Genomic DNA, 70,390 nt, shown 5'->3' with positions numbered 1-70,390 from the left:
AAGGCTGACTCAGAAAGCCCAGTTAAATCCTAGATCTAACTAATCATCATTGCTCTTATAAGAATCATCTTCATTCTGATCTGCGAGAAAATTGCCCAGTGAGGAGCGGGATTTTCCCATGAAACAATCACACTGTACTGGATAGGGTGGGATCCTTTCACGTGGTAGTCACACCATGCCAAACACGGCAGGAACACGGCAGCAGCCAGCAGGAGGCAAGGGCAGCAGAAGCAAGGGGTGTTCTGGAGACAATCCTCCCCCTCCAGGGTGGGGGACGTTGCCTCTCCAGGGTTCAGTTTTGCTATTCAGTAAGTTGAACTTTATTTTTTTTGTTTGTTTTTTTTTGTTTTGTTTTGGTTTTTTTTTTTTTTTTTTTTGAGACAGGGTTTCTCAGTAGCTATTGAGCCAGTCCTGGAACTCACTCTGTAAACCAGGTTGGTGTCGAGTGAGTTGAACTTCAGAAGCTCCATCGCTCACTACAGCTCCTCCGACATAGCCACCGACAATCTGGTGGTCCTAGTTCAGGGCACCTGGCACATGGAAAGGGAGGGTGATGTGCCCAGCCACACCTCCTGCCATTCCCCTTAGTTGCTATGCTATCAGGAGGCCAGCGATCCAGTGAGGGGCCATGACACCAACATAGGAGAGATGTAGTGAAGAAGAAACCCGCAGGTAAAATGGGGGCATATGCAGGAGGGGAAGGGACAGCAGGGGACCTGCAATCAGTTACCAACTCATGCAGGGGAAGCATGCAAGAAATGGGGCAGAGAACCATGTGTCCTGTGTACAGGTTGGACTTGTGAAAGCAGTTCTTACAGACGACTGCCCCTAGTTTTCAGTCCCCAGGACTAGACCTCAGCACAGCCTAGCCTAGGAAAAGGAAAACCTTGCCTTCAGGAAGCTATGTATGCCTGACATAGGAGGGCTAGACCATCTGGTCAGCATATCTGGTCTTGCATAGAGAATGGGTACTGTGACCAGGAGGAGGATACCCCAGAACCCACAGAGACCCTGCAGCAGGCTGAGGTGGGAGAGAGGGTGAGATAGGACCCTTCTTTTCCCGCCTGTGTCATCCCTAGCCAAGCGACAGAAAGGAAACCAGAAGAAATAGGCTAGCCAGAAACTCAGTCTCTTACTGCCCTCTGGCGGCTGTAAGGTAGAAAGACAAGACCAGGGCAAAAAGAAGGCAACAATGGCTACCAGCACTATTGTGCTGTTTGGCCACCAACTGGCTCTACCCCATGTCTGTCTAAAGCAGCTACCCGTCTGCCCCAAAGTCCTTGATCCTGTCTCTATCACTTCACTTTTCCCTGGCTAGGGAGGTTTCGCCTTCCCAGGAGAGCCTGAGTCCTTTACCAGGCTGCAGATTGTGTAGGACCCGTGGCCACAAGGGTCCCACCCCCCCTCCACCCCACCCCCCCTCACAGGCTTCAGACTCCCCACTCTCCAAGCTGCCCCAGTCAGCCTAACCTTTCCAAGTGAATGAGGGCGTGCCTAGGCTTGGTAGTCGGGGTGATAGGGCAAAGGAATCCTAAAGAAGATGCTGAAGAGACCCTCATTCCAACTTAGGTTACAGAAGTAGAAATTGAGGCCCGATAAGAAAACCAAAGCTGGAGGAACACACTGGAGTAGCCAGCCCAAGATGGAAGCTAAGCATTCTGACCTCGTGCACCCCCCTCCCCATATTTGCCTTTTTCCTCTCCTTCCCGCCTCCTCTCTGACCCACTGTCATCCCACTCCTAAATTCCATTAACTGGGGCCTGGAAGGAAGGATGCCCAGGCTCTCAGATTGGACCCGGCTTTGACTTCAGCATCTCAGCCTAAGCTTCCCAACTTTTGAGTGTGCAGTGTTGCTTTTAACTGTAGGACCTGTGGCAGGGGGAAGAAGCTGAGAGTCTCATGGGAGTTAAAGCTGGGCATCTTGCTTTCCTGTGCCTTCGTTGTATTCCTGCCTGCTCTCGGGGACACGCGTCTTGCACTTGACTAAGGCCACTGCTTTGGCCAGCAAATATCCCCATAACCCTAAATGAAAGCAGCAGTCTTTGCCATAAAAAGAGCCTTCCATCGACTGGAAAGCTAGATTCCCCATTAATGGGGGTGGGAAGGGTTGTAGTGGGCAAACTCATGGAGAAAACTCAAGAGCTGAGCTCTGAACATGTAAAGTCTGGAATACCTGTCGCATGTATATTGTAGATGTTGGCTAAGAAGTTGAGTGGGGAGCCATAGCAAACTGCACGCCGAAGCAGCAGACACTGAGCCTGGAGAGCATGTGCTGCCTAAACCCCCAGCGGCAAGCACAGAGCTCTGGAGAGCATGTGCTGCCTAAACCCCCAGCGGCAAGCACAGAGCTCCACTGCTGAGCAAAGGGACGAATAAGCTGATGACAATGAGTCACCTACAGACAACCGAAGTTCCGCAGAATACATTCATTCTGTCAGCTATGTTTGCTGTAGCTCTATGGCCATGAGTGTGGGTGCGCCACTGTAGGCAGAGACTGCTCATTCGTTTCCCAGTCACCAGGCCTAAATAGCCACACAGAAACTATATTAGTTACCATATTGTTTTGCCAATAGCTTAGGTGTCTTCTTTAGCTAGTTCTTACATCTTAAATTAGCCCATTTCTATTATTTTGTGTATCGCCATGAGGCTGTGGCTTACCAGGTCTCCTTTGGCAGCTACATAGTATCTGCCTCCTTTGGCAGCTATATGGTGTCTCTCTGACTCTGCCTATTCTCTCTATATCTCAGTTCAGATTTCCCGCCTGGCTTGACTCTGCTAAGTCATTGGCCAAAACAGCTTTATTCATTACCAATAAAAGCAATACATATACAGAAGGACATCCCACATAACACCATAGTGAACTAAACTTGGAGGACTGCCCTAAAAGATGCGGAGTCACCAACAGGAACAACTAAAAGTGCACTTAGCAGTATTATATGCTGTGAATAAATTAAGAAGTAGAGGAAGATGGGGAAGGGGAGGCATCATTCAGAGTACTGGAGCACAACCTCCGGTCATATGACTGGACCACACAGTGCCAGGGGTGGGGTACAGAAAGGTGGAATTGATCCAGATCCCCATGAGCCGTGCCCTGTAGTAATAGGAGCGGCGAGGCTGTGCCCCCAGCACCCCGGCCGCCTGCTAGCTTATGCCCCGAAATAATTACACGGACACTGTATTCTTTTAAACACTGCTTTGTAACACCCGATTTGGTGTTACACCCTCGGTACAGTTTGCGCGCCACTGTACCAAACGCGAGTCGGGCAAAGGCCTGGAGGTTGAAAAGAGCACACAAGAGAGACCAGGGTCATTCGAAAGGAGATCAGCCGAATGCCACTTTATTTAGCCTTTTGGAAGTCCTTATCTACCTAACTGCAGCACAAGGATTTCCGCCCAGGCAGGTGGGAAATTACCATATTAACAATGGAGTGAATGCCCTGCAGCTAACCACCAGGCGGGGCAGGCATAGCACAGAAACACACAGGAAGCTTAGTTAGTTGATCATAAACTGTCCCCGCGAATGCACCACAGGAATAAAGGAGACCAGGGCCCTACACTGCTTGGCCCTATAGCTCTAGCCCTTACTGGCTAATTCTCCCGATCAACCCATCTCTAATAAACTGTGTAGCACCAGTCTTACCAGGAAGATTCTAGCCTATGTCCATCCTGGGTCGGAGCTGCCTGGGAGAGAGGAGCCTGGCGTCTGTCTGAGGCATCTGCCCCAGAGAGCAGAGCAATCTAGTCTGCCCGGAAGAGGGGAGCATGGCGTCTCTGAGCTCACTTCCTTTTCCTCCCAGCATTCTGTTCTGTTTACTCCACCCACCTATGTTCTAACCAATAAAATGGGCCAAGGCAGTTTCTTTATTTTTTAACCAATGACCTTCCTCCATCAATGCCCTGTGGACAGTCAGGCCAGTGTGGCCATAGCAGAAGATGGGGCATGATATGGGATTCCCCTCTGTAGGCTGTGAATACCACTGGTTAATAAAGGATCTGTCTTGGGCCTGGCAGGGCAGAATAGAGGTAGATGGAGAAAACTAAGCTGAATGCTGGGAGAAAGAAGGCAGAGTCAGGAGAAACCATGTAAGTCCCACCAGAGCCAAGATGCTGGATAAAACTTTACCAAGTAAGCCACAGCCTCCAACCATAGAGGCAGACACAAAAGTTGGGGTTAGTCTCAGGCTACAGCAGCTCCAGGCAGGGATTGCTTGAGGTAATAGTAAAAATAAAATGCTACAGGTCCCCAAGTGGCCTGTGAGCCATGTGGGCCAGTGGGTCCTAGGCAGGGAGCTGAGAGGTAGGTGAGAGACCAAGAGCAGCAAGTCCCATGAGGAACTGCAGCCATGGTGGGTCAGAGACAGATGGATAAGCACGCCATGCAGAGTGAGGTTGGATATTTATTTAGTGGGTTATGGAAGGGAAAGGAGAGAGGGAGGAAGAAGGGAGACGAGGAAAAAAACAGAGAAGGGGAGGAGAGGAGTCATGGAAGCAGCTACCTCTTGGGAGAAAGGCAAGGAAAAAAGAGGCTCAGGCTGCAGGTAGGAAGGGAGGTCTGCCTTCCTCGGCAATGGGCGGGGGAGGGAGTGGGCAGGGCTTGTATTTTAAAGGTACAGGACAGACCATTACATTCCCATCTCTTTTTATAATAAAAAGGCTGGAGGTTAGGCACAACAAATTAAAGGAATTGGGGTGGTGGATTCTCAAGACTGCTTCCTGCTTATTTGTGGGCATCATCTTGGGGGAATCCTGAGAAAGCTGGGTGCTGGTCACATCCTGGCATAGTTGGTCTCATGTTCCTGTCTGGTGTTTGTGGTATGGAAATATCTGGTGTCTCTCATACCTGTTTAAGGTATGGCAGAACAGAGGACAAAGTTAAGTTTAGAAAAAATAATTAGAACCAAGGAATTGAGAGGGATGTATTTGACCTGTTTATGGTGGATCCTTCAATTCAGCTCCCTGGAACTCACAAGATAAACAGTAGCATATTTATGTCAAAATGACTGTGACAGATGTTTAACTTGTATTTGTAATTTACTGAAATTTGTTTGGTGAGGCTGTCCTTTTAAACTGACAACACCTCTCACTTGTCAAACTGCATCAGAGATCTTTGAGAAGGATAAATTTTTACTTGAGTTATTGATTAAAAACCAACAGAGAACTTACTTGGTTGGCACCTAGAGCTACTCCTCAGGAACTTCCATGGTCACTGAGGGTCATATTTGCATTTTGCTATTTAGCACAGGCCTGCCAGGATCCAGAGATCCTGTGGACTAAGAAATCTGTAGAAATACAAGCTTACCTTGACCTGAGCAGCTAGGTTTTCGATTCCAGCAATTCTATACACCATCTAGTAATCTTCAGTTTAGATGAAAGGAAGTTTTGCCCAATGGTCAGCACTTGGCAGTTGAAGTATATTGCAGATGGACATTGTTCTGTGCCCATTTGTATTCTGTCTTTTTTGGAGGAAGTAGAGTGCTGCTGTTAGGAGCCAACCTATCTCTTTTTGTTATGAAAAGTTTTTAATAATTAAATATTTAAATGTCATATTTCTCAGACCTCTGAGCAGTTGAGGGCCGTTTATCAGATGAGTTATAACTACAGTATAGAATCTGCCTGAGGATCAGAGCCAAGCTTGACTGTACTGGCTCTCAACTTAACAAGTAAGATTTACACTCCTAAAAAGACAGAAAGAAGAAAAAAACTGTTTGCAATACAAGGTTAATGGCAGAACTGACAATAGTAGAGAACAGCTTAATATATTTTAAATCAGGGTTGGATTACATATATAGTATTTTTTGTAAGAGACTTAAAAGTACATACCAATTTAAAACATGAGTGTTATGATTTCAGCCAAACCAACATGGCTGACACTTCCAGGTTCCAAGCCCTCAGGTGTGACTCACATGCAGCGTGGTTGCATCACCTAAGTATGATGCAGCCACATGAGCCCTTGTGTGCATGTGTGAGCTCTGTCATCTGTGTATGACGTAGCCAGGTCATCCTCTGTGCACATGTGCTAGGCAGCTTTTAAAAGCAGGATGAGCCATCTTCCTCTCTCTCTCTCTCTCTGCACACTGACACCCCAGGCCTGTGCATGCCCCTCTAATAAACTCCTAAGCAGGTTCATTGCATGTTCCATGTTTCCTTCTCCCTTGCACCAGGTAATTTCATTGGTACCATGAGACTTGGGAAGCTCTCCCACCCCGAACTCCTCTCCCGGGGTCAGGATTCGAAACCGGGTATTTTTACCACAACAACCACATATTCCATCTGCCTGAGTGCAACCTCTATGCACACTACTGGCTTCAGTTGGTGAGTTCCCTCATTCTGGTCAGCTTAATTTCTCCGAACCTGAGGAATTGACTGTTGAGCTCCTGGCAATCGTCTGGTGTTCCTAGAAATGAGGGGACAGCTCCCAACCACGGCCTTCAAGGCTATGGTTGAGCCCTTCACTGACATTCATCTCTGGTCTGTCGGCCAACACTAGCGCTACACACACTGAGCAGTGCCTTCGCCGTGGGGCTGAGGATCCCTTGGATTTTTCTTTTTCTTTCCTTTTGGACCACTCATCAGTGGTCCCTGCCGTGAAAGACCACTCGGAGTGGCCTCTGGCCTCTCTGGCTTCTGATTTGCCCTGACCAGAGCCAATCAGGCTTCAACACCTGTAGACAAGAGCTGTCTTTCTATAGGCTTTGCAGTGTCACCGCCATTTTCACAGCCTGACTTTAGAGGGGAGACACCCCCCATAAGCCTTGTGGTGTCTCTGTTCTCACGGGTTTTCACAGTTTCTGCTATGGGTAGCAAGCCATCAAAGACCACCAACCAAGCCTCCCACCTGGGATGCCTTTTAGAGGCCCTTAAAGCCCAGGCCTTAATGCCCTACTTACAGATTCCCACACTTGTCCATCTTTGTTTTTAAAAAAAAAATGGCCTCATTACAATTTAGATAACAATTTAAAGTGGCTGCCTATCGGCACCTTTGATCCTGGAATTCTACAGGTGCATTCTAACTACTGTCAGCGCACAGGCAAATGGAAGGAGTTTCCTTATTTCCAAGCCTTTTACTATCTAAGCCCTAAGGCTAAGCCCTCTGTCCTTGCAAGTTGTTTGCCTGTTCACATGTTCCTGGCTATGCCATCTGAGCCGGAAGAACCCTCCACTTCTGCTCTGGACCCAACTAATGAACCCCCAACTTTTCGACCTCAGTGGGCAGCTACTCCTGCTCCTTCAGCTCCTGCTCCTTTAGCTGCCCGCTTTGGACCCCGCTAAGGAACCCACACCTTCCTGACCTCAGCAGACAGATACATCCACTCCTTTACCCCCCCACTGGTTTGCCGCCTGCCTCACCACCTCCCTCCGCTCACACCCGCGCTGCTCAGGCTCCACTGCCCTCTTCAGCTTCCCCCCTCCCCAACCAACTACTCCATCAGCCCCACTGGATCATTCCTCCTCTCTAGTCCCTCGCCACAGCAGCTGCCCAGCTCTGGCACCCACCTTTACCCCTCCTCTCACATGCTCATGTGCTGCTACAGAACCCAACCCTGACTATGTCAAGCCAGCTGCAGTTCTTCCGTTGCAAGAGGTGGCCAGCATAGATGGATTGGTTAGGGTACAGATCCCCTTCACCCTCTCAGAACTCTCCCATATAGAATAAAAACTGGGGTCCTATACATCTAATTCTACCTCTTTCATAAAGCAATTCCAATATATTACCCTGTCTTATAATCTCCCCTTTCCTGATATCTATTTGATCCTATCTAATAAGCTACTTCCTGAGATGCACAGGTGAATTTGGGAGCAGGCCAGACTATGTGCAGATGATATTCACCAAACACATGCAATACACACCCCAGGGGCAGAGGCGGTCCCCGAGCAAGAACCATACTGGGATTATAACACCCCAGGTGGAATGTTAGCTAGGGACTGGTTTTTGACTTGCCTTCTGGCAGGACTCCATAAGGCTGCCCTCAAACCAGTAAACTATAATAAACTCTCAGAGGTCATTCAAGATACGAAGGAAAATCCTTCTGCATTTTTGGAATACCCCCACTAAAGCTCTATTACAATATCCAAACTTAGATCCAGAAACCACAGAAGGCAGACAGTTCCTCATGACTCATTTTTTTTCTCAGTGCTACCCTGACATTAAGGCTAAATTTAGATGTTTGGAGAAAGGCCCTTGACCCCGCAGGCAGATGTCTTAGAGTTGGCTTTTAAGGTGTACAATGCGAGGAATGATAAAGCCCGCAATCATCACTGTCGCGTGCTAGCCAGGGCCCTCCGACTGGCCGAGGCAACAGACAGCCCAATCCATGCTGTCTGTGCTATTCCCTGGGGCTCAAGAACCACCAGGCCTGTGTTTCAAATGTGGTAGAAATGGTCACTGGGCCAGAGCGTGCCCTAATCCTCATCTTGGTCCCACAAGACCTTGTCCAAGATGCCGTAGGGAAGGATATTGGGCAGTCGATTGTCCTCAGTACATAGTGGCATGGAAACATCAAACCCAGAAAATTCCCAAGTTGACCTTCTAGGTCTGTCCATGGATGAGTGAGGCTTTCTGGGCTCCTTTGACCCAACCGTCATCTGTAACAGGTAGCCGTGGGTAAACATCACAGTATCAGGACAGCCCATCTCCTTTCTCTTAGACACCGGAGGCACATACTTGGTACTGAGGGAATTCTGGGGACCTACCTCTCCTTCTAGTTTCCCTATTGTCAGAGTAGGGGGACAGCCTTATCTACCTCAGCAGACCACACCTCTTAACTGTGTTTTTAGGGGTATTTATCTCACTCATTCATTTTTAGTCATGCCAACCTGCCCAGTACCTCTTATGAGAAGAGATTTTTTAGCAAAAGTAGGAGCTTCCAGTTCATTTGCTCCTTCCATTCACCTTACCCCAGACTTGCCAACAGTGCCCCTCCTCCTCCTTCTGGCCTCCCAACCTCCCAGCTCCAATGTGTCTTTTCCTCTACCAGCCTCTCAGGTGGATCCCCAAGTCTGGGACACCCAAAACCCCTCTGTTAAACACCATTCCCTCATCATCATCCAGTTAGCAAAGGGACAATCTTTAAATGTTTGCACAGACTCCAAATATGCCTTTCATATCCTCCTGTCCCATGCAGCTGTCTGGAAGGAGCATGGGCTTCTTATAATAAAAGGAGGATCCATAACTAACTCAGGTCACATTGTGTGTGTGTGTGTGTGTGTGTGTGTGTGTGTGTGTGTGTGTGTGTGTTAAAAGCCTCCCATCTCCCCAAAGTTATAGGAATTATTCACTGTCAGTCTCATCAGACCAACAGTTCCATTATTTCCAAGGGAAATAACTGGGCTAACCAAGCAGCTAGAACAGCAGCATTCCAGAGCCCAAATCTACCACAATCACCTCAGAGGGCTCATATAGAACAGCCCACATTCTTGCAGACACCCCGACACCCAAAAAATTCTCTCCTACCTACATCAGCTCTTTCAACCTAATAGCAAAGCTCTATTTCATTTTGTCAAGGCTCACCTCCAACCTACCCCTGAGGACTTAGAGTTCTTAAAATCTATCACTGCCTCTTGTAAAATCTGTCAAAAGTCAGATCCCAAGACCAAATATCATAGCTTCCTTTTTCCCACTCACCAGGCAAGGGGCTCCCTTCCAGAAACTGACTAGCAGCTTGGTTTTACTCATATGCCTACAGTCAGACGAGTTAAATATCTCCTGGTTTTGGTGGACACAATGTCTGGGTGGATTGAAGCATTTCCCACCACTAACAAGAGGGCCCAGACAGTTTCTGATGTTCTTCTCTGAGAAATTATCCCCCGGCTTGGAATCCCAACCTCTCTTAAGTCAGATAATGGCCCACAGTTTACCTCCTAGATCTCTCAAGCTTTATCTAAGGCTCTTAACATTCCCTGGCATTTTCATATCCCATACAATCTTCAGTCTTTAGGGAAGATAGAACAAATTAACTGTTCCTTTAAAAATGTTCTTGTTAAGATGTCACAAGAGCTTTACCTTGACCGAGTAAAACTTTTGCTTCTGGCCCTTCTTAGGCTCAGAGCTCTCCCCAAAAGCCCTCTTTCCATCTCACCCTCTGAACTCATGTATGGGCGGCCAGTTTTAACCCCTGGCCACTCACCTAAAACCTTTCTTCTTTCTGATTACCTGCTTACTCTGCAGTTATCCCATTTTCGCTCCCTATTATGGGATTTTACCAACTACTCATTACCTCAACCATGTGCCAATTCATGCCCACCACCGATTAAAATACGAGATCAGGTGCTATTCCCTCCCCCAGACAAACACCCCTCACCCCTTTCCTCCAAATGGCAAGGCCCCTTTAAAGTAATTCTTGTAACTCCCACAGCTGCTAAGCTCAAGGGACTTCCTCATTGGATCCACCTGTCTTACCTTAAGCCTTTTACTCTTCCAGCTCAATATACCCCCTCATATATGGTAACTCAAACAGGGCCCTGCTCCCTTAAGTTCCAGAGGACACCAAGATCAGCCACTCTTTCTCCAGTTCCAGAAAAATAAGTCTCATCACCATACTCAACTCTATTGTACCAAAAACTCCATATATTCTCCCTCTTCCTCTTTCTCCTATCTGCTTTACCAACTTCTCTTTATCTCCAATGCCATACTTAAATTCCCAGTTAACCACTCAGCTGTTATTACAGGGACCATCATTAAACATAGGGTCAGAGGTACAAGGATTGTCAAAGCCCAGGTGGTAAGACGCAATAACGAGTTTGGGGACATTCACAGCTCCAGACTCCAAAACCTCACAAAACAGACTTTAACATAACAGGTTTATCACTGACTGCAGCAGTGTCTTCTGGATGTTAAGGTAATACCATGATGCTAAAGAGAACAAGTGCCTTAAGATTTACTTCAGGTAAAGTATTAAGGGGTCTAATAATTCACCTTTCCAATAATTCCCCCTTCTTTTTCTTCCTCCTCCCAACCTTCTTCTATTCCAACACTATACCATCATAATCATAAGCTTTTAATTTGTCTAAAATTTATTTCTTTTCAAACATTTTTCATAAGCTCCAGGGAGCCAACTGAAACTACCTAAATGGACCAGACTTGCCCAGAATAAATATTGTTTAATTCTTCCCTTATCATTCTTGGTCTCAGGAACTACTGGGAAATTCCCTTCTCCACCCCCCCCCCAAAAAAACTCTCTATCTTCCATCTTTGGACTCTCCTCCCTTAATCACCAGGATCTAAAATTTTTCCAGATATAATTTATTTTCTGCCTTTCTAGCATCTTGTGAGGTCCAAGCTGCCAGACAGCCAGGTCCACAGGGCCTGGAAAAAAAGACACAAATAATCAGCCACCCCAGGACATGGTCAAGCATCTCAGCTCTCCAACACCCACAAAAAACAATCTCAAGAGACCTTACGACGTCCCATTCCCACCCATTAAAGACCCCAAACTCCCCAAATTTTTATAATAAACAAAGGGTGGAATGTTATGATTCAGTCATCCCCTGTGTGCATGTGCTAGGCAGCCTTTAAAAGCTAGACACACCATCTTCAGTTCTCTCTCTGCACACCAATCTCACCAGGCCTGTACACCCCCAATAAATTCCTAAGCGGGTTTGTTGCATGTTCTGTGTTACCTTCTGACTCGCTCCAGGTAATTTCAATGAGACTTATTGCTTTGTAGTCTGGAATGAAATACAATAAACAGACTATTATAACATTTAACAATAAACATAGGTGCATTTAAGTTACATGTATGCATACACACACACAGAGTGAACAGGAATTGGGCAAAGTGGATGCTTTTGGTGGGCCCTATCAAAGACATGCCACTGCACAAAACACACATGCAACAGAGAAGCACTGGGGAACCAAGCAGGGTATACCTCAGTAAAGATAGCAGAACTTGGTCACCTGACTTGGCTCTCACTTAAGATGGTGGTGAAGTCACCAGACCTCAGTTAAGATGGTGGTAAGGTCACCCATGTAACAGAGTTAACACCGGGAACCAGATAGGGAATACCTCAGTAAAGATGGCGGAAGTTGGTCACCTGACCTGGCTTTCAGTTAAGATGGTGGTGAAGTCACCTGACCTCAGTCAAAATGACAGCAGTCAAGTATTGTATGGAGAAGTCACGGTTTTTTGAGCTGCACAAGTTTTACCTAAAGGTGTGATCCACCCTGTTGCCGAGCCGAGACAGGAAGCAAAGGTTGGAATTGAAAACAGCTGCCTCATGGATCTGACCAATCTTTTTGGTAGCAGTGGCAGGGATAGTTTGAGGGAAAGCTGAGCTGGCAGGACACCAGCAGAGCATAGTTTGAGGGTTTATACCATAGCTGAAAATGTGAAAACCCACAAAAAACACCACAGGGCCTGCCTGTAGAAGAGTGTCCTCTCTCTACAGGCAGGATGTTAAAGTCTGACTGGCTCTGATCCAGGTGACTAGGAAGCCAGAGAGGCTAGAGGCTGCTCTGAGAGTTCTCTCACAGCAGGGATCACTTACGAGTGGTCCAAAAGAAAAGAAAAGAAAAAGAAAGGAGAAAGAAAATTCTGAGGGACCCTGAGCCCCCAAATTGAATGCACCACACAGCATGTGCAGTGCTAGCATGGAAGGACCAACCCTGGGTGGTCTGGTCACATTTTTAGCTATGGAAAACAATCAGAGGTGAATGTTAGCGAAGGGCTCAACCATAGCCATGAGGGCTGTGGCTGGAAGCTGGAAGGGGAAAACTCAGCACCGAAGCTGCTGGTGTGCGTAGAGGTCAGTGTTCAGGCAGATAGAATGCAGAGCTGTTGTAAAGGAACCTGGTTTCAGAGCCCAGGGTTTCACGTGTCCTCAGCTGGCCCGCCTGTGGGCAGAAGAGAACATGGAGAGCCTGGCTGAGTCACAAGCACCAATGTTATGGTAAAAATAAAATGCCGCAGGTCCCTGAGTGGCAGCAGTCGGCAGCAGGCACAAGACCATGGTGGCAGCCGCATCCCAGGCAGAGAGCTACATGGTGGATGAGAGACAGAGACATGGATAGGCACACCATGAAGAATGAGGTTGGATATTTATTTAGTGGGTTATGGAGGGGGAAAAAAGGGGGAAGGGGAAAGGGAGACAAACAGAGAGAGGCAGAGAGAGAGAGAAAAGAGAAACAGAGAGGGGAAGGGGAGAAGTGGGGAGAAGGAAGAGAGAGGCAGAAGCTGCCTCTTCAGGAGAGAGACAGAAAGGAAATAGGCTCGGGCTGCAGGAAGGAAGATCTGCCTGCCTTGGCGGTGGGCAGGGGAGTGAGGGGGCTTGTCTCTTAAAGAGACAGGACAGACCATTACAGGAGGGAAGTCAAGTTTTAAAATACTAGACTGAAGATAGGCCAGAAGACCTCATGTGCACAGCCCATGCTGGAGGGGAAGATGAGAAGACCCTAGGCAGCAGGTCCAAAAGGAAGAAAATGGACTAAGAATTAGGAAACAGGAGCTCTAACCCACCACAGCTTTCCAGATGGGGGTCTCTGGGATAAGGCTTCCTGTGTCCTATCCCTTGCTTTGCCACAGCCCCTGACCTGGGAAAGGAGAGGCTGGAAATGGATGTTTACATTTTACCTTCAAGCACAGGCCTGAGAGCCCAGAGAACCACACCATTATGCAACCATCATCAACACACACACACACACTGTCAAGTAAGCTGTAGCCATTTTCTCTTCTTTTTAGTAAACTTAGTGTTGGACTCTAGCATCCAAACACCGAGAAGGAGTCGCCCCCAGAGACCACCTCACACACCACAGCCGATGCAAAAGCATGAGGATTTTATTAATTCTGTCATGACAGGGTTCCCCAGCATTCGGGAAGCCGAGGGACCTCGAATAGCTGGTACAGTCTACTTTTAAAGGGGCCACAGAAGCAAGGGGGGTTGTTCTTTGACTATTCTAATTGGCTTATTCGAAAGGGCTATTACCAATAATTGACTGGAGAGCTGGTGCCAGATCAGATGAGGTAAGAGGTCATTTTGACCCCGTTTCCCAGGGGACCGGACCAAAACAAACATATATGGGTAATTGTTCAGGAACTGAGTACGTGCGAGTGTAGCTGTTAGGTCCTTGGTTCCCAGGGGAGGAGGGGAAGCACTATGGCACAGAGGCTGAGAGGATTCAGAATTGTCAAAAATGGCTTCAGGATTGTCTTAAAGTCTTACATTAGAACCTTCTAGAAAACCACTAAAGACTAAAAGCAAGCATATAGGCAAGGAAGTTTCAAGGTCAAAACTGAGGAAAATCTATGAAAGCCATATTTTGAAAGGACAATGTACTATCACTTTTAAAAATGCATTAAAAACAATACTGGTGCCCCCAAATTCCTCATTGCCCCTGTTCCACATGCAACTATTTTCAGTTGGACACAGAGTACCCAGCCTGGATTTCAAAGCGCCCATTTTCCCTCAGAAAGAAGCTATGACCATGAACATACCTTGTCAGAAAACTATATTTTTAATATGAAAATGTTAAAGGCAGAGGAGGAGAAAAAAAATTGAAGTATTGGTTAGTACTCTTTATAGGAGGAACGCTTATGATCAGGCCCCATTTTCATGTCTCTAAAAGATTGCTGGAGCCAGGGCAATAACGGCACATGCCTTTAATCCCAGCACTCCGGAGGCAGAAGCAAGCAGATCTCTGCAAGTTAAGGACAGCTGGTGAGTCCCAGAAGGTTTTTTGAGAAACCTGTCTCAAAAAACAAAACAAAAGATTCCTGAAGAGTCAGCCTACAGGTATTGAACCATACAGAGTGCTTGTTTGGATGAAAGTCACACCCAAGACCCTGACATCCATATATTCAAAAAGTCTGGAATGTTAGGGTAGAAGTTCCACTCCAAACTCCCTTCCCTGGGAGTTGCCTCAGTCCAGACTCTGCCCCTGAGAAAGCCCACCAAATGATGATCCCTCCCCAGTGATACTCAAGATCACCCCCAAAGGATATTTAAGCTACCTTTCAGAGAACAAACACATGGTTTTCTGGTCTTCCTTCCCTGTCTCCTCTCTGGGGGGCTGAAAAGCCATCCAGGAGCCTTTGTATCCTTTAAACCTGGGCTTTTTCTAATTTGGTTTGATTTGGTCTAATTTGGATTTGGCCTGCATCAGCCAAGTGCCTTATTGGGGTGCAGAAACTTTTCAGTGGTGAGTTTGGTGTGTGTTGAAAGGTCCAAACCCTCACCCAGCTCCCCTACCCCCTGCTTTGGCAGCCATGAGAGGCTGCAGAAAAGACCCAGCAAGATGTAGGCTCCTGACTCAGCAGGATGTACTGAGCCTCTGACCTTGCCTAACTTTGCCCTAATTACTGTAATTACTGGGAAGAAACTGCCAGGTAAATCCTCCATGTGGTAAGGAACCAATCAGAAGTTAGCTGGTCAGCTCTGGCCTGCTTTACTGATAATAGTGGAATTCAGTAACCTGCCCCCACTCCATGGCCTCCAGGTATAGCAACCTTTCCGCAGCTGCAGCTGACCAATCAGCTCAGGACAGCTTCCTGGAGGTGCACCAATCCTCAGACTGCAACTTGAAGACCCCCAGACTGCCCCCCTTGCTCTACTCCCAATAAACACCCTGCCCCACTGTGGCTAGAGTTCCCCTCTACTTCACCAGCTGTGTTGGACTGACAGAGGACCAGAGTTAATTCCTAACTTAAAAGACTCTGCTTTTGCATCGGATCTGGTCTCTTGGTGGTTTGGGGGTCCAGACTCTGGGCACAATATGTAGTGTCCATGTTGTGGGTGTGTATCTGTGTGTGGTGTGTGTTGGAATAGTGGGGGTGTTTTGGTGTATTCAGCATGTAGAGTATATGGTGTGGGTGTTTGGTAAACAGCACATAGATATTTATGCCTATGTAGACAAGCTATATAGCAGCACTGGTTTCTTCAGGAGCTTCCCAGCACAACTTCTGAGCTTCCCCACTCACAAAAAAGGGTAAAGGAAACAGGTCTGGCTGCAGGTAGAGCTGAGCAGAAGCAACTGAGGCTGAGAGGAAGGTCACCAAGTACGAGGAAGAGCAGGTAGGACAGGGGACCTGGTGCAGGCCATGAAGAGATGTGTGTTGGAAACAGTTCCATCAGAATGGGGGCAGAGTGACATCATCTGGGTGCGAGTGAGAAGGAAACACGGAACATGCAGCTAACCTGCTTAGGAGTTTATTAGAGGGGGTGCATACGGGCCTGGGAATCGGTATGCAGAGAGAGAGAGAACGATGGCGAGTCCAGCCTTTTAAAAGCTGCCTAGTGCATGCGCACAGGGGGTTGGCGTGACTGTGTCATAAACTGATGATGCAGATGACGGGTTTACACATGCGCGCAAGGGTTTAGCTGAGTCATACGTGGATGGAACCATGTGTGCATGCACATGGGTCACGCAGGGCTCTTTAACATTCAGGCAATTGCCTGAGGGCCTGTCTGCACACGCATAGTTCTAGAACCCGGAAGTGCGGCCTTATTTGTGGCTGAATAATTGGAGACCTAGGTTGAAAAAGGAGGGAGCCTTTAATGAAAGGCATTGTGTGCCTTTGAGTGCTGCCTGCTGGAACCTGCTCTGGCTCTCAATTCTGCTCAGTGTGTGCTTTCATTACTTCTCTGCTGTGCCTTGATCGAGACACACAGAACTTGGACCCTGCAGCACTGGTCATCCGTGAGGACCTTCAGTAACATGAGGGAACTGAAATGGAGCCAGTCAGCCAATTTGTCTGCCCAGCCCCATCAGTGCAAATAATGATACCATTAGCATAACTCAGGGAGTGTTCACAGGCCTTTGAGTGAGCATGATCAGGCCCGATGGTCTTCAGATATGCGTGCGGTAGTGTGGTCATTTCTGCATAGGAATTGTAATCGTGGTTATTCTGAGGGAAGGCCATTAACTACAGACTAGTTGGATCCTTGTGAGAGACTTCACACACATGGTTCAGGAATCCCAAACTTCTAGCTTCTGCAAGCTAGGAGCTGCCAGCACAGAACGGCAGCCTATGTCCTGGAACCAGACCCTTGGAGACTATGTGGAGAGAGGCGGGACTGAAGATGTGATGCAGGTCACAGGGAAGGTAAGAGGGCTGAAGTCAACATGCTGACACTGCCTAGTAGGGACTGCAGGATGGTGTGCACAGCCTGGAGCATATGCAGACTCAGCCTCCAAACCCGCCACCTGACTGTGGGATGCCCCTGACTCTGGGCAACCACAGAGGACCAAGATGAAGAACGTTTCACTGTCTGAACCGGACCTCCTCAAGGACCACTGTGGTCCATGATGCCACTGGAGACCACGTGGGTGTCTGTGGTCCTTACTGCTGCCACACACCACAATGAAGTCTGAGATCCACGTGGACATATGCAATCTGTGCCGCTGCCTGATGCCTTGATGTCCTCCGGCTGTACGGGGCTGGCATCTTAATGTGAGTAGCATGTGTAGCCACTTGAGGCCATGGTGAGACCTGTGGTCCATGCAGCTGATGAGGGCCATGAGGGGGTTAGTGGTCCTGATACTGCCAAGGACTACTTGGCGTGTTGATGTCTCTGCCCCTGAAGCACATGCAGATGGCCGTGGTATGGGCTGCAGCCTGAAGCCATGTTAATGTCTGAGGGCATGGGAGAGCTGGCCCCACCCCTCACCGGCAGCCATTGGTGATGGCATGAGTGTGGGAGAGCCAGCCACCACAGGCATTGGAGTGGGCTCAGGAGAGTTGGCCCCGCCCCACTCCGGCCACCACGTGGCTCTCTTCAGTTAATGGCTTCTGGCATGGATGCAGGCAAAGAAAGACTCATCCTCCCTTGAGGGACTAGCTACTATGAATCTGACCGTGCTCTAGTGAATATATGGACAAAACAAAATGGACTTGTTCTTTGTTCTTTTGGTGAAGGGAGGGCACAGGGGCAAGGGTGGCAGACATGGGAAGACTGGGAGATGAACGCGATCAGGATGCATGATGTGAGATTCCCAATTATCAACAAAAAATAATATACACATACATATATAACTAATCTGGAATGGTATTACACACCTGTTACCCCAGTGCTCAAAACGCAGAAGCGAGAGGATCACAAGATTGAGGCCAGCCTGGTCTACATAGTGAATTCCAGGCCAACCTGGTCTACATAGTGACTTCCAGGCCAACCTGGTCTACATAGTGAGTTTCAGACAAGCCTGGTCTACTTAATGAGTTTTAGGCCAGCCAGGACTACATAGTGACACACACACATATACATCCATCAAAAAAGCAAAAAATAAATAAATAAATAAACACAAACAAAACATTATGTAACTACTTGTGTTTGGCTTTGCTTGATTTGAAGGAAGCTCATGCTGGTCTGGAGTCATGTATTCCAGGCTGTCTTGGTCTCACAAGTTAAACATGATTATTGCTGTAAAGCTGACAAAACACTAGAAATTTAAAAACTGAAGAATCAGGAAGTAAGAACTGAGACTCTCCAGGAAGGTTGAGGGAGAGGGAGCAGAGAAGTGGAGGGACAGAGTGAGCGGGTGAGAGGAACCAGGCAGAGTTGATTCAGGGTGACATTTCCCAGGCTTCTGTATTAAATGAGCTAGCAGAAATAGCAGGGAGCTACAAGGCATCAAAGGAGGGGAACGGGGAGAGGGGGATAGAGGACTAATGAGAAGAACCATATCTGGCCTGGGGTGAAAGGGATGCAGGCTCCTTTTAGCCAGTTTTCCCACAGTATCTAAAAGATGTTTTTCTTTTTCTTTTGAGACAGTGTTTCTTGTGTATATTTGGCTATCCTGGAACTCACTCTGTAGACCAGGTTGGCCTTGAAACTCAGAGATCCACCTGCCTCTGCCTCCTGAGTGTTGGGATATAAGACCACCACCGCCCAGGGCCTAAAAGATCTTTTTTGCAGATGTATCAAGAACAAGCTGTGATAGGGTAAGAGTTATTGGGAGACCTTGTGTGGGACATTTTGTAAAGTGAAGTTAAGTAAGTAAAACATTTAAAAGACAGTGAAAAAAATCTAAGTATGAGGATAAGGAGGAAAGAGTGATCAAGGGGAGGAGCCAGAGTAGAAGGAATTTTTGTCTGGTCCCAGTGTCTTTAGGCTTCAATCAAACCAGTTAGGATTTGTTTCCATGGAAGCAGCATCATTCTCAGAGGTGGGCACAGATGCCGTCCTTGGCCGCAGTCAGTTCTGTTTCCTTTCAGTTGAGGACTGCAGTCGAGGAGTCGAGCTGGTCCTGAAGGATGTTAAGCTGATCGGGGATGGTGAGACCGAGGACCTAATTTATGCAAAGGAGGCTTCAATCCAGCTGTTTCCATTCTGAGTCCCCAAAACAATGTCCAGACTTGCAACAAGAGGGATGGATGGACCATGGCCCATTACTCTTCTTTTAGAGGTTCGGGGTGTTGATCTCTTCGAGGCTGACAGAAGAACAGCAAGGAGAGCTGCAGTTAGAATGCCTCAGAAGAGGGTCCATTCCAGGGCCATGAGAGAACTCAACAGTTAACAGAGATTCAGGATGGATGTCAGCAGGTAGCTGTACAACTCTGTGGGGAACATTAAGAGGCAAAGTTGTACAAGAATTCGAAGAATGAATCTGAACAGAAAGTATATAAGTGACAGTCTTTGCTTTTACATATTATGAAGTTGGTATATTTATTTCAAATATTAACAATAATGAAAAACACAGTATTTCAAGTAAAACACAAGTTGTGGTTAGAAACAATTCAATATGTTAAACTTTTTAAATTAGGACTGTTAGTTTAAATGAACCATAGCTAGTATTTAAAAACATAACACTCTCCTCAGTGGACGCTTCTCTAGAACACTCTCCTCAGTGGACAACAGTTACCCTGAAAAAATAGAATGTTTCTCTAAAATTAACCCTTTTACCAGGCAGTGGTGGCGCACACCTTTAGTCCCAGAATTCAGGAGGCAGAGGCAGGTGGATCTCTGTGTGTTCAAGGCCAGCCTGGTCTACAGAGTGAGTTCCAGGACAGGTTCCAAAACACTTTAGAGAAACACCCTTCTCAAAAAAACAAAAACAAAAAAGAACCTTTTAAAAGTCACTACATTTTTATTCCATACACTCAGGCAACAGATGGAAACAGTCAGTTGTGCCTCATTTGTAACAAGCAATTGACATGGAACATAGACTGAATTAAAGAAGAAGGAAAAGCCAGCTCTCTACAAATCACTAGGTCACCACGTACTGACAGCAGTAAGCATATTTCTTAACATCATCCTTTCATTTATATGCAGAACAAGATGTGGTAATTTGAATGTAAGTGATTCTCATAATTTCATAGGGAGAGGCACTAATAAGGAGTTGTGGCTTTGTTGGAGCGGGTAATGTGTCACTGTGGAGGTGGGCTTTGAGGTTTCCTTTGCTCAAGGTACTGTCCAGTGTCTCAGTCAACTTCCTGTTGCATGCAAGATGTAGGACCCTCAGCTACTACTCTAGCACCATGTCTGCCTGCAAGCCACCATGCTCCTAGTGATGATGCTAATGGACTGAACTTCTAAGCCTGTAAGTGAGCCACCCCCAATTAAATACTTTCCTTTATAAGAGTTACCATGGTCCAGTGGGACAAGACTCTATCCCTGGTGCATGAGTTGGCTTTTTAGAGCCCATCCCATATGGTGGGAACCTTGCTCAGTCCCGATGCAGGGGGGAGGGGCTTGTTGTCTGTGCCAGGCTTTGTTGACTCCCCGTGGAAGGCCTTACCCTTTCTGAGGAGTGGATGAAGGGTGGATTGGGAGGAGGTGGGGTGAGTAGGAGGAGGGGATGGAGGGGAAACTGTAGTTGGCATGTAAAATGAATTTTAAAAACTTTAGAAAAAGAGTTGCCAGGTCATGGCGTCTCTTTACAGTGATAGAAACCCTAAGACACAAGATAACCAAATTAAATGAGCTTTTGGCTTTTGGAAATATCCACAAACTCACTGCCACAGTCCGTATACACCTTCTAGACTTGAAGATGAGAGTACAGGTGCTGGCCCTGGGGCCCCTCACCTGGATAAAGACTTGACTGTACTGTCAAGGCCACAGGTGAGCCTATGTTGGAGAGAACCTCCTTCACCGAAGTCATCTCCTCCCAAAGATTCTGAGGGCTTGGGATACCACTTAAAAGAATCATTTGTTGACTTCACAGATATAAAACCAACTGTCAGAGGCACTGTTTGAACATTCTGAATAACTTTCCAAAGGTGTGTGGTTGATGACCGAGTATCTGACTTCCTCCTTTTATCAGAGACTATGGGAAGTTAGGGCACCGACTCTGAAATTAGCTTTTACTAAGAGAAAAACTGGATAAAGGACATGGCCAATGAACAAGCATGTGTGTCCCATACCAGTCGGGTGGCAGGCTTGTGTAGGGGCTCCCTTGGTCACAACAGCATCCTCGTATGCGGATGTGGGAGACATTGAGGGTAGAGTGATTGTTGCTAACCTTTCTGTTGTTTGAGACGTTTAGGAGGTGGGTGTGGACTCTGAGATCCTCCACTGGGCAAGAGAAGCCATCCCTTGTCATGTGAGACATGAAGACTAATTCATCTTTAGATAAGGAGTGTTTTCCCTTGTTTGGCCAAAATGACCAGAGCTGGTCAGACCTACACAGGCAGAGCCGAGAGGTCTACACAGCTGGAAGCAGAAGCAGCAGGTATCCGGCAGGTCTTATGTTGGTTATTATGTTGGTTAAGGTGACCAATCAAAGCAGTGCCCATAAAACAACTAGACCCACCGAGTCCTCTGCTAATCATTGTATCTTCCTTTTATTAGCTAAGGAGGCAACACCAGGTCTTCAAGATGGTTTGCTTTATTTTATTGTCCCTGTATTAAGGAGGCCATAGCAAGTCTCCAAGATATTTTGAATTAGGATGGATTTTTTTGTGTATGATGAATTTTGTTCTAAAAATAACAGATGAGGACAAAACCGTGAGCAAGGTCTATGTAATATGTTTGATGATTAAGTCCTATAATGGTCTATTCAAGCTAACACAATCTGACTTAAAGAGGTATGACTACTCACTTATGCTTATGCTAATTTTGTTATGCTTTAGAGATTTGATGCAACAAGTCATATTAAAAAACTGTCATTTTATAAAGGTACACTATAAAAGGATCAGGAAAGTAAGGTTTCCCGTTTCCCTCTGGACCATATTTATGGTTTAAATTTTTCATTTGATACTAAACAATCTTTAATTCAAGAATTATTATTTTTAAGGCTCAAACTTATTAGGAATAAAATTGTAAAGATCCTAATTTTATAAAAGGGGACAATTTGAGCCGGGCAGTGGTGGCACAGCTTTTAATCCCAGCACTGGGAAGGCAGAGGCAGGCGGGTATCTGAGTTTGAGGACAGCCTGCTCTACAGAATGAGTTCCAGGACAGCTAGGGCTAGCTACAAAGAGAAACCCTGTCTTGAAAAACAAAAAAAGGTACCAATGTGTTATAAACTGTTAAAGATAATGAAGACATGCATGTTACTTGTCAGCTACCTTATAAGTGATGGAATTATCTTATATGTGGTGGTCACATGGTATGCACTTTTTTAAACCTTAGTAAAGATGGTAGCTGTGTCACATGGCTACCAAGATGGCAGCAAGCCACCTGGTTGTTATTTACTCCAAGGTGAGCCTGGGTCATCAGGCAATATTCTATAGTAAATATCAAGCTCCCTGAAGAGACACTATTCCTCTATACAGCTGCCCTTAAATGATCTAATACCATGCACAATGCATAAAGAATGGGAAACTTATTTCGGCCAGACGTTTTGAATGGGGCATCAATGGAGCACTTTAGAGCTGTTTTGAAAGTGATTGTCTCTTTTGAGCTATTTCTGAGCAGTTGTTTTATACTAGCATCATTTACACGTCAGGCGCATTTGTGTCTCACGTATGAAGGAAAATCAACAAACTTTGAGTCTTACATTGAGGGATCTTTGAAGAAATGTCTGGAACAGCTGGGAGATCCCAAGGAGAATGTCTGGCCAGCTGGAACTGATTCCTTTCTCCGATTTATAACTGAGACTTCGTGTGTTATTGCTATCCTGGAAAACCACCAACTCACGTCACAGATAATGGCTATGAAGACAAGATCCTTCTCTGATATTCAAATAATGGCATTACGATTCTGTGTACTCAGAACAATTTCAATCAACTGCAGAAATATGTCAAGCTATATTATGTAAAGGTCTCTATAAAGATGTATTTGTAATGGTTGAAGAAGCATCAAAAACTGCAGTTGATTTATTTCAAAATGGTTCCAGAAGAAACAGAAACAATGCTTTGTCTGGAAACGTAGAAGCCAACACTGATCAGAAGAGCTCAACCCAGATACTGACAGCATTTTCAGATGGTCTCCAACTGAAATTCACACAGAGGACTGGGGGAGCACAGGGGCTGGCTTCACCCCAGATTCTGATTCAGGAGTGTGAGGGTGGAATCAAGACTAGATCTCTGCTAAGTCGCCAAGCGGTGCTAATGCGGTTGGTCCGGGAGGTAACTTGGAGAACCTGTGTTCCCGAACCACGGTGTCAGCAACTTTGCCTCTACCACACCCCTGGTACCTCACCCCCATCCACAGTGAGTGAGTGTCCTTGCTTCAGCACACTTCAGCTTGCATCAACCAGCACCTCCGAGTGGTCAGGTCTCACTGTCATCTGACAGTGAGTTCTAGAACCCTGTTCCAAAAATCTCCCCTCTAGAGCCACTGCTACATTATCCAGTTTGGATTTCCCCAGAGAGAAGCCTGCGATAAAGTTGCTGGGTTCGAGCAGCTCGCTCACCTTTCCACTTCGGGGGAAGTGGCCAGACGGTACCAGGAACGAACCAAGGGCTTCCAACATGCCAATACTTCACTAGAGAGCTGCAACCTTGACCTTTTCTTCAGGTTTGAAAAAAAAATGGTGCACTAAATTACCCACACTGGGTTCGAACTTGTGATCCTTCTGTCTGTACTACTGTCCTAGGCTCTAGCTGCTTTCTGAGGGATAAAATCAGATGAATGAGGAGAGGGTCAGAGGCAACAAGAAAGGAAAGGCAACACAGGGTGTACTGAAGCTAGTCCTGTCCCATGGTGTGTCGGGGAACAGCTTCAACAAAAACACCTCTTGCTGGGTAGGGGTGTTGGGATTTAGAAATATAGTAGAGAATACAAAGATGCAAAAAAAATTAAAACAGAAAAACGTAGAATAGTATCGGGAGGAAGTTCCAGTGAATACTGAAATCACCCACATTTAATTTCCAATTGCTTAAAATACCCGATCCCAAAAGGTAGGAGTAAGACAAAAAGGTGCATTAACATAATACAAGGAAATGAACAGACCAGTTGAAGGTTGCTGGCTACATCCATAGTTAAACATGCTGTTGATAGAACAAAACAAGTCACACTCACACCCTAGACCAAAACATTCTGTAGGTAAACCACTCTCTGGGTGGAATCCAATGGAATCCTTAAGGGAACTGGAACTTAGTTGGATCCTTAGGCTTTTGTTTGATGTAGAAACATATCTACTTTTCTATTTCTGAAATACAAGGTCTGGCTATCAGCCACACCTATTGGCAATAACTTTGAGAGAACAGAACTCTCTGATCTAAATCTAGGTGGGACCTTTGTTTGAGGTAGAAACACAATAACCTAGAAGGAATAGAGGTAAGTTCCAACTCTCTGACCTTTGGTCAACGTGAAAATAGGTTCACATTTTTGGGCCTCCACAGTGGTGCCAGTCCTGTTAGGCCCTCTTCAGAGTACCTCTCTAAGCACTTATCAGTGGCTTCCTGGCCTCCACTGAGTCTGAGTTACACCAAGAACAACTGACTCACTAGCCCATTTCCACACATACTACTCATTCATTGATATTTCTAGGGCACACCTGTTTGCAGGCTGAATACAATTTTCCAGTCTTGGACCAACTTCCAAAAAAGACTGTGATTGCTGTAGACCAAAGAAAATCATCCGGTGAGTAGCGCTGACATTCATCACAGCCATATGGGAAATCAAACAAAAATCAGGAAGATGCTTTGCATGAACAAACACAGTTCACTGGGCACAGTCATGTCCTTGGGAGCCCAGCTTTCCTGTATCAAACAAAAAAGATGCATATTTAAATCAAAGGTGTTTGGTGTTAAAAAAAAAAAGCTTGCCAAGAATGTTCATGCACACTTTTGATCCCAGCACTTGAGAGGTACAAGCAAATGGATCTCTGTGAGTTCAAGGTCAGCCTGGTCTACATATTAAGACCCTGTCTCAAAATTAAATAATTTTTAAAATTTAAACACAAAACGTGCCTTTTTGCTAGGCTTGTGGTACATGCCTGTAATCTCAGCATTCTGAAAGCTGAGGCAGAGGGAATGCAGACCAGATCTATTATAGCAAGACGATGTCTAAAAGAAGGAAGAGATAGTGATGGCGAAGGTGGGGAGGGATAGGAACTGGGGACGAGGGAGAGAAAAGTGGCTCTAACTTCCTCTGAAAAGGACAATGTCCATGAATCCAGTAGCAATAACACTTCCAGTTCTGAAACTTTGGCAACTATCTCGTGTGTGTGTGTGTGTGTGTGTGTGTGTGTGTGTGTGTGTGTGTGTGATATGTGTAATATATGTGTGTGATGTGTGTATAATATGTGTGTGTAATATATGTGTGTGTATTTATGCATATATAAAGCTTTAGGCCAGACTAGACATGATCTCAAAAAAACTGAAAGAGAGCTGAGCATGATGGTGTTCACCTTTGACCACAACATAACGGAGGCAGAGAAGGCTGTGAGTTAGAGGCTGGCATGGACAGAGAGGCAGAGAGACACAGGCTCTGGGGTCATCTCATCACTGAGTGGCATGTCTTTCAAGCTTTAGTGCTTTGGACTGCAAGGCTTAGGACAATTACTAGACAGCTTCAGGCACACTTTAGGAAAGAGTCTGGGGCAGAACACTGTAATAACCAATGCTAAGATACCTCAGTGCTTTTCTTGCTCTGCCTTTAGCCTTTAGTGGGATGAGGTAGGTTTGGAGTCACAAGTTTTAGACACACATCCCTGAGTTATTAACATGTCTACATGCACAGGCAAGCATGTGACAAAAGTAAAGGAGACGCATAAGACAAAGGCAGGGGTCCTAAGTCTCGACTTGATTTTTGTTATGTGCAGGCCCAAGAGGCATTGATGTCATTTAGCAAAAGCAGTTTCTAAATACCTGTTCAGGAATATTTGCACTTAGCAGAAGGCAAGGAAATTATTAAAGACTCATTGGGGTCATATCAAAACTCAAAATCAAGGCCAGGGATTGTTATGGTGAAAGTAAAATTGTTGCAGATTCCTGAGTGGCTACAGCAGGCAGCAGGCCATGAGACCACACCACAGGTCCCTGCAGTGGCGGTAGGCAGTGGGCAGCAGGTCCTGAGACCACGCCTCAGGTCCCCAAAGTGGCAGCAGGCAGTGGGCAGCGGGTCCTGAGAGCAGCCAGTCCCAGGTAAGGATGGCATAGTTCTCCAAGTGGCTCAGCAAGCTACGAGTCCCAGGCAGGAAGCCACATGGTGAATGAGAGATCTCAATGGAGCAGCCAGTCCCAAGAAGAGAGACAGACAAGTGGGCATGCCAAGAGACTATGCTGCAGGTCTCTGAAGGTGGCTGGTCCTGGTCAGGGAGTCATGAGGCAGATGACATGGATAGGCACACCATGCAGAGAAAGGTTAGATATTTATTTAGTGGGTTATGGCGGGGAAAGGGGAGAAAAGCAGAGAGAGAGGCAGAGAGACAGACAGACAGACAGACAGACAGACAGAAGGGGAGAAGTTGGAAAAAGGGAGAGATAGAAGCTGCCTCTTCGAGAGGGAGACAGAAAGGAAGAGACTTGGGCTGCAAGCAGGAAGATCTGCCTGCCTCAGCAGATTGGGGAGGGAGGGGGTGGGCTTGTCTCTTAAAGGGACAGGACAAACCATTACAGGGATAGTGGTTCAAACTTGTAATCCCAGTACTTGAGAGCTGGGACAGAAGCAATGTGCTGAGGTCATTCTCAGTACATAGCAAGTCCAGAGGCTAATCTTAGATACACAATAGTCTGTCTTAAAACAAAAACTCCCAAGCACAACCAGCCTTGTTTGTGACCTTTGCTACACAGGAAGATGGAGAGGGAGATTGAAAGTACAGTTTGACCTGGGTTATGGAGTGAGTTCAAGGACAGCCTGGGCAACTCAAGGAGAACCTGCTTCAAAAATAAGAAAGTAACCTAGGTATGGCATCTTACAGTTGAAATCACAGAACTTGGGAGATGAAGGCATGAAGATCGGGAGTCCAAGGTTAACATCAGCAATATATTGAGTTCAAGGCCAGCCTGGACTATAATGGGGAACTATCCCAACCAAAAGAAAACAAACTTTAATTTTGAGACAGGGTCTTAGGTCAGTTGAATTCCTGATTCTTCTTTCTTCACCCCCCAGTGGCTGAGACTGTAGGTATGCACCACCATGCCCAAATGGTTGAATTCTCTAACACACACATGCCCAGACAGTAAGGGAAAGTTGGCAGGCCAGGTGCCAGCCTCGTAGAAAAGAGCAGGAAGGGTGTAGCACAATTAATAAAAACCCACAGACAGATACTGGGGTTCAACCAGAAGGTCAAAAAAGCAAAACAGTCAGCCACAGGCTCTTACCTCTTCCTCAGTCCAAAATGACGACCCTGCCTCCAGGAATCCTCAAAATAGGACTGTGTCTTAGAGCTGTCTCGTCCCATCTTATATTCCTCTCTAAGGCTGGGATTAAAGGCATGTACTACTACTACCCGGTTTCTATGGCAAACTAGTGTGGCTACTTGGATTAAAGATGTGTGTCACCACTGGTCTGTAAGGCTGTTTTACTCTCTGATTAGGCAAGCATTATTTATTGAAATACAAATGAAACATCACTACAGAAGGGGACGCAGAAGCCCCTTTGGAGGTAAGGAACGAGTCTTAGGTTGGAGCACCAGCAGAACAACACCATTATTGCTCAGGGGAACAGAATCCCATGGGGCTAAAGGTGGGCTAGGACACCCTGATGATAGCCAGGCATCCTGCCTAGCTCAGTAACACTAGTCACTTGACCTAGCTGCTGGCAGGGCTCATGGAATGCTTCTAGCTCACACAACCAGCTTAGAAGACGGGATGATGAACTAGAAAGCTAGATAAGAAGATGGCAGGATGTGAACCAAAACCCTTCCTGGACCCCGGAGGATCGATAGCTTGGATTGTAGCTTCCCTCGTTTGTCTGTACACAAACAGAGAGAGAGAGAGAGAGAGAGAGAGAGAGAGAGAGAGAGAGAGAGAGAGAGAGACTCAATTCACACCTTTACCTTTATCTGTGGGGCCTCATTCTTGCTGTTTCTCCTGCCTGGAACTCTTGTCCTAGAAGCACAGTGGGTAGACAACAAATGATTAGACAGTCTCTCATTCTCTCTCTCTCATGCTCTCTCTTTCTGTAGCAAGAAAATGGCTAGGGTATGTGAGAGGAACCGGGCTGGTTCTGGCCTGGGATTGACCCAGTTCTGAAGCCTCTAGTACATGCAGAATTCAGAACTGGAAAGAGGCCAGGCAGGGTCCTAGGCACCCTACTCTTTCCTGCCTGGTCTTCAGAGGAGCCATTAGTCCTGTCCTTGTTGGGTTGAGCCTCAGGCTGTCTGTCATAGCATCCTCTCTGATGACTAAAACGGGACTAAGGTCTCATAAGTCATGAAAGATTCCATGCCATTCCTCCTCAGAGCGTGGGCTAGGAGCCAGGAAGATGGTATCAGGAAGGGGAGCCCATTTTGGTGCCCCATCCCTGCAACCAGCAAGGTTCCTGTTGGAAGATGTTTAAGCAAAGCCAAGCATCTGCTGGTCCAGCTGCCTGTGTGTCTAGGCAAATGTCTACCTAGCTTGGAAGCCACCCCCAGGAGGTTCCACCATACCTACTAACCCCTCTCAAGACTCTTTGAGTATATGCACACTCTTCAAGCCAGGAACACAGGAAGCCTGGACAGTATCTCCTCCTGCCGAGGGTACCAGGTAAGATACAGACTGTGGGAACCCATGACTTAGTCACCAGGGCAAGCAGTCTCCCCAGCACTTGGCTGTATTAGGTACCAGAACAGGACAGTGCTAAGGTGGGTGTCAGAGCCACGGAGCTTTAAGGTGAGGGGAACCCTGCCAGAGAGCCAAGAGAGTCCTTACTGGAGGATCAAAGTGGACCCATAAGAAAAATGGCATTGAACACTTGGGCTAGACCTTGGCACAGTCTGGCACTTATGGATTTTCTAACTCTTTTGTTGACATTTTGTTAAATTGGTGGGAGGCCAGATTCCATCTAACTTACTCCATGTGTTGGTGGCATTGCATCTGGCTGGGGACCAGAGTAGGCAGGGAGAGCAACAGCCTGCCAGGATTAAACTTGCCTTCCCTAGTTCACAGTGCGCGCAGACACTTGTCACAGACTGAGAACTGATTCCGGCTATAGATTAGCTCTCATCTTTCATACATGCTGAATTCCAATTTCACTCCCTTCCTACTGGGGCTTGGACCTGGAGTCTTTGCAAAGTAAATGCTAGGTAAGAACTCTACTGCTGAAGTATGCCCCTAGTCCTCTCTTTTACTTACTTTTGAGACAAGATCTTGATAAGTTGCCTAGGCAGGTCTTGAATTTACAGTCTTCCTGCCTTAGCCTCCTGAGAGCTAGGCTTCTGAGCCTGCAGGTCCAGACTGGTTTGGTCTCATTTACTTACTTACTTACTTATTTATTTCAGTTTTAGACAGGGGCTCACTATGTAGACCAAGCTGGCTGCCTTCAAACTTGTAACAATCCCCCTGCCTCTGACTTCTAAGTACTAGGATTGAAGTGTGTTTATGCCGCATACCTGGCCTGCTAGACAGCTACAGCTTTTCTCACTGTGGCTCAACAAATTCTCCAGGTTGAGGGTTTGACCCAGTCTGGCCTGGAGGATGCCAGGGGGCAGACAGGAACCCAGCGTCCTGAAGTGTGAGTGGGTCTCACTCTTTATAATAGAGTCATCAGAAACAGGATCTTCCTCAGCCCCACACTGCTGGGAAAGCAGTAGTCCTGCCCACCAGAAACAGGTGGAGCAAAGGGTCATCACACCAAGCTCCATCCTCCTCCTCGAGAGCAGAGGCTTCTTGGCAGCAACAGGGACACCAAGTAAAACCTAGGCATCCAGAGAACACAAGTGGATTTGGAGAATAAAGGCACAGATGTGTGTTTACAGGCTTGGGGACAGGCCGCGGGGACGGGCGGAGGGCAGCTTTGGGGGGAATGAGCATAGGGGAACCAGGATTGCAGGTGGGAGCTGTCAAAGCCAAAGTCGTCTCCTCTTCCTGGGAGGCATCTCTCCCATAGCATCCCTCAGCCCGGGAGTGGAATGGCAGAGAAGAGGAAGCAGACCCCTGGGATACAGCAGAGTAATGGCCTACAGGTGGCCAATGTCTAAGAAGCCAAGAGAACAGGCTGGGTAAGAAGGCCTGGAGGATCGTGGATCTGTGACTTAGGGTAGAACTGTGCCATACATTTCTAAGACGGTTTCCCCTCTTAGAAAATATTTCTAGTAGCTGTGCCTCTTGATGCAGGGATCTAATCCCAGATAATAGGGCAGCTGAAGCAGGAAGCTTGAGAAGTCAAGAACTGCCTAGGTTATAGAGTGATTTCAAGGCCAACCTGAGCCACTTAGTGAGACCATGTCTCTAAGATTTAAAAAAAGAAGAATTTTTTTCTCTTTTTTTCCTTTTTTTATGCTAGACTACGTAGAATATTTATTTTGTTTAATTTTCACTCTAATATGTGCAACTGGAATTATGATTTTTCTTTTTTTTTAATTTTTTATTGAGAAAAAGAAAAAAAGTTTCCGCCTCCCCCCAGCCTCCCATTTCCCTCCCCCTCCTCCCACCCTTCTCCCCCCTCCCCCCATTCCTCTCCCCCTCCCTCTCCAGTCCAAAGAGCAGTCAGGGTTCCCTGCCCTGTGGAAAGTCCAAGGTCCTCCCTCCTCCGTCCATGTCTAGGAAGGTGAGCATCCAAACTGGCTAGGCTCCCACAAAGCCAGAACATGAAGTAGGATCAAAACCTCGTGCCATTGTCCTTGGCTTCTCATCAGCCCTCATTGTTCACCATGTTCAGAGAGTCCGGTTTTATCCCATGCTTTTTCAGTCACAGTCCAGCTGGCCTTGGTGAGCTCCCAATAGATCAGCCCCACTGTCTCAGTGGGTGGGTGCACCCCTCATGGTCCTGACTTCCTTGCTCATGTTCTCCCTTCTTATGCTCCTCATTGGGACCTTGGGAGCTCAGTCCAGTGCTCCAGTGTGGGTCTCTGTCTCTATCTCCATCCATCACCAGATGAAGGTTCTATGGTGATATGCAAGATATTCGTCAGTATTGCTATAGGATAGGGTCATTTCAGGTTCCCTATCCTCAGCTGCCCAAGGAACTAACAGGGGACATCGCCTTGGGCTCCTGGGAGCCACTCTAGGTTCAAGTCTCTTGCCAACCCTAAGGTGGCTCCCTTAACTAAGATTTGTGCTTCCCTGATCCCCTATCCAACCTTCCTTTTTCCCAATCATACTGTTTCCCCAAGTTCCCCCATCCTCCCCTTCTCACTTTTCTCTCCCCATCTTCCCTTACCCCCATCCCACCCCACCCCCAAGATTCCAATTTTTTCCCTGGCAATTTTGTCTACTTCCCATAGCCAGGAGGATAACTATATGTTTTTCTTTGGGTTCACCTTCTTATTTAGCTTCTTTAGGATCACCAATTATAGACTCTGTGACCTTTATTTATGGCTAGAAACCAATTATGAGTGAGTACATCCCATGTTCATCTTTTTGGGTCTGGGTTACCTCACTCAGGATAGTGTTTTCTATTTCCATCCATTTGCATGCAAAATTCGATAAGTCGTTGTTTTTTACTGCAGCGTAGTACTCTAATGTGTATATATTCCACACTTTCTTCATCCATTCTTCCATTGAAGGACATCTAGGTTGTTTCCAGGTTCTGGCTATTACAAATAATACTGCTATGAACATAGTTGAACAAATGCTTTTGTCATATGATAGGGCATCTCTTGGGTATATTCCCAGGAGTGGTATTGCTGGGTCCAGGGGTAGGTTGATCCCGAATGTCCTGAGAAACCGCCACACTGATTTCCAAAGTGGCTGCACAAGTGGCTGGGAATATAACAGGCAGCACCTTTGTGCAACGTGGCAAAGTCCTACTTCAACAGCCGGTTGAGCAAAATAAATAAATAGACTGACGACACCTTCAGGTAGGGAGGGCGTGCCCAACTAGAGGGAGCTGGGGGTTGGTAGGATCCTGGCTGGGACTCCCCAGCCCAGTTGCTAATGGAGGATTCCCTCCTTCAGGTTCTGGTTACTTTCTCCCCATCCAGGCTCTGCTGACCAAGAACAGTACTGACCCCTGGGACAGGGTTAATCCTACAGAGGCCAGAAAACCTGAGGGGCCAAGGCTGCCAAGCCTCTAGTTGTCCCCAAGAGTGAGAGGGCTAAGATCTGAGCCTGCTCCCTGTTTATCCCTGAGCCAGGGGTGCTAAGGAGTTCAAGGCTGCTTAGGCCAGTCTCCAGCAGTGTGTGTGGGCATGTCTTGGCTTTTTTTTTTCCTGTGATAAAGACTGTGACCAAAAGCAGCTTTGAGGGGAGGGTTTATTTGGCTTATGCATTGCAGTCCTTCAGGCAAAGTGAAAGCTGAACTCAGGGCAGGAACAGAGAGGCAGGAACTGAAGTGGAGGCCGTGGAGAAAGGCTGTGCACTGGTTTGTTCTCCACAGCTTGACAAGCCTGCTTTCTAATAAACCCCAGGACTACCTGCCCAGGCCTGGCACCACCCACATCAATCATTAATCAATAAAATGCCCCAGAGATTTGCCTAAAGATCAATATTATGGAGGCTTTTTCTCAGTTGAGACTCCTTCTTAAATGGCTCTAGCTTCTAACAAGTTGAGAAAAAAAAAACATCAAAAAACTAACTGAAGCTAGAAAGGGGTCTAGGAAGGACCCTTCTACCCAAAGCCCCACCACCTCCACATCCCTAGTGCAAGGCTCTGACCAGAGCTCTAGGAAGGACCACTGGCATATGAATGGGGCTGTCTATCTGGATATGCCATGATCCAGCCCCTCCCTGTCTAATGGAATGGAAGCTGGGGCAGGGGCTTTGGGTGGAAGCTCTCTCTCTCTCTCTCTCTCTCTCTCTCTCTCTCTCTCTCTCTCTCTCTCTCTCTCTCTCACACACACACACACACACACACACACACACACACAGCTCCCACACCACAGTTAGCACCTTGCTACCCTCACACCCATCTCTGACTCTGACATCACAACCCCCACAAAACACCACTGGCTCTCCCTCCCCACCTAGACAAGAAAGGACACTCCTCATCCATCACAGTTCCAGGAACTGACTTGACTGGGGTGGTGAGAGAATAAAGAAACGACAGACACAATCACCTGCCCAGGGAAGCTGGGGTCGGGAGCATTGGGCTCTCTAATAGAGAAAGCCAAAGTACCTCAGCATGTTTATTATATACGGTTGAACAGGGAGGTGGGCTCATTGCTTATAGCTGAATCAGGAAGGGTAGGGGACAGGCCGCGGGGACTGGCGGATAAACAAGAAATCAGGATTATTATATACTACTGAACAAGGAGGCAGGTTTAGCAAATCCCAGGAGAAGCAATCTGTAGGAGAGCCTCGCCTAGGGAAGGCTTCGCCATTTCCCATGGGGCTGAGACATTGCCATGGGAACGTCTTCACATGGCCATGCCCATGTCAACGGCCCGTATCCACTCAGGACTTCACTCACTCATGGCTTCCTCCACGCCCACAGGGACATTAACTCTGGACAGCTACTGGCATGGGGGGACAGCTGGGTGATGAGGTAGAACTCAGAACATCTCACATTTTAGGCGAGAGCTCTACACCTGAGGGGTTCTGTCCTTGCAGAGAACATCACTGTGTCTGTCGCCTGACGCCGCCTCCTTAGAAGTCTTGGCAGGAGCCTGTAGCATGGACAAGCGGTGGTTTCCTGCAGCAGGAACTCTCTTGGCCAGTAAGTGAGGGAATGGCAAGGGGAGCTGGGTACCCTCTCCCCATCACCTACTAACTTAGTAGGGAAGGGCAGAATCCTTCTCCTGGGTGAACTCCCTGAGTCCCACCTCAGGGCTTCCGTTCATTGTCTGGCCTTGACTGAGGGATGCCAGGGAAAGATTGGAGACCTCAGCTTCCTTGAGAGCTCTCAGGGTCACCTGCTTGGAGCGCTAGACACACATAGGTAGGTTTGGCGTTAACCCCAGAGCCTTCAGAGATTTTCCACAATGTGCTCCATCACCCAGTCAGTCCCTGAGAAGAATCCTTAATGCAGGGGGCATAGTCAGGTCACAGTCTCGCCCACAATGGAGAAGCAGACAGTATTTTCAGCACCATCAGGCTAGTCTGGGCCTCAGATGTGGTTCGAATAGACAAGACTCTCAACTCCTGGCAACCAGTTGGGCCTGGGAGACTTCTTCTTGGGAGGGTCCTTGACATGGAGGTTGTTAAGAGACAGAAAGACAAATCCTGAAGGCTTGTCCCATTGTCCTCACAGTGTCCATTCCTGGGTTGGCTAACACAGGAATGCCTTTACCTCCACCCAGGACCGTGTCAGGGAGGGGAGATAACATAAGTAACTAACTTCGTGGTTTGGGGCCTAACCAGGCCCAGGTGTTACCCTCAGGTACCTAAGTGAGCAAGATGTGACAGGGTGAGATCTGAGAGGTTAGGGGTCAGTCCTGCCCACCCGACACTGGAGAACCAGGCCTGTCTTGCTTTGCAGCCTTCCTGGTAGCCTCGGCTTCTACCCTGGCCCTTCTTTCTACGCATGAAGACCTTAAGAAGCTTCCTTCAGCCCCTGGCACATCTGCTCGGCAAAGTAGCAGCATCCTGGACATCCTAACAGAAACTGTTGACAGCATCATCTCAGTTGAGAAGAATTCAGAGGCCCTGGAGAAGAGGGCAGGAGCCCTTTCTAAAGAGGCAGCAGGAGGCCAGGAGGCCCCCTCAATGTCTGGCCCCTTAGGAAGTACCAGGCCCTCAGGGAGAGGCATACCCAGACCAATCCCCTCAGTCCTGACCACATCTGCAGCCCACAGAACTGCTGATTCTCAGCCAGTGTCCTCAGGGGCTGACCCTGTAGCAGAAAACATGGCCTCTGGAACTCTAGAAACAATTGCTATGCCATTGCCACAGCCTTCTTCCACACATGGATCTGAGAAGAAGTTCAGCAAGGTCCCCAAGTTGTCTTGGATAGTCCCTGCCTCCACAGTGCTGAAGACAAACGTTGCACCTAAACCAACATGCCCTCCAGTCAGAGTATTCCCTTTCCCCATATTTTCTAGAGCTCCGTGCCTGTTCCAGAACACCTTCAGTTCCACTGAGTGGAGGAATGGCCACTCCAGGCCAGAGGCATCCCCTTCTGTGGCTCCCAGGAGCTCCTCGGAACTGCCTAACTTTCCAGGGATGCCTAACACATTGAACGTCACAGAGCCCCTGCTGCCTGCATCTTCAGGAGCATCCCGGCTGGGCCTGCCCTCCCAAGTCTTTACAGTGGGCTCTGGGTCAGCTGAAAACGCTGTAGCTTTGGCCACAGGCCCAGTATCCAGTGATGCTTCTGTGCTGCTGTTGTCCTCAGCAATGTCACCTTCACATCCATCTTCCCCCTACTCCCCACCCTCCTCATCGGCATCGCCCCCATCTTCATCCCCATCGCCTGCATCTCTGTCATTCTTCCCATCACCATCTTCGATCCCAGTCCCAATTTCCTCTGCCGCCACAGAAGCCAGGGACCCTCCTCAACCTTCTGTGTCTGTGACTGCACCCTCAACCACAGACTCTTCCATTAAAACTTCAAACTTTGCACCCCTACAGCCCAGCCACCCTGGGCCATGGGTTCCTACCAGCCCGGTCCACCTGCCCACCCTCTCCCTCGCCCCACATAGCTCTGGCTCCACAAAGTTATCTGGAGGTGCTGATGCTACCCTCTCCCCTACCCTGCCTCACCCTGGCCAAGATGTGTCTTTGCAGGACCTGAGTTCCTCCACTCCAGGACCTAGTCAAGTGATTCACTCTGTGACCTTCAGGATCAACGGTGAAGGCTTCACCACAGCTGCCTGGAACCTGATGGCCCTGAAGCGCCAGATGTTGGAGAGGTTTATCTGCTACCAGGTGTGGCACCTGCTCGCTGGGTAGAAGGGTGTGGATCAAGACAATCTTTCCTACTTTCCTTTCCTTCTGAGTATGCCAGGCACAGCACAACACACACTGTACAGGTCTGGGCTCCTAAGAGCAGCTAGACACAAAATAATAAAATCTAACGAGTGTCATGCTGTGCTCCCAGAAGGAGTCTGAGGAGAGGCTAGGCAGAAATACTTCTTAGAAGTCATTACGGAGGGAAAACCTCACAGTGGGGGAGGCCTCGCCGACCAGAAATAGAGCAGGTTCTTGCAGTGCAGCTGCTGGTCTTTTATCAGTACACAGCCTCATCTAGGAGTAGGATGCCCTGAAAAAGTAAGGTACAGTTCCTGCCTCGAGTCCGGAACCAGGATCAGAACAGGCATCCTGGAAAGGAAGTGCCATTTCTTACCTGCCATTCAGGGCATAATTTCCTGCCCATTGTTGAATGGTTCATTTCTTTATGCACAGTACTTAGGTCTAATGGCGACCAAATTATAATCATGACAAGCTGTGGGAAGCAATATAGGAGGCTGGCAAACCACTGGGCAATGTAGCTTGAGCACACTGGGTGACCACTCCACCACAGCAAGGATCCCCTTTCCCTTTCTTTTCTAGTCTGTTTGTTGTTTTGAGACAAGATCTCACTGTGCAATAGGGCTGGCCTGGAACTCACAATGTAGACCAGGCTTGCCTGGAACTCCCAGAAATCCATCTGCCTCTGCCTTCTAAGTACTAGGATAGCCCTCTTTTTTGTTTTTCTGGGCTTTTTTTTCTCTTCTTTCTTTTTCTTTTCTTTTCTTTTTTTTTTTGAGACAAAGTTTTTATGCAGCCAAACCTGGCTTTCAAATGATCCTTGGGCATTCCTCTCCAAAGTGCTGTAAGGCTCACTGTTACCACATCTGGCCTGGTTGTGGTTTTTATGTCTATTTGGTTGATTGGGTTTGTTGTCGTTGTTGTTGTTTTCATTTGTTGCTTGAATTTGTTTATTTGTTTGAGCAGGTCCCCAACATATTGTCAGGCCAGGCTAACAGTGAACCTGCCTCAGCTTCCTAAGCGCAGGGACTAAAGGCATGCACTCCCACACCTGGCAGTGGGGATGATTTTAACTGGAGTGGAGAGAGGGGAGCCACATCAAACAGTGAAGGGCTTCCCAAGCACGGGGCGGAAGGAACACTGTCTGGGGGGAACCCAAGTCGCAGAGGGGCTGGCAAAGGACTCTATGGTGAAATGAGGATGGGAGTGGCAGCCCGGGCTGGCAGCTGGCAGGATGCAGAGCCAGGGTGATGGATTACCACGGTAAAACCTGCACATGCGCCCTGGACAGATGGATCCAGTTAGAATCTCAAACAAAGTAATCACAAGCCTTGAGTTACCAAAGGGGAACAGCCCAGGAGAGGCCCAGCTGGACCAGGACTTTAGAGGCCAGGGTGGACGGAGGGACACAAAGCAGGGGTGGGCAGGCTGACTCCCATGCTTCTGCCTCAGCTCCAGCTTGTCTATCGTGAGGCCTTCTCCAGCTTCAAGAATGTCAGCGCCCTGCTGTTTCGGTGAGTGTGGTTCTCAGCTGTCTATGCTGTTAGCAGCCCTAGCCTAGGCTGCTCAACCCTCCCCAAGCGACCAGGAACACCTTGGCCCAGATGGGTAGGTAAGAGGCTACCAGCGGGGCTGCATGACCTCAGTTGGCCTTCCTGCTATTTCCTAATTCCAGCTGTTGGGTTTGAGCAGTGGTAACAGGATTGTGAGAAGACAGGCAAAGAGCACATCAAGCTACTTATTCTGGAGACAGGGTCATGTAAATAATATGCAAATAAATGTAAATCCTCAGGTGGAACTCTCTGGGCTGCTAGGAAAGTCAACTGCCTCCAGAATTGGGGTGGGCGGGATCTAGGCCATGATTACAGCTGCTTCTAAATCGGCTTCCCTTTGGCTGAGTGGTGGTGGCGCACATCTTTAATCCCAGCACTCGGGAGGCAGAAGCAGGCAGCTCTCTGTGAGTTTGAGGCCACACTGGTCTAGAGTGAGTTCCAGAACAACCAGGGCTACACAGAGAAACCCTGTCTTGGGGGGGAAAAATCCTTTTTAATAAACTGAAGTTCATTTCCATGACTTCCCTGCCCTGAGCCTGTTTTTATCTCCCTGGCTCTGGGATTGCACGGGTGCTCACAGGAAGGGAAATGGTATTATAGACTCTGATGCTGTTTCCAGTCTCTCCCTGAGAGCTGCCTGAAGGAGCTCCTGTGTCCACTAGACCTCCTGAGAGCTCCCAGCCAGCTCTGGCCTCTTTGAGTAACACCTTGCCCCAGTTTTTCCCCCAACCAGATTCCCAGTGTCTCTCCAAGAACCAGTTCGTTGAGGAGTCCAAGGGAATTCACTTTAACTGAGCATCTGCTGTGTGCTCACCTTCCTGCGTCCTTCAGGCCTCACAGTAGCCCTCTCCCAAGGGGAGTTTATCCCCATTTACCAAGGAGCCCCAGCACTGCAGGGGTCATGTGACCGCCTCAGTCATGTGACTGCTTCAGTCCTGCAGGGAGGTTCCTCTCTGCAGTTCCTAGCCTGTAGGCTTCTCTCCTTCAGCACACTGCCTTCTGCAGCAACCAGGCCAACTTTGCCCCCACCGGCTTCCTCCCACAGGCCTGGTTCTACAGAAGTGCAGGCCTCCCTCGTGTTTGGTCAGCCGGATCCCTCAGCCCTAGAAATCCTCTGGACTTTATACCGCAAAGTGAAGGGCTCCAGGTGGTTGCTTGGGCACCTGTCCCTGACTGACAACAGCCTCTCCTCTGATGGTGAGTCTAGAGCAACGCCTGCACCACGTCTCCCCACCCGCTCATGGAGGAGGCTGGCCGGGTTCCTTGGAGAGAATCCGACTCAGTCTGCCCAAGCCCTGAGTAGGCCATGGAGGGAAAGGTGGCTGTTCCAACTTCCCAGACCGCTGTATGTGACTTCGCAGGATACAATGTAACAGACCTCTCCCGGGAGACCGTCAGCATCAGCTTCATCCTCATGAGGCCCTTCCTGCCCCAGCTGCTTCTGCCGGGATCTCAAGCTTTTATCTTGCTGGAGAAGCAGATCCTCCCACTGGTGAGGTGTCCTCTCCCCTGCTCCTGGGATGGGATGCTCTCCCTGCCTCCCTTGTCAACAGGCCTCTGCAGCTGTTAGTGGTAGGTGCAGTGGTGCCCAGTGAACGCAGCACCAGCTTGGCATTTATGGGAAGGCAAGCGTGGAGGAAACCCTGCCCTGCCCTGGGGGGAAGCTGGCTGAGGAGGAGAAAGCTCTGAGAGAAGTCAGTGGCCAGATTGTCACCAGATATCCCTGCCCAGGAGACCACGCTAGAGATGGCCCTCAGGTCCTTATCTAGTGCCTGGCCCCAACCCATCCTGGGCCCTGGAACAGGCACCTCCCAAGCAACCTGACCTCCAGGGCTTCCTATAGGTCACCCCTGAGGTGTCAAGATTCTACAAGGCTAATCCCCAAGACCAGCCCCTCCTCCTGTTCAGGTAGGTTTATCCCATCCAGTCTGCCCAGTCCTTCAGCCACCATATCCCCACTCACCCAGCCTATTTGGCTGCTCTCTTGGACACGCATCCCTATGGTAGCTCCACCCCTAACCCAAAGTCAGGAGATACAGGTGTAGGCTGGAGACGGCCAATAAGGACCTTGTCTAAGCTGGCTCTGCTCTTGGAGGTGGGAACACAGGGTTTATACTTAGGAGCTCCACGCTTGCTTCTAGAATATCCTGGCAAAGAGCTCATGACTCTGCACTCTCCCACCCTTCCCCAGCAACGTGAACGAGTGGGTGAGCATTTACATGGAATACAAGTTCAAGAGCCCCGTCCCCACCCACCTCCAAGGCCTGGCCAGTTACTTGGCCCATCACATAACAGACCCCACCCTCCAGAAATCCAGCATGGTGGCCAATGGTGAGTGATCTTGGGCCCCATGTATGGCTGTGGGTCCGCCTATCTCTCCAGGCCTCACTGCCTCCTCTGAGAAGGAGCAAAATTCCCACCAGCAAAGCCTGTGTGCCAGCCCACAGGGAGATTGTGGGTCCAGAGCTCTGTGGGAAACCTCGGCTTGAGATACAAGATGGCCAGTCAACTCTGTCCTCCCTTAATCCTTAACGTGCCAAGAGAGGCGACAGCAGTGGGCCAGCTCTACTACCAGGGTCAGAACGGCATGAAGACTGTCGCATGGGGCCCCCCCCCCGAAAGGCTTGTACATCCATGCTGGAGAAATCCAAGGTCTCTCAGTCTCCTGAAGCCACCACCTGGAGCTGTTCTGGGGCGGACCCTCAGTCTAGGAATGCAGATTCACCTAAGGGCTGTCCGGGCCACTTCTGTAGTCTCTCAGATTGTTACCTCCTGGTGGGCTCCGCTCTGTAGCTCCCAGAGACAGGGCCTTGGTTTGGGTACCTGACCCATCTTTCTCAGAGTTGACTTTCAACACGTGATGTGCCTGCCCCATCAGCGCTGACCCTCAAAGACCTAGCATCCCCTTAGCAGACAGTGGGACTACCCACTCCTCTTCAAGGACTGGGCTATGTATTTCTGTAAGTCATTACAGAACCCCTCCTGGGAGATCAGAGATTGTAAAGAACCGGCAGCCAGCAAGATCTCCTGCTGTCAAGTCTGAGAGCACAGCCCACCGCTCTTAGACAGACTGGTAGAGCATGGGCCATGGGCTGGCAGGTTACCACAAAGGGTTAGAGAGTTAATATTTGTTGCCATTGGCTCCTAGCTCCTCCCTTATAGGAAGAACACAGCCAGCCCTCCAAGGTATGTCACAGCAAGTGAGCTGGCTGTGTTTTGGTACCATTTCATCTACAAGCATGGAAATTGTGTATCAGATTCTTTTCATTCTATACAATTTCCTACTGCTGACATTTCTCATCCACTTAAAAATGTAAGTCCATCTGACCTCATTAGTCTAACCAAAGCAGGCAGCAAAGATGGGCCCACCGACCAAATGCACTAACCACTGGACCGAAGCAGTAGCTTTGGGCCAGGGTGTGGTCCTACTCCAGAGCCCTCAGAAGACGGGAGTCCGGGCTGTTATCACCATCCCACCCCATCACCTTAGGCGAGAAGGCAGAGCTGGCACTTTATGAGACGTGGCTCCTGATCCTGGATCATCCCTTCAGCAAGGCCTTGGAGAACAAGACCAGTTCTGAGTCCCAGGAGCTTCGCGGCCTGCTGACAAAATGGGTGACTGAGGGGATGGAGGCATGGAGAAAGGGTGTGCGGCTGGCCTCGGCTGTGCGGCCGGGTGACACCCTCCTCTGTCTTCTGACCTCAGCTGACCTCCGTCCTCCAGCCGCTGCAGAACTTTGGTCAAGTCGTGGTGGAAGAATTCCAGTGAGTCTTCAGTTCGGTCCTGGGGCTGGAGGAGAGGGTCTCTCCGCATCTCTCCAGCCCCCTGAAGCCTGTCATGATCCTCCCAGGCAGGAGCCACTGACTGCCAAAGTGCAAGCTGCCTTCTTCGGGGCTGCACCAGCCCAGGCCGTCATTCAAGACTGCATGCACCAAGCCCTGAGCTTCCTGCAGGAAGCTGAGGGTCTCCAGTTCGAGATGTTCGTCCCAGTCCTTGGTCAGTGCCTCTCTCTCTGCTCATGTCCTCCATCCCTCTGCTGTCTCTGGTCTTGCTGCCCATGCTGCCCTTCCCTCCACCACACAGACTGCATGGCCATGTTTGCTCTTACCCTTCCTCTGAGCCCTCAGGGTACACTGGTTCCGAGTATCCTGGAACAGTCACCAGGCCTAGATGTCTCTGAGGGCTTTGAGGATGGAAAACGCACTCAACCTTTTCATTCTGTTCCAGGCATACCCAGCTCCAGAGCCTCCAGAGGCCCCAGCCGTGGGTTCATGCTGAACCTCCAGCTCATCACCTCTCTCCTCGTCCTGGTGAGTCTGGTCAGGCAAGGGCTTCTTCCAGAAAAACAGGCTGAGCCTTTGAGACCTTAACTCAAAGGGTCAGCAGCCTGCTATCCACCGGGATCTGAGTTCTCTTCCACGCCAGCTAGAGTGACATGCTTTCCATCGGGGGCTTGGGTTTGACCCCATGACTGCGCCTCCATAGTTCAGACTGGAGGCCTGAAGCCACACCACAGCAGTGGCTGTGCCACACAAGCGTGGAGGTGCTTCTGCCAGGCAGGCAGACACTGGTCACCCTGGCTGGCCTCCACGTGATCTGCCTAACCTCCTGAGTTACTGCAACACTGCTGAGTGGTACAGTCCACATAACAGGGGTCTACCCTGCCTTGGGTAGAAGCCAAGGGGTGGTCAAGCTGACTCCTCCCAGAAGCCACCTGAGCTCTGGACATGGGCTAGGGTGACAAAAGCCAGCTCTGTCCATAAGGGGAGACCTGGGGCAGAGAATGGAGATGTGCCAAGGGGATAAGGATGCTGTCAGTGATCACCCCTGGTCCAGATGATGAAGGTCTCAGATGATGCCAGCTTGATTCCTGCCTGCCCTCCACCATGACCAGCAAGGTGGGGGAAGGCAGCACCAACCAGCAATTATTTGAGTGACAGTTCTCTCACCACACAGCCCACACTGGCCTCAGGTTTGCAGTGGGCCTCCTGCCTAAGCTCCAACAATACAATTACAGACAGACATGTGCTACCATGCTCCACTTTCTTTCCAGACATTATTTTTGACTCCTGGCTTTTGTCTCTTTTTCTATACCTCCAGGTGGCCTTGGAGCTGCTCCCCACTTCACCAAGAAGCAAACCCCATACCTCTCCTAGGTCACTTCATCTCACTTCACCTCACCTAGGGCTTCCAGACAGTACCTCAACCCTGAAGAGTCAAGCTGCAGGAGGCCAGGGCAGGAAGGGCAAGCTTGGGGCTGACTGTCTTCAAGCTCCTGCCTCACCCCACCTCTACACTGCATAAAATTGGGGGAAACACTCACTCCTGTTGCAAAGCCAGTCCGTTTGGGGCTTCCCATCCCCTTAGCTCCCACCTCTCTAGGTGAGCAATGGTTTCCTTCACATAAGGCCAAGCCCACAGGTTCCCTGCAGCATACAGGTGAGTCAAGACAAAAGGACTCAGATTCCATAGGACGTTCTGTCAGGGCCTGCTGCCACCACACACTACCCATGAAATGGGGACCACACTTAGGAAGATGAGAGACCAAGAGCCACGGTGTATACACAGAGCACGCAGAGCTAAAGCCAGGGTGAGTGTCCATGGTGCTCGTGGACACTGAACCCCTATGGTGGTCGTCACAACTTTGTGTCCAGGCTACACAAGAAGCCCCACCTGCCTGCCAACCTCAGCATGGCTCAGACACCCTGGCCAGTCAGAAAGGAGACTTTAACGCCCTATCTGCTGAATAACAAGGACCCTAAAAGGCTGCACTGTCAGTGTTTGGAAGTGGCAGCCAGGAAAGAAGCCCAAAAAGCATGCAAGACAACAGTTGGGAAGAAAGAAAAAAAAAAAACACACAGTACTTGCTGGCTGGCTGCCTGGAGTATGCACCACAGCGGAGGCTGACAGGTGGGGCTGGAAGCACTCCTCCATTTCCAGCAGGGGGAAACCAAGAGACACTCCATGCTCCCAGCTGCTTTGAGAGGCTGTGATCCACCCCAACCCTCCTTAGCAAACCAGGAAAGGCATAGCAGGTTAGCAAAGACAATCTCCACCACTGCCATCTTGTTTGCCCTGGAACCACAACTCGGGAGAAAACTGCTCCTCCGCTCACCTTGCCGACCCTGTTTGTTAGCAGAACGGGCTGCTGAGACCCCCCAGCCACTTGTCTTGGGCTTTAATGCCAGGTTTCCCCATGCCAGAGTCTCAGGGACCTGAGAGTCGCCCTGGCATTAGCCCAGTCAGGTGATGTGCATGTGGGTTTAGCCCCTATCTCCTGAGGCAGAGTTACTCAGGCAGGCCTGGGATAGGCCCTGGAGACCTGAGCAGGAGGCAGAGGGTCCCACCAGCACACAAGTCCAGAGCTGACTTGAGTCTTCACACAGCCAATGGCTTTGTGTGACCGTGCAGCAAATCCTGTCTAGGTTTCTCCATCTGTAACGTGAGGGAACTCTTGAATCCCTGCTTCCCGAGTCAGCTTGGAAATCTTATTAAACTTCATACCTACCTTCCTAGCACTTGGAGGCTGAGGCGGGATAGTTATAAGTTTGAGGCCAGTCTAGGCTGCAGATATACAGAGACAGCAACTAGTGATGTGTGAACAGGCTTAAAGAGCATTAGTGATGGGCTCAAAATCAGGAGCTTGTGAAAGTTTTGGTGAAGGACCATAAAGCTGCTGACGCCAAGTACAGAACTCAAGTCTCTCTAGCCTTGGGTAGATATGGTATCTGGAAGGGCCAGTCATCTAACAAGGGAACAGGCATAGGTGATTGACACCCCTTTCCTGGTGGTTCCTGCGAGACATACGTCATAGTATGGTTCCTAGTCCTACCAACTTTGAATGCCAGGTGCTGGATCTAGATGCAGTTTCACCATAACCCCCCCCTCCAGGGTTCACATGTGGAAATTTAATCCCCATTGTGATGGGGAATCCAATCCAGCTATTGTGTTTAGAGGGGGTGTGTTTGAGGCGATTAAAATCAAACAGAGCCCCATGATCTAGCACTGGTGGCTCTATAGACCGCCCCAAAGACGCACATACATGTATGTGCTCTTGCCATGTGGTGTCCTGACCCACCTCAGGATTCTGCCAGCAAGATGGCCAGCACCAGATGTGGCTGCTCAACCCTGGACCTCTGAGCCACTGCCCAAGGCTGTGTGTGGTAACACACTCACATATATGCCCAGAATGAGGCAGCTGGGGCATCAAGATTGCTCAGATTGTTAGGCCCGGTCATTAGAACTTCTGCCGTGGTGGTACTGGGGAGAGCAAAGGCATTCACACACTACAGGCTGGCTCTCTAGGGCCTGCACAAGGAAAATGGCAGCTACCACTCCAAATCCCAGATGTTCCAGGCCAGGCTGACTCAGTCTGCTAGTGCAGCTGGGCACAGGCTAGCTGCACAGCCCTGGTGAGCGCTGGTGGACTGGTTCTGGCGAGATAGAGGAAACCCCTGTGCCTGGAAATGGCCAGGGTGGGGGTACTGAGGGTAAGTCTAGAAACAGCACGGGTGGAGTTGATGGGACAGGGAGGGGTGACAGTTCAAGACTCTAGTGGGCACATCTTCAGTCCTAGGAGACAGGCACACGGATGTGGTGACCAATAGTCTGTTCCAGGTTGGAGTGGCTAGCCAGTAGGTGAGAGCAGGACCAGCCTTTCGTACATGCTAGGCAGGAGGAAAGGGGACAGCCTACGGGTGGAGGACCATATGCAACAGTAACTCAACACCTCAAATACAAGCTAGGACCCGGTTCTAAAATCCACCCAAATGCTTTAATGGCTGGCCCCCAGGGCCCAGTCTCATCAAAACCCTTAAATAAGGCAGGAGCTGCAGCTTGCCAGTCACCAGCTGAGCTCAGCCCACTGTAGGGAGGTGGCCCCAAGAGCCTTGGAAATACTTGAGTCCCCAGTCTATCTTGCATTTGAGTTGCATTGAGTTGACACAGCCTGTCAGGTCCCTGCAGCTGCTTGTTACAACTTTATTGGGGTGTGAGATGCAGCCCAGATAGGTCACAGATATGAATCCAGAGCAGACTCGGGGTCTTCAGGCTAGGTCCCTGCACCAGCGGTGGATATGGGGAAGTGTGTACAAGCTATATGTACCACTCTAAGGTAACCAGGTCCCAAAACACATGAAGACTTGACAAGGTTCTGCCGGCCTCAGTCTCAATATCCCACAGCCTGAGTGAGGTCAAAGGCCTGTCCTGGGCAAGCAGCAGACCAAATCGTAACAGGTTTATGTCAGACATCATCCCACAACAACCCTTGTGAGGTAGGCTGTGTTGTCTTATTCTACAAATGGGGAGCAAGGGCTCAGGAGAGGTGAAATGTTTGCCCAAGACACGCAACAAGGAACACAGCAGCCAGATTCAAGGCCAGGTCAGGTTGGCTCCAATGCCCACAGGTTTCTCAAGGGAAGGAATCCTTTCCAAAGATCCAAGTTCAAAAGTCTCTGCCCAGTTAGGTGGGCCCAGCCCTATTATCCACTCCTAGCCCTGGGCAGTTGGATGTTAGGACAGGTACACAGTGGTCCCCAGGTGGTTGATGGTCCCAACACTAGCTACCAATGCTACAGATGATGGCTCTGGCTGCCCAGGAGCTGGGGGTGAGGTGAAGGCCGGTCTGGTCCTGAGGCCTTGTGGCCCCAAGTAGGCAGTGCCACACCATTGAGCCAGGCATTTTCCAACAGGCTGCGGAAGCGTGCCCTCAAAGTGGGGCCTGGTGGGCTGGTGCCAGAGCTAGGTGAGGGATCGCGTGATCCTTCCCCACTGGTCACCTCGGATTTCTCAGGGCCAGGCGTTGGTGGCTTCTTCCCTGGCTTCTTGACCTTGGGGGCTGGTGACTTATGAGCCAGGGCTTGGCTTTCTGGCTCATCTCTGGTCACTGTGGGTTCTGATGGGGATAAAATTCTGGCCTCAGTTTCAGAGCCACCTACAAAAGAGAAACACAGTCAGACTGTAAAATCCAAACTTCAAGGTCTCACTTCCTAGCCTCAAAATGACCTAAAACAAGGTTTCGCTTGCCCCAGAACAGCAGATGGAACCCCTCGTGTCACAACCGTCACAGGCAGCCAGTCTTCGTATGTGGCCATTGACAGACCAGTGGGAGCTTGCTGAAAAGTCACGCTCCTTCCCACAGACACCAGAGCTCCACCTGATGAGGATGCTGCTTGGGAGCCAAACTGAGATAAAAGGATGCTTGCAAGTTAGGAAACACTGGCTGGGCATCTCACCAAAGAGGAGGCTACGCCACACGAGAGCCATCACCTTTTTGCCAAAAAAAAAAAAAACTCAGGACAGCAGCCAAAGACCAGGCTGCCAGGAAAACAGTTCAGATGGAGAAAGACTCCTTAGGCTGCCAGGAGAGCACAGGAACCCAACAGAAGCAAACCTGATCCGCACCTCTAAGAAAAGGTCATTACACAACACCCGCCCCCAGGGGTCATGAGAACCCACAGCTCAGGGAGGGAGTGTGGGCCAGCTAGGACCCCGTTCCATGGCAGTACTCTGCCTCAGAGAGGCCCATGGCACAGTGCCTAGCTACTTAGGGAAGTAAAATATATTGCTCGGGAACACGGCTGGGTAAGGGGCTGGGTGGCAGGAGTGTGCGACAGCAGGCAGTAAAGACTCTGGAATCTAGAAATCAGTTTACTGACACAGAGAAAGCCTGGTCACCTTCACCTTGTCATGGCCTAGGAAACCGGAGTGTCCCTAACACACAACAGTGCAGCACGTGTCCTCTAGGACATGAAAAGTTAAAAATGAAAATAAAAGCACGTTCCACAGCTGAGCAATGGTGGCATATGCCTGTAATCTGGCACTACTGAGAAAGGAGCGTCATAAGTTTGAGGATACTCTGGGTTATATGGTGGGATGCTTTCAAAACCAGAGTGCTACTGAAGCAGGACGATGCATCATTGTAGAGGAAAGGGGAGCCACCAACAATTCTCCGATCCAGGGCAACAGGGGTGAATGTAAGTGCCAGGAGACAAGAGAAAACACACATTCAAAGGCATGTGCTTATGTGGAACATGGAGCCCTGCCAGATCCTGGGCATGGAAGGTGAACGAGGATGCTTTACCAGGACTGAAAAGACTGCAGGCGGGAAGTAAGCTCAGAGCAAAGCTGAGGCCTGTGGATTGGGATGAGTATAAAGCAGGCCCAGGTGCCAAGGGACAGAACTCAGCAGGTTATTTAGAACTAGTGCTCAGACGGAAGACCCTGTAAGGGGAAAACTTGGGGTGGAAAACATGGCCTGGCCGAAGTGCCAGCTGCCTACACAAGACATAGAAATTGCAAGTCCCGGGCTGGAGAGATGGCTTAGTGGTTAAGAGCACTGCCTGCCCTTCCAAAGGTCCCAAGTTCGGTTCCCAGAAACCACGTGGTGGCTCACAACCATTTGTGGTGAGATCTGGCACCCTCTTCCAGCCTGCAGGCACACATGCAGACAGAATACCAAGACTACTGTATACATGATAAATAAATAAATCTTAAAAAAAAAAAAAGAAAGAAAAAAGAAAAATCTAGATGGAGGTGGGGGTTCCTTGGACTTCCCACAGGACAGGGAACCCTGATTGCTTTTCGGGCTGGTGGGGGGGAGACTTAATTGGGGGAGGGGGAGGGAAATGGGAGGCGGTGGCGGGGAAGAGACAGAAATCTTTAATAAATAAATAAATTTTTAAAAAAATGTTAAAAAAAAAAAAGAAAGAAAAATTTGCAAATCCGGAAGGAGGCCATCCACAAGGGGGCGAAGAACATTTCCATGTAAACAGATCTCATTGATGCCTAAATGGTCAAGAAGGCAAGGAAAGTCCTCAAGTCCCTGGAACCCCACCCTTTGCTCCAGCCTAAGTTTCTGGAATCATTCAGACCCTTGCCCACCGTCCACACGAGCAGTACACACACCTGTCACTCGCTCACACAGCTCCAGTGGCTACAGGGCTGCCCCATGCTCACCCAGCTGGCGGCGTACACAGTCATGCCACTGCAGGCCCAGCAGGTCAGGGTAGATATCAGGCAGCTGGCGCAGTGCCAGCAGCTTCAGCATGCGTGAGGTGCAGCCATGTAAGGCGCGTTCACGCAAGGCACGCTCCTCTGAGAGCGTAGTGGGCCGTAGCTCCACACGATGCTCCTGAAGCACGTGGTCCACAGAGGCAGGCGGCAACTTTGGAAAGAGACGCTCCTTCACCAGATGGATGGGCACAAAGATGGCACCCGCTCGTACCACATGGGGGAAGGGGCACTGCTGTGTACACAGAAACCTCTGTAGCTGCGACAGCAGCTTGTCTAGTAGCCCCTGCACACCCTGGCAGTCCTGCCACGCAGCCTGGCCCCATGGCCCGGTTGTCTCAAGCCACTCGCGCAGTTTCTCTGGTGGAGAGTGGGCCACGGCGCCCGAGATGGCATCACAGAGGGACGTGTGCAGCCCTGTAAAGTGCTGTTCTAGGGAGTCTGCTCGGGCTGCAGTGGAGACCTGAGCAGTGGCGGGAGCGGGTCCCGAGGCTGGGGCAGGGGCCATAGCAGGTGATGGAACAGGAGCAGAAGCTGGAGCCGGGGAGGCCACGGCTATGGCTGGTGGGCTTGGCAGGGCCAGATTGAAGCACGCCACTGGCAAAGGTTGAGTGAGAATCTGGAGTCCCACGGGCACAGAGGGCGGGTTGGGTGCAGGCTGGGCAGGGACAGAAGCTGGGGTAGGTGGGGATGGGACAACAGCTGCAGGTAAGGGTGCAGGACGGAGTATCTTGAATTTTCGGAACATGAAGGCCACAGAGCTGTGGAAATTGGTCCTTGGTGTGGTTTCTGTGGCCACTTCAGATATTTCTGTGACCATCTTTTTTAGGCCCGGCAGAGCTGACTCTGTGTTTTCCGTACCTGGCCCTACCACAGCTTCAGGGGACTTATGTGCCTCAGGACTAATGACCCTGGCAGGAACAGCTTCGGCCACAGACTTCTTCACACTCAAGTCCAAAGCCACCTCCTCACGAAGAGAGCAGGGAGGCCCAGAGGTCTCATCCTGGACAGGCAGGGTCCCCTTGCAATCTTTGTCTTGGCTCTTACTGGTGGCTGAAGTGGAGTCTTGCTCGGCTGTGGGCTCTGGGGTCTGCACATCCAGGTAGTCACGGTAGGGGGCCAGACTAAAAACATTGTCAATCACAGGCATTGGTGGAGAGCTGGGAGGCCTGGCACCTTTCTGTGGAAGAGACTGGCGCTCCTTGGCACAGGGGTGCAGTGCTGGTGATGTGTGGGGACCTGGACTGTCTCGGATGACAATAGGTACCCCAGGACGCTCATCAGGTCTGGGCTGCGGTTGCTCTTTCCTGCAGCTGGGTAGCCATGTCTTCTCTTGCGCTTCCGGTGCTGATTTCTCTGCAGTTCTCATAGGCTCAGAGCACGGCTGGCTGGCTGGCAAAGGCTGGCATGTTCGCTGGAAGGCACTGGGCTGTGGCACTGGTTGCACACTGTTCTGGGAATGGGAAGGTGGTGTTCCCCCAAGCCCTGGGGATGCCCCATAGAGAGAGAGGTCATCCCTGGCATAAGGGAAACCCAAAGTTTGGGGGACAAAGTCCAGTGGACACCTTGGTGCAAGAGGGGGTTCCAGCTTGAGCCCTGGTGAGGGTGCTGGGAGGGGTGCAGAAGAGTAGGAATAAGTGTCTATCCCAACAGGGGGCAGGTAGGGGGCCTGAGATGCCTGTTGCCTCAGGTAGGGACTTCCCAGTCCACCAGCTTGGTATGCAGCCCCCTTGTGTGCTCCCAGAGGTGGCAGTGGGAGCAGAGAGCCGTAGTTACCCTGCTTCTCTGGGTGACGACAAGAAGGAGGGCAGGGCAAGGCCTGTGGCGGTGGGGGCAGTGGATAGTGGGGTGGCACTGTATCCTGGCAAGGGGGTCCCAGAGGCTGGGCAAGCTGGGTCCAAGGACTGGAGGGTCCCTCAGATATTGATTGCTTGGAATCCCCAGAATAGGGAGCCGTGTACTTCGAAGCCAGGAAACCTGGGCCGTGGATGGTTCGATACTTCTCCAGGATTGTCTGGCATGGAGAAAAAGTCAGAGAGGAGTCTTTGCCAGGTGCCCCAGTTGGCAGTCCATGCAAGAACGACCCATCCAGGGGCTGGCCCTTGCCAGGAGCTGGGGCTAGTGAACAGGGTGGGTCAGCAGAGGGCAAGAGGGGCCCAGCCACCAGGGTCCAGTCAACATCCAATGATCTCTTTGCTCCCCCATCCCCTAGACAAGTGGACAGTCCGTAACACAAAGGGCTGCGGTAGACAGGCTTGGGAGCTGCCAGTGGAGGGCCTGGGTATGCATGAGCTTGGGCACCAAAGGGCAGAAGCTCACTGGTCTCTTGTATCTTTTCAGAGCCTTCTGGCGGAGGGCGGTAGAGCAGGCAGTTTGTCAACAGGTTGTCAGTCCGGAGTGGGGATCCTGCCACACCAGTGGGGTACAAGGGTGGATATGGGGTCCAGGATGCCAACCGCTCAGATCCTGCCTTGGAAGTACCCCCTATAGGGCAGGAGAAGTATGCACCCTTATAATTGCAGGAGTCCTGGTTGCCAGCAGGAAGGGGCAGGCCATGTCCAGGCCCTGGGTCTGGCTCCAGGCGGGGCAGCTTGCCATATATCACAGGCCCCAGAGGCCCCAGGGGCCGCTTCTCTGCCATTACTGTGAAGGTGTCAAGCCCTCCTGAACCCCTGCGACTGGACTTGTTGACCTGGGAGAGAGGAGAGACAAAGATAGTTAGAGCACAAGCTACTCGTAAACAAGTAGAGGCCCTCTCTGACTCGTTGCCTCCCAGGACTCTGGCCCTTAGCAATACTCAGCTCGGACTGAATGGAGGAGCTGCCACGTAGTTTTCTGACTCTTTGTTTCTGGTCATCGTTTTTAAAGTATAACAATTACATGGACTGTGGTTTATATACAAGTCCACACACCCATTGTAGGAGCCACTTTCTGTTCATTTAACTGCCAGGAAGCCTCCCTTGGGGTTCTGGGCAGTGCTGGAAGGTCAGTTGCCTTGGCCCCCTGCTCTGCCTCCCAGGTAAGACCTATCTATCCCAAAGTCACTGATGAAAGGGATGGCACAGGAAGTGGGCTGCCCTTCTCTACTGGTTCCTATTCCAAGATGCCACCGGTCTCATAACGCTCCTACAGCCAAGACATAGAATCTCTGCGCTGCCTACAAATTTAGTTTCTTCTAACACTTTATTGACCCGCTTGTCTTACAAAAAAACCAACACCTCAAAACCAGGTCCCCAGAACCAGAACCAATGCTGACAACCAGTCCTGGATGGATAGAGCAGTCCCTTCCAAGAGGCTACCTCTCCAGTCCTCAGCAGGAGGGTCAAAGCTGACCAGCAGATGGCACTGTGGTGCCAACAGGATGGTCCTGGGCTGGGGAGGAGTGTCTGTGTTCATCTCCAGGTCTGGTGCACATGATGCACGGGAGTGGGGGTGCATGCCTGGGGAGATGTGACGGGAGGCCCCAAGGGCCCAGAGTCCTAGCTGGCAACTACTTCCTCTGTACTTAGTCACCGACTGACTAAGTCGCGAAAAAGAATGCATGGGTATTCTTCCCTTGGAGCCTTTCCCACTCTGCTCTTTCCCACTTTTCCTTAATAAACCTGGCTTCTATTTGAAAGAAAAGGCAAACACAACACAGAGGCAAATCCAAAGAAGGATGAGGATCAGTGTCCACAGTAGTCACAGGCACTTTCTCGACAACAGGCATCCATGACTTATGGGCAGCTAGCTCCAGCTGAGGCTATCTCCTCTCCCTCCTGAGTGAGCACTCCCACCCCCTAAAACTCCCAGTGGCTGGCTTAGAAAAGGATAAAAGGGATCGATATTCCTGAGTAGGCCACAGGTTACATGTCACATGCTTCTGTCACCAGCTTGCAGGGACCAGCTTTCTCCTTTCCGGGCTATTGGGGTTCAGAGTTAGGCCAGTAAGGGGACAACATTTTTTCTTAAAGAAGTAAAGGGTAGTATGGCAGGCCCATTCCCACCCCAGCAGATGGCAGCACAGAGGCCCTCTAGACAACAAGGACCTGTGTCCTAAGGGGAAGTCCCCATCCTAGACTGCTGTATGTTTTATGGTTAGTTTTGCTTTGTTTTTGTTGGGTTTTTTTCTTTTCTGACTAATCCTAATTATTTTTCTCTTGCTGTCCTGGAACTCACTATGCAGACCAAATTGGCCTTGAACAGCGGTCCACCCTCCTCGCTTCCCTGGTGCTGAGATTGATTAAAGATGTGCACCGCAAGGCTTGCATGGTTTGGAGGGTACCAAGCCCGTTCTATCCTTGGGGAGCTCTGGGTTAATTAAGGGCTGGCTCTGGTCTCAACTCCACCAATGCAACTTGGGAACTGCTCTAACCATCAGTCCCAGGAGACCTTCTCTCCCGGGCTCAGCCCAACCCGTGCATGCCCTTTGCCCTAGAGACTTCCTGAGAACCAGCCACCTGGGACCCTCCAGAGTCTTTGTAGGAGTGAGGGCTCCAAAGAGCTAGCCCCAGGCTCTGAAAGGCGAGGAGGTAACATTATGTCCTGCCAGTGGGATGAAAAGCTCCCCCAAAAGAGGCCCCACCCCACTCAGACAGCAGCCAAAATGAAGGTGCCTTCCGGACACTGAGGTGGCCTCGGGCGCTCGGAGAAGGTAGGGCCACAGGTGATCCTTCAGTGGGGATGACAAGTTCTACTAGTTCTTACATGAGTTCTAACTACAGCCAGAACCCAGGGCAGGGTCAAGCGCCTGCCACACTCTGCTCTTTCCCCCGGGGGTGGGGAAGGAGGGGGAGGACAAACAACTCCGTGGGTCCATTTCTATTTCCACGTCACATCCTTGGGGCCTCAGGAAGAGCGCGATTCCAGCCGAGTTGAGGCCGGCATCCGTATTCTCTCAGCTCTAAGGGACGCCGGCTGTCTTCTAAAACTCTTTGCCAGTTGAGGCTCTTAGCTCTCCAGACACCGAACATGAGACAGCCCACAGTTCCCAGTTTAAGAAGAAGGGTCTCTAGACGCGCCACCACTGAATTTCCTTCTACCGGCCTCGCCTATGACCATCGAGCCTGCGGCCCATAGCCGGCTTTGCTATGGAACCGGCGCCCCACGACACGCCAAGCTTCCGGGTGTCCCCGAATCTCTCTCTCTCCGCGGCTCTGCGACGCACGTGCACCCCAGCAGGCTAACACACAGCCTGCCACCACGCACGCAAAGCCGTTCGTGCACGTACGTGCATGGCCCGAATCTGCACACATGCCCCCCACCGCGCAACTAAGCTCGTCCATAGCTAGGGCACACGTTTGCAAGCCTGGAGGTTCGCCCTCGGAGCCCCCAACGGATCGACGCCCGATGAGACCAAGAGGGTGGGGGGCCCGTCTACCCACAGAGTCCGGGCAGCCACCTCCTTCGGGGAGATCCCGCCAACCTGGGCTGCAGCCAGAGAGTGAGTCAAGCGGTGGCGAGAAAACCGCAGGCGGTCCTGTTCCAACAGGGCTCGTCCACGGCCCCGCCGCACCTCTGCGCCCGCAGCCACCAGTCCCCAGCCCCACCCCCACACCGAATCGGCGCCGGGCAATCCGCGTGAGCCCGGCCCCGCGAGAGGCCCGAGGGATCCGCCTGACTCCCCGCCAGCCCTACGCCCGGGCACTGCTGGGGCTCCGAGGCTCTACCAGGCCCTGGGAGCATCCAAGTCCTGGCAAAGTCTGGGCAGCAGCACGACCGGGCCCCGCAGCCTGACCGCCCGAAGCCTCAGCACCTGGGCCCGGGCCCCTGCGCTGCGTCCCGGGGACGGCCGGTAGGGGCGCCCTGGGGCAGGGCCACCCGCCCCTCGCCCACGCGCCGACCGCAAACTCGGCCCAAGTTTCCGCGCCCGCCGGGCAGGAGAGCTCCTACCTTCAGAGCACCAAGCTTCTGGAGGCTGGCACCCGGGACCACGGCCCCATCCTCCAGCGCCACCTAGGCTGCGGGTCCCTGTCCGCCCGGCCTTGCGCGGGAAGTCACGGCAGGCACCTAGCACAGAGCCACGCTCCGCGCTGCCGTTCGCGCCGCCGCCGGGCGCCGTCTGTGGTCCCGGGCGGGGCGGGCCAGGGGCGGAGCGGGGGCGGGGCGGCCCGTTGGGTGGGGGCAGAACCCGGCTGTGCCTCTGGGAGCCTGCGCTCCCTTGGGCCCTCCCGTGCCGAAGGCCTGCGTGGAACCAACTTTCCCGCGACCCGGCCTCTGGCTTTGTACACTGCCTTCACTCGCCTAGCTCCTCGAACGTCTGCCCCGAGGGCAGTCATAAGCCCTCATTCAGTCGTTCCGTTAGATCATTCATTCCTTGCCACTTTCTAGCCATGCGACCTTAGACCTGCCACTTAAACTCCAGGAACTTCAAGTTTCCTCATTGATAAAGTGGTATTGTCTCATAGAAATGGCAGGGCTGGCAGCCTTCGAAAAGACACATGGCACACAAACTGGGGTATGGTGATTTACAACTGTAAACCCTAGCATTTGGGAATTGCCCAGACTTTGTGCTGAGCCTGGGATACCTAGCAATACTCTTTGTTGTTTTGTTTTGCTTTGTTTTGTTTTGCTTTGTTTTGTTTTGCTTTGCTTTGTTTTGCTTTGTTTGAGACAAGGTTTCACTATGTAGCTGTGGTCTGGGAACTGCACTCTATAGACCAGGCTCACAGAAATCCGCCTTCTCTGCCTCCCCAGTGCTGAGATTAACAAAACTCTTAACAATAAAAAATCAAAACGAGCCAGGTGGTGGTGGAGCATGCCTTTAATCCCAGCACTCGGGAGGCAGAAACAGGCAGATCTCTGTGAGTTAGGGCTGTTGCACAAAGAAACCCTGTCTTTTAAAAAATAAATCAATAGATAAATAAACAATTAGTTAGTTAGTTAATTAGTTAAAACGATGCTACTTCGTTAGGAAGTTGGAAGGAAGGCCTCATCAGGAACAGGACAAACTACCTACAAATGCATCTCATCTCCTGTTAGCAATTTCCTTACCCGGAGTGGACCAGGAATGAGGCTCTGGGGGTGTTGCCAAGTGACCTTGATGGGTATCTGACCCTTTTTGCAGATGACTCCAGAACCAGCCAGAGCATGAACAACCTGGAAGGTGGATGGGATGAAGCAGCCCTCGCCAGAAAAGATTTGCTGCGGAAAGGGGACGGGAGACCAACTGTGTCTGTTAGCCCGGATGATAGCCACCAGGTTGTGGAACCTTGCACTGTTGGCCAGTACTCCAATTTTAAAGAAATCTGATACCTGTAGTTATAAGACTGCCCAAAGGCCAAGGCAGGGGCAGCCAGAGAGGGAGGAGAATGGGTGAACGGCATACATACAGATCAAAATGAGTGCAGGGCAAAACCACTCAGGACACCACCCTGAACCACACAGGTCAGGGCTGCCTGAGTCAAAGCAAAACAGGGCTGAGCGCACAGGTGTGGGAGCAGCTGGAGCTGAGGAGGCGGGGCCGGGCTTCAGGTAGGTCTAGAAAGAGGAAGTGAGATCATCCAAGGGGGGTATCTCTTGGATTGGAGTTGGAAGATATTTTTACAAATAGAGGTTGGGAAGGGGAGACTCTTGAGGGAGTTGGGGGTTTCCCAGCCACAGTGCAGGCTGGAACAACAACCCAGATTGCCTGGGGTTTGTATTTTCAGGTACTTTAACACCAGTCTGTGTGTCTGTGCCCTGCCAGCTCTGGGTCATGCCAGATCTGAGAGCCCTCTCTCAAGCGGTTATTGTTTCCTGCTCTCACACCTCACTAACTCTGCCCTTCCCACCCTACTGCATAGCACCTACTCCCACTCCTACCTGCTGTTAGCTGGGAGGAAGGAAGACAGCGTCCTTGGCTCTGTGGTCTAGAACTCTCAGGTTGTGGGCCCTAGTAGGACGCCCATCAGACCAGGATGATCCTGCAAGACCCTAGGGCCCAGCTAAGACTTCAGCCCTCCCCTCATTTTGTCTCAATTCAAAATCATCTCAAAGACAGTTGTCACACTAATCAGCTTGTCTGTTCCTTGTTGACATCACTTAAAAACTCTGGATGACCAAAGAAAGGACGCAGGATGGAGGACTTGAGAGCCACTAGCAATTCCCTGGGCCTTAACTCACTCAGCACAAAGCAGAAGCCAACTGCCTTATGTAGACCCACAGCATCAGCATCCAGCAACACCCATGAGAAACTGTTCATAAACTACAGGAGACTCTGGAGCGCTGGGCAATATGAACTCCTCAAGTCTCGGGCATTGGCCTTCTCTCTCTGCCCCAAGGGTCACGTGCAGAGCCCGTAGCAGATAAAGGTAGCCCTTTCAAGGTGACTTGAGGGGCCCCCTGAGTTTGTGAACATTGTGGCCTTGGAGAGATAGTAATGTTTTGTCTGGAAGGTGAAGTCACGGAGTCAGAGCAGTAAAGAGAAGAGTTTAACGTGTGGCCACGGGGGAGGGGGAACCTAGGAAAGCAGAAGCCTGGCACGTGGAATCTGCGTACTCAGAAGGCTAAGAGACGGGGAGCTGAGTACAAGGTAGGTTTGCGTGACATAGTGAGTTCCAAACCAGCCTGGCCTACAGTGTGGGCATCTGTCCAAAAAGAAAATTAAATACAACACAAAGTAAAACAGAAAAGTTCAGAGAGGGTTCTACTCCTTCCCACCCCATCCCAGCCCTACACAGGCTTGAGACAGGTGCATGTCCTTCCCTGCCCTCTGCCTCCCTTCCTCCACTGGCACAGATTACTCCATAGAAAGGCAGGGTTAAAGGTCAGCTTCCTGAACTGCAGCTTGTCATGTTATAGTTATTAATAAAAATGTCCCTCCCACTAATGAGGTCATACCTGCTATTTACAAATATCTTTCCTTCCTCAGAGGAGAGGCAGTGGTGGAAGCCACCCCTACTGGCAGAACACCAGACAAACCTAAAATACAGCCAATGCAATGCTTCCCTCCAGCTTTTGAGACCCAGCTATGAAATTACCTCCTTCAGGGGGGCCACCCAGACTATTAGCACCGCCCTCTCATCCTCATTCCTCCCCTGCCAGCAGAGGAAGATAGTGGGGGGTGGGCTACATGGAGCTGGTTCTGTGCCCGCCACATGACAGTGTCTCACTTAAACCTCAGCACCAGATGAAGAATTTGAGAAGCAAGAAACTCACCAGGTCTGATAGTACATGGTGACAGCTGTCTATAATCCCAGCACCTGGGAGGCTAAGATACAGCAGGATCAGGGGTTCAAGGAAGAGCCTATCTCAAAACAAAAACAAAACAAAAGGACAAGTGAACTGAGTTTGACCTTCTGAGCTGTGTGACTTAAGCAACCTTGACTTCAGTTTGCACATCCGCCCAATGGGCAGAAGAATTATGACATGTCACAGGGCTCTGATGACTTCACAGCTTAGTTCATAGTAAGCCCCAAACCACTTGCTCTGAGCATGGCGGGGGCTGCGATACTGTTCTTCATAGCCAATAATAAATGGAGGAGTGAGATCTCCCCTCTTGGAATTTCTACATGACCCAAAACCCTCCTGAGACAAGGCTCAGATGCATCTGGGTCCAGGAACCCTCTGCCCGTCAAGCAAACACAGCCTGAAGTTGTGTTGTGTTGGTGGCCATTAGCCTGAGCTCACAGCGCCTTAGGGAGTCTTGTAGTGTACAGCTTGGGAGGCTGAGGGCCATGGTTCTCAACTGAGTAAGGTGAGCTGTTTTTCAAAGGCATGCTGGCAAACCAAGACTCCCTTCTGCATCGCTTATCAGTCTGAATCTCCTGTCGCTCCTACTCTAGATCTACCAGTCCCCTCCATTGTCCCTCTCTACCTCTCTAGCCTGCCTGCCACAGCAGCCCCCAGGAGCCAACCAGAGTTCATTGCAATCCTGTATGCCTTGGCTTCTGATCATTCTTTGTCAATTCCTTCCAGACCCCTCCAGGATGCCCTCCCTGATCTCCAGGCTGGTTTGATGGTTTTTTTTTATTGTTTGTTTTTTTTTGGGGGGGGGGCTTTTTAGATGCTTAGTTTCAAATAGCTTGGTTTCCAGTTCCCCTGTGAGACTCCCCTGGAGAAGGGCCCTCCTCCAGGGCAAGAGGCTGTCTGAGTGCGGGGATTCAGTGCCTAGCGCAGGGCTAATTCAGACCATAGCTGTGGAGTCACAATTTAATACAGAAGCGCTCTGCACATCTTCAAGGAAAGAAAGCCAAAAAAAGAAATCTGCCCTGTTCATCCCAGCACTTGTAAGACTGAGGTAGAAGGATCACTATGAATTCAAAGCTAACCTGGGTACATAGTAAGTTCCAGGATAGCCTGGGCTACAGAGTGAGATCCTGTCTTGGGGATAGCAAGAAAAAAAGAAAAACCCATCTGGACACACTTTTATAAAATCTGTGTTCACGCTGAGATACTAATTCTAAGCCTCTAAGATGCTAACAAAACTCCAAGCGCACAGTAGCCTGCCTCCTACCTCTATTGAAATATAGAACAACAGACACCGAAAAGACCCGGTTCTGTGCTCAGCACACCAGGCAGGAGGGTTTACAGCCCAGATCTCCCGAGGACACGGTTCGTGTTCTCTCTCTCTCTTTCTCTCTCTCTCCCTCCCTCCCTCCCTCCTTCCCTCCCTCTCCATTTTCCTGCAAAAATGAAAAATCCATCTGGCTGAATTCCACCTACCTGGTGTGCCCTGTTGTCCCTCCAGGAGGCCACCAGCTGGGAGCTGGAGTGTGTTGAGAAGAGTGTCACCCACCCACTACGAAGAAGCACCCTTCCCCATTAGTGTTGTGGGAGCTCTTCCTCTTCAGGCCTGTCCCTGCTGCCCCAACCACCCTAATCACTTACTCCTCTATCCCAGTCCTTTCTCCCAGGGTTCCCCAGGTTCCTCTGGCAAGAGCAGACACACCTGTTTTCAGGATAGCAGTTTGGGAGAAAACAAAACAATCCTGAGCCCAGTGTCTGCCCCTCAATGTCAAGCTTTGGCTTCCAGCCCCCCAGGCAAAGGTTTGAAGGGGGCTGCAAACCCAGTTCCTTCTTATCTTGACATGCACCTTCCCCAGAGCGAAGCCAGGGGAACTGTCTTCGAAGTTCTAAGGCTGGCTGGGCATGCAAGGTCTGACCAGGCGGTTGGTTGGTGGCTGTCCCCTCATTAGCAACCTGCTGGGGTTTCTGTCACTTAGGGTTGGTTACTAAGCAACCAGATCCAAGAAGGGCTTGACTCTGGACCTGCAGAGCAGAGCTGCTGCTGAGAGGAGGGGCCAGCAGGCCACTGACCAGGGTCATGGTCACAAGATTTCAGGGTGAGGCCTCTGAAGCTTCCTGTCATTGTGCCAGAAACTTACAGCCCTGGCCCAAGAAAAGGGTCTCTGAGCCCTTAACCCAAACATCACACTCAGAGTCCTCAGGCTTCCTAGAGATTGAGGGGATGCTGAGTGGAAGTTGAGGAGACATGCTCCCCGTTTCTGGACTAGAAAGATAACCCTGTGGCTTTATGGACCACAGCCCTGTGACCTGAGGTAGGAGACACAAAGAGTCACATTTCCTAGTATATAGGTCTCAAGTTTTGAATATAAAGTCTACCTTGTTTCTTAACATTAGTATGTGCTTAGGGGTGTGTGTGTGTGTGTGTGTGTGTGTGTGTGTGTGTGTGTGTGTTTGTTTGTTTTTTGAGACAGGATCTCACTATGTAGTCCAGATTGGCCTGGAACTTGCAACCCTCCTGCCACAGCCTGAGTGTTTTGATTACAGGCACGCACTACTTTGCCTGGCTAGTCTTAGACATGATGCCTGTCTCTCAGCCTCCATGGGCTCATCTACTGCATGGGTTGATAGCCCCATCTCAGTTTTCAGGGTGTAAAATGCTCAAGGCAGCTTTGTTCTTCAGTCCGACTCGGCCCCTCCCTGCTCATTGCTCAACACCAAGCTTCCCACAGGTAGGCAGAAGGGGAATAAGCCCTGCAGATATCCACATGTGCCTACCATGTGCCAGGTGACCAAGGACTGTGTAATCTTCATTGTCCTGGGACAGCCCTGTGCCTCTCCACTTCCCTGCTGATTTGTTGTTGTTTTCCTATGCATGGGCATGAAGTTAATGTTTAATATTTTTTAAAAAAACATTTAACTCATTTATTTAATCTGTTTAGTGGATTAAGTCACTTAATCCATCTAGCTCATCAATCCGCTTGCTGGATTAAATGAAGCAATCTTGAGGTGGTAGGACAGAGGACCACCCACACCACCCTCCGAACCTGGCACTGGAGTTGTGTCCCTGCTCCTGCTACAGGCAGCCTGGCTTGGCATAGCCACAGGCAGGTCAGAGTTTTAGGAAGAGCAGTGACAGCTAATTAAAATTTTAGCTCAGGAAGGCCCCCTAGGGGCAGGGATTGCCTCAGTCAGCCTCTTTAGAGGAGCCCCTAATTGGACCCCTGGGTTCTAGTAATGATGCAAACTCACCAGGCAGATGATAACAGGCAGGGAGAGAGGGGACTGGGGGAAGAAAACAGGTTGACACAAAAAAAATAATAACAGCCCCTCCCCACACCATTATGAGTAGTGACTTTGAAGTCCCCAGACTGTCACTTCTGAGCTGTGTGACAGGAGATACATTGCTTGGCCTTTCAGAGTCCATTTCCCTGCTGAAAAATGGAGATAAGAAAACCTCCAGTCCTGGAGGCGTGCTGGGAAAAATTAGGCACGGAAAAGACAAAGCCAAAGCAAGATGACTGGCTCAGAATTAGGGAACCATAAAGTTTGAGCAATTAGCATCCCAGTTACTAAACCTTGATTACCACCCAGGCCCTTCCTTACCCATAACCTCATTAGCCCTCGGGGCCTCCTCAGAGGAAAGAGAAAGGAGCATCCCCCAGTGGGGGTAGGAGGAGCTAGCCTCCCAGCCTTCCCCTATGGCTGGACAGCACAGCAGAGTGCCGTCCTGGTGCTGTGGGAACTCAAGTGGGTAGCCAAACAGTCTGAGATGTGTATATAGCCGCAGCCTGCAGAGTGGAAAGAATGCAACAGAAGAGGGCCAGGGGGCAGAGAAGCAGCTAAGGGCCAGAGAGTGCAGAGTATATATGGTCAGGCACCAACGGGAGTCAACGAGATACCAGAGCAGGGCATGCCCAATGACAGCCCATGCCACCCTATATGGGAGTTGAAGCCTACCCAAATAGCCAAATCCCTCCCTAGGCCGAGTGCTATGAATTACTTGTGCCAGAATGGTGCACTATGGGGCATCTGGGGGAGGGAGGAGAGTACTAGCCATATCCTTTCTGGCAGTAGCAAGATGAACTGAGTCCCCAGTCTGTGTCTAGAGAACAGACAACCTAATCCTCCCAGCCCGAGGCCTCCAAGTCCATCTCCCTGGCAGTCTTAGAGGGACAGGGTCCAGCCCAAGGTCCAGGAAAGGCCAAGGTTAACATTAGTTAACATAGCTACCCCATTTGTCTCCTCTTCCCCGACTCCCCTAAACATCCCAGCTCCGTGGTGTCACCTGTCACCTACAGTTTTTTTTTGTTTTTTTTTATGGATGTTTGGAAAATTAATTTCCCAATGTATATGTTAATGGCATTTAAAGAGGTCAGGAAGGCTCCGCCCTCATGAGTGGATTGACTCACAGACAAATGGCTCTTGGCAGAGTGACTACTCTCAAAGCAGAGTTCTCTGGCAAGCTCGTTCTGTGTCACCATGGGATGTTCTTCATCATATGGGACAGCAGGAGGACCCTTTTATCCAGTGCCCAGCAGCAGGCAGCACCAACTTGAACTTCCCTCCTTCTAGAACCAAGAGCTAAGTACAATAGCATAGATTGCAACCCCAACCCGGCACTGTGCCTGCCTAGGCCTGGAATGGTCCCTCCTCCTTGGTCACTTCCCTGCCCAGCAGCGCACTGTCCCCCGGACGTTCAATGAACCTGCCTGGACAAGCAGTGGCCTCAGAACACAAATATTTTCACAGAGAGAAAACCAGGGCCAGGACAGAGGTGTGGAGACAGGGATGACTTTCAAAGTGGCTGGCCATCTCTAATAAATCGATGCACCCTAAACAAACAGTCCGTTCATCGGCGCCAGCCCAGGGCTTGGCCTTCTTCCTCTATTTGCTGCAGCCCATCCTGCCTCCCGTGCAGTCCCCATCCCCTGTCATCCAGGCCATCTGTAGCTTGCTCTGGCTCCAATTAGCTCAGCAATTAGCACCTCATCAAGGCCTGTCTGTCTCTGAACAACCCCCCTGGGAAGGGGCTTTAGGAGGTCTCCATGACCTCAGGGCCCAGTGTCTTACAAGTCTAGACCTGTGCCTCCCCAGTCTCCCTGATTCCTCAGGTGCCTCTCAGCATAGAAGAGGGGACTGAAACATCCCTCAGGAGACAGGTACATGGCTAGGAGGGAGAAGATCCCCACACAAGACAAGCAGTCCCTGAGACCCTGAACCAGCTTCTAGCATCCCCGCCTCTGCCATTGCTGCTTATTTGTCTGGTGACCCCAGGTCGCTGGGGTGTCAGGAGATGTCAGAGCTAGGGAATAGCCCAAACCCAGTGGGGACAAGTCCCCAAGTGGTAGGCAGATGCTCTTCAAAATACCCCAGGTGGCTGTATACAGCTCAGGGTTTAGAACGTGGTTCGGCTCCCCGCTTGAGCCATTTCTATCTGACTCTCTGGTTTCCTTCACCCTTTTCGTAACCTCTCAGTCCTTTGAATCAGCCTTTCGCCTCACAAGCCCTTGAAGGGAGTGAGCTGAGCGTCCCTACCTCAGCCTAACAGCCAGGCTGAAGAGACACAGAAATGGGGAAGGGGAGAGGCAGGGTGTACATACACATGTAATCCCAGCATACTTAGGAAACAACCGCAGGTGGGTAGAGAGTTCCAGGACTGCTAAGACAGAAAGACTCTCTGCCAGAGGTAGTGTAGGCATCATGGCCCAGAGCATGGCTCTGGGGTAAAGAGCTGGGTGAGATCTTTCTTTCTTTTCTTTCTTTCTTTCTTTCTTTCTTCCTTCCTTCCTTTCTCTTTCTCTCTCCCTTCCTTCCTTCCTTCCTTTCTCTTTCTCTCTCCCTTCCTTCCTTCCTTCCTTCCTTCCTTCCTTCCTTCCTTCCTTCCTTCCTTCTTCTTCTGTTTTTTTGAGACAAGGTTTCTCTGCATATCTTTGGTTGTCCTGGAACTCATTCTGTAGACCAGGCTGGCCTTGAATTCACAAAGATCCACCTGCATGGGCCTCCTGAGTGCTAGGATTAAAGGCATGTGTCACCTGAGATGTCTCTTTTCTAAGCTCAATGTTCCCATCTCAGACAAAGTAATACAGTCACAGCCTTGGATTGCAGGTGTAATTCCTTTAGTAATGTGCTTGCCCTAGCATGCACAAAGCCCAGGGTTCCACACAAATCAGGTGTGGAAACGCATGCCTATAATCCTAGCACTTGGGAGGTGGAGGCAGGCAAATTATGGAAATTCAAAATCATCTTCAGCTACACAGTGAATTCAAGGCTAGCCTGAGCTACATGAGACCCTGACTCAAAAAATATAAGTAAAAAAGCCAGGTGGTGGTGACACATGCCTTTAATCGCAGAGGGAGGTCGATCTCTGTGAGTGTGAGGAGAATTCCAGGGCGGCCAGCACTACATGGAGAAACCCTGTCTCTCACAAATGCCAAAAATAAATATTAATAAAAATAAAAGCAATAGCCCTATGCCCCATAGAGGGTGACAGAAGGCAACTGTCAGAGGTGAGGATTTAACCATCTGAGAGAAGCGTCTAACCACTCCCTCCCTCAGACACAGGGCAGTTAGCCCAGGGAAAGAAATGGGGTAGGAGGAGTCACAGGGGTATTGTTCAGGCTCAGGGGATGATACATGCCAGGACTGGATGGATGACCACTCTGAACCGGAGGGTGAGAGGTACAAGGGACCCAGCTGGCCAGGAAGTCATTCTCACGCCAAACCGAGGCCTACAGACTGAGAGGCAAGCCCTTGCTGACCCTGAGCTGTTAGTCTTGAGCTTAGGGCCCCAGCAGTGGGAGTCAAGCGCCTCTCCTACAGCTGGGAAGAAGCTTTGCCAGAAAAACCCCAGTGTGGGGAAACTGTTGCATGGCCTGCAGGGACGAAAGCCACTAGTGTCACCCATGGAGAAGCCAGGGCCGTCTCAGGAATGCTCGGATACAAAAGGGGCTCCTAACCCTAAGCCAGGCTCAGATCCTAAGTCTCCACTCGGCTGTGAAATTCAGGGCTTCTGCTTGTGAAGGGTCTAGGCTCACTCAGCAGACCACGTTGGCCTTGAACTTGTGGCACTCCCCCTTGCCTGTCTCTAGAGTGCTGGGTTTACAGGCATGTCCCATCATCTTTGGTTCTAAGGGAGCCTTGACTATGGGCAAGGGGGACCAGTGACCAGAATTCTGACTCACTGGGAAAAACAGGGCAGGCTGTGAAGGTTCAGCGGAGTCCGTGTCCCTCTTCTTCCCACGGGCATGCCGGGGATGACTGGGCTCGGAGAAGGTGAGAGCAGAAGTCTGCTTGCTTTCTCTGAGAAGTTCTGAACACAGTGGGAATGCTAAGAAGCCAATACCACACTCCCAGCCTTTGTCTTTCCCCCAGAGGCTCAAAGCAAGGGCAGTGAGTGGCAATCCTAGCCCCTCGGCTTTAGAGTCTTCTGCCCCCATATCAGCTACAGCAGCCACCACCCTCCTCTCGCTCATTCTGATCCCAGTTTTGGGTTCCATTTCTATCCTCATTCCTGCCCTAGTCTAAGGCAGCGGCCAGGACACAGACCAGGACAATCATACGAGATACAACAGGCCTTGAGTTGTTTGCTTTTAATAGGCAGTAAGAGGAGCACCCCACAGTCACGATCCTCTTTGCCCATGCTTTATCTTCTACACCAACCTCCCCAGAAAGCCACGAAGGCTTCCTGTGGCCCACAGCCCTGGACCCTGTGTGCTGAGAAACTAACCACAGCAAAGGGGAGGCAGAAGTGTCAGACTGTGGTCAGCCGGAACCCACCTGTCACCGTGATCCCGGTTAGCTCCCTGAAGAGGCAGGTGTGAAACTCTTGAGGGCAAAAGGCCAATGGAAACATTTAAGGTACCTGAGGAGATGTGTGTACTGCTCAGCCAAGCAGTGGGGCTGTGGGCAGCAGCAGGAAGTGTTGACGAATACAGAAGGGTTTGGACACAGAGAGGCCTAAGTAGGCTTCTGGGCACATGATCCTTGCTGTTTGTTCCTCATGCAAGGTCTGTCCAGGGCTGGAAACCTCTCAATGACTCCCACAAAACCTTGAATGTGGATTTCCAAGGATCCTGGCTGTCTGGCCCTTGCTTCAGGCCTAAATGACAGAATGCCACTAATCCCCACTGGAGCTCCAGCCTGGGGTGTGCTTCCTCATACCTCAAGGGGTCAAGACAGGACTTATGAAGCAGGCAGGCTCTCCCTGAACTTGAAAACACCCTGAGCTAGCTAAGAGACAGGCAGAGGCCAGGGTACTCACAGTCTGTGCTGAGGGGTTGGAAACTGAAATCGGTGTCTATCTTCCTGGGTTCGAATCCCACCTCTGCTTGTTATCTCTGCTGCCCAGGCAAGTCACTTCACCACCCCAAGGCTCCATTTACACAAGTATAAAGCTTAGCATGAAGCAGGTGGGGGAACTTCCCGTGTGCTCAGCGTATGAAAGACTCTGGATTTAGACCCTCAGAACCACCTCGTAATTTGGGAACAGAGGTGTGAGGATTGTGTAAATACAAGCAGAGTTCAGGCTACATACTGAGTTCCCAGTCAGCCTGGGTTACAATATAAGGCCCTGTCTCAAAAATACATAAATAAAAATCAACAGATCGATTAGATACTTATTGCTCACGTCACGGGATTGCTCAGAAGATCAAGTGAGATCACACGGGGAGCAGGGAACTGGTGCTTTTTCCTACAGTAAGTGAACTTAGAGGGGAAGAGGGAACCCAGCTGCCGCGTGCAGCTTGTGTACACGAGCACCTTGGGGACCAGGTGATCCAGGACAATCCAGAGAACCTGTTGGGGGCATTCCCTGCCCTTCTCAAAGCCTTCACCCCCGTGTGGCCTTTCCATTCCTCCTGCCTGCCTCCCACTTCTGAGGACAAGTCTAGGGCTGCTAGGTCACAATGAGGAACAAATATTCAAACAGGGCCCTTCTTTCCTTCCTTCTCAGTCCTAATCCCTTCTATCTCAATCCTTCCCCTCCCCTCTCTGTCCTCCCTTCCCTTCTCCCCTCCCACACTGCTAGCCTCTGCCAGGTCTACCTTGGGCAGGTGCTCGAAACTTCTGTGGTTTGACCCACAGGACATGTTAGTTGCCCAAGGCAGAGTCCCTAGAAAAGCCCCAGCCCTTTGCCCACCCAAAATAAGCAGAAGGTAGGATGGTGTGGTGGGTGGGGCTGTCCAATCAACACTACTCACCCTCAGAAGTACCCCCCCAAGCCTGTTTCTGGAACCCATTGCTTTAGGGCTCATATTTATAGCCAGTTTGTCTAGTTTGCATCCTGCCTACACCCCAGCCAACTCTGTGACCTCAGAAAGCCACTGGGTACCACTGGCCCCAGTTTCATCTCTAAAATGGTGCTATTTCACTCTTATTTTATTTTTTTTAAAGTTCTTTTTCTAAAATTGTATTTATTTCAGGTTGGGGCTAGCTTTCAGAAGTCAGCTTTTCCTTCTGTTGTGAGTTCCCAAAATCAAACTCGGCAGGCTTAGGCAGCAAATGCCTTCACCCACTCTGCCAACTCAGCGGTCTGTTTCCTCTTTCTGGCTTGGAGGAGGAAAGACCTTGAAAAATAACCAGCCTGCTGAGCGTGGTGGCACACACTATAATCCCAGCACTCAGGAGGCAGAGGCAGGAGGATCCAGCCTTGATTATATAAAAGTTTTAGGCCAGCCTAGGCTACATGAGGTCCTGTCTCAATGACAGAGAGGAGGAAGGGAGAAAGGGAGGTGGGGAAGACTGACCTACTAGCTAGGTTGTCAGGCCTGGCTCTCCTCCTGAACAGCAGCCCCTGGAGAGCCCCTAGGGGTGAGTGAGTGCTTGGCTCCCTCACTCTCATCCACAAGAGGAGGAAGTGTAGAGAAAGTCAGTTCACTGTCCAGCTCGTTCAATCCTTTTCTGTGGGGACCTCCCTGTGGGGTGATACTTACTGCTAGCCACCTACCCTCCTGCCCACCTACCCTCCTGCCCACCCAGCCTCACCTACTCAGACCCCAGCTTCTGCAAAGCCTAAAGGGCATCCTGTCTCCTTCCTTTCCCACCCTTGTTCTGAGCTCCCCCTGCCTTCTCTCCCTCCAACCCCTCCCACCTCTACTCTCCCAGGGGCGGCTCAGCCTTCCTCACACCCTCATCCACTTGGGAATTCAAATGCAGCGCTTGTCCCAGCCACAGCTAGAGAGAGGTGTAGTCCAGTCAGGGCTTGTACCCCAGCCGCCCTCTGCCCCTCAGTTTCTTCTCTCATAACATAAAAACAAATAAAAGTACTTATGGGGAGGGCTGGACTGATGGCTCAGAGGTTAAGCCTACACACTGCTCGAGAAGAAGACCCAAATTCAGTTCCCAGCACCCACATCTAGTGGTACACAACCACCTGCAACTCCAGTTCCAGAGAGACAGTCTCCAGGGTCACCTACACTCCACGAACATTCTCACACAGACGTATAATTTAAAGTAGTAGGGACTGGAGATCTAGAGTTCCCAGTACCCACAGCCATCACAACTGGCAGCTTACAACCATCTGTACCTCCAGTCCCAGGGAGTCTGACACCCTCACACAGGCAAGATGCCATTGCACATAAAAAAATCATAAAAAACCATTTAAAAAGTTTTACTCCTTTAAAAGAGAATAGTAATCCCCACAGTTGGGGGGGGGGGCTCGGGCAGAAGGATTGCTGAGAGTTCAAGGCCAGCCTGGGCTACATAGTGATTCCCAGGCAAGCCTAAGCTACAGTGTGTTTGATTCTATAGAGAGAAAAAGAAGTAGAATTTAAAAAATAATAAACCAAATGACCCCTAACTAACAAAAACAAGTTCTGTGTGGAGAGTGCATGGCTCAGCCCTGTCATGGGCCCATTTCTGTGCCGATGAAGTCCCATACATATGTTGAGACAGGCCACCTAGGGAGGGTAGGTGTGACTGGCCTATCAAGGGGAAGAGGCTTAGCTTGGAATCAGGATGAGACCTTGAGAGGCTTGAAGGGTTTCCCTGACTCAGGTGTGGGGAGGGGGGTGGACTGGCACTGTACATTTATGGAAGCCTAGTGGCTGCTGTTTGAGAGAGAGTCTAGGGCTTAGCTGTCAGCAGACTCCACCAGGGACCTGTGCCAGCCCACAGAGCTCTTGGCACAGAGTCCCACACCAGGTGCCTGGTGTGGGAGCAGAGCCTGCACTGCATTTCAGAGGCGAGATGCCACTGTGGCTGGATAAAGTTGGGCATTGCCCAGATTGTGTCTGGCAGAAGCCCATGTTCTCCCAGGAACTCTGGGGATGGCAGGATCCCCATTGTTTCTGCAAACAGTCTTCCCACCCAACAACTTGCCCTGAGCCCGTGGCCCACAGACTCACCCCTCTCCACCTGGATCCCCACCCCCACCCCAGCCCTTAGCCCCTCATCGCTGACTGGCACACAAACCTGTGTTGTACAAAGATTCATGGGTAGAGAAGGACGTAGTTCAACGTTCACACACTACCTTCTACTCTTTCTTCTATTGCCCATAGTTCAACAAGCTATATCTGTTCTTTTATTCCTTTGATATTCTTAAAATGTATTTGTTGTATATGGGTATAGATAGATGTATTGCCTACATGTATGTGTGTGTAACATATGCATGACTCATCCCAGAAGAGAGCCTGGGACTGGAGTTACAGTTGTGAGCTGCCATGTGGTGCTGGGAATCAAACCTGGGTCCTCTGGAAGAGCAGTCAGTGCTCTTAACAGCTGAGCAGTCTCTCCAGCCTCCGTATGTGGGCATGTGCATATGTGGTCTCACTATGTAGCCCCAGCGAGTCTGCTTCTGTTTCCCAAGTGTTGAGATTACAAATGCGTGCCATTACACCTGGAAATTTTCTTTTGAGACAGATTCTCATGTAAACTAAGCTGGTTCCAACTTGGGATGTAGCCAAGGAGGACCTTGAACTTTTCTCCCATTCTATTGTGTGTGTGTGTGTGTGTGTGTGAGGGGTATGGGCAAGTGTGTATACATGCATGTTTTGTATGTGTGTGGGTACACATATGTGGGGGTGCTTGTGCATGTGAGTTGATATCAGGAGGCATCCTCAATAGCTCCTCCAGCTTACTATTGTGACTGAGTCTCTAAAGGACCCCCAGAGCCTGTTGATGTGGCTGGCTAGCTTACTCTGGGGGTCCCCTGTCTCTACCTTCCCAGGCTAGAATCACAGGTAGGCTGACACGCCCACTTGGCATTTACGTGGGTCAGGGGATCAGAACTCTGACCCTTACACGGTCACAGGAAGCTCTCTAACCACTGAGTTGTCTCCCCAGCCCAGCTTTGAATTTCTGCCCCTCTGCCTCTACCTCCTGACTTCTTAGTGCTGGGATTCCAGGCATGAGCCACCCTTCCTGAGCAAACTCTCTACCAAATGAGCTTCCTCCTCAGTCAGTGAACTCATTTCTTAGGGAGTACTTCCTTGCCCACCGGCCCACACAGCTCTACGGACACAGAAGTAACGTTTATTCTTAGGATTTGTTTC

The 70,390-nt window shown here is 50.1% G+C and overlaps 2 protein-coding genes across 3 annotated transcripts; one reads left to right on the top strand and one right to left on the bottom strand.

Moving 5' to 3' along the window:
• Nucleotides 1-33,956: 33,956 nt before the first annotated feature.
• LOC142846758 (taste receptor cell protein 1-like) lies at nucleotides 33,957-42,901 on the top strand. Its single transcript, XM_075967572.1, has 13 exons — nucleotides 33,957-33,999; nucleotides 34,762-36,149; nucleotides 37,644-37,705; nucleotides 38,790-38,941; nucleotides 39,106-39,236; nucleotides 39,588-39,652; nucleotides 39,936-40,075; nucleotides 41,235-41,359; nucleotides 41,451-41,509; nucleotides 41,596-41,741; nucleotides 41,973-42,069; nucleotides 42,231-42,301; nucleotides 42,846-42,901. Exons 1-13 carry the CDS (start codon nucleotides 33,957-33,959, stop codon nucleotides 42,899-42,901), a joined length of 2,535 nt encoding a protein of 844 aa, XP_075823687.1.
• Nucleotides 42,902-45,501: 2,600 nt separating this feature from the next.
• On the bottom strand, nucleotides 45,502-54,799 carry C3H15orf39 (chromosome 3 C15orf39 homolog). Of its 2 annotated transcripts, none has more exons than XM_075965783.1 (3): nucleotides 54,627-54,799; nucleotides 48,702-51,447; nucleotides 45,502-46,677 (listed from the first exon to the last, which is right to left on the bottom strand). In XM_075965783.1, exons 2-3 carry the CDS (start codon nucleotides 51,394-51,396, stop codon nucleotides 46,316-46,318), a joined length of 3,057 nt encoding a protein of 1,018 aa, XP_075821898.1. In that variant the 5' UTR covers nucleotides 51,397-51,447; nucleotides 54,627-54,799; the 3' UTR covers nucleotides 45,502-46,315. The 2 variants fall into 2 exon arrangements, with proteins under 2 accessions (XP_075821898.1, XP_075821899.1); XM_075965784.1 differs by having other exon boundaries at nucleotides 48,651-51,447; nucleotides 54,627-54,797.
• Nucleotides 54,800-70,390: the final 15,591 nt, after the last annotated feature.

This window comes from Microtus pennsylvanicus, chromosome 3 (assembly GCF_037038515.1).
Source record: "Microtus pennsylvanicus isolate mMicPen1 chromosome 3, mMicPen1.hap1, whole genome shotgun sequence".
NCBI classification, from domain to species: Eukaryota; Metazoa; Chordata; class Mammalia; order Rodentia; family Cricetidae; genus Microtus; species Microtus pennsylvanicus.
The sequence above is the reverse complement of the archived record's forward strand: the minus strand, read 5'-3'. Positions and strand labels throughout refer to the sequence as shown.

Coding starts and splice junctions, on each gene's coding strand:
- C3H15orf39 (XM_075965783.1), bottom strand. CDS start 51,396: ATGGCAGAGAAGCGGCCCCTGGGGCCTCTGGGGCCTGTGATATATGGC. Junction 46,678..48,701: donor CTGTGTACGCCGCCAGCTGG/GTGAGCATGGGG, acceptor TCTCTTTTGTAG/GTGGCTCTGAAACTGAGGCC.
- LOC142846758 (XM_075967572.1), top strand. CDS start 33,957: ATGGACAAGCGGTGGTTTCCTGCAGCAGGAACTCTCTTGGCCA. Junction 39,237..39,587: donor AGAAGCAGATCCTCCCACTG/GTGAGGTGTCCT, acceptor GGCTTCCTATAG/GTCACCCCTGAGGTGTCAAG. Junction 41,360..41,450: donor GCGGCCTGCTGACAAAATGG/GTGACTGAGGGG, acceptor TTCTGACCTCAG/CTGACCTCCGTCCTCCAGCC.